Below are 72,089 nucleotides of genomic sequence, written 5' to 3' on the forward strand. Positions count from 1 at the left end.
AATTTGAAGCACTTAACTTGAGATATTGAGACTGATCACCTTGATATCACTTGTTGGTATGGACAGGACCTGAATGGCAACTCGTGGACGAGGACAGAGAGAAAATGAGGAAACTGCTCATCCTGGCAATCAGGCCGCGTTCTTAGCAGTTATGACTAACCTCGTCAACACGATACAAACAAATACTATAGCTATAAACCAGGCTATGGAAAGGATGAATGGGAATGGTAATGGACTGGGAAACCATCGAGCTGATCGAGGTTTGATGACCTTGGCAACTTTTCTGAAGATCAATCCTCCAATCTTCAAGGGTTTAACTAATCCAAATGAAGCCGATAATTGGTTTCAAGCTATAGAAAAGGCACTGCAAGCACAATATGTACCTGAGAGTCAGTTAGTTGAACTTGCTTCTTATCAGCTGGCTGAAGAAGCATAACACTGGTGGCAAGGAGCTCACCATCTACTGCAGCAAGGAAATAGGGATGAGATAATCACCTAGGAGGTGTTCAAAGAGGAGTTTTATGAGAAATACTCCCCGAACTCTACAAGACAATCTAAGGAGTTGGAGCTATTGCAACTGAGACAAAGATCCATAACAATGGCTGCTTATACGAGCAAGTTTGAAGAGTTGTGCCGCTTTTTGAGTGTTTGTCAGGGTGCTTTTAAAGCGTTTGAGGAATGGAAGTGCATGAAGTATGAATATGGTTTGAGGGATGATATTATGTAGGCTGTGGCGCCTCTTGAGGTCAAAAGCTTTGCAGAGTTAGTAAACAAAAGTCGTGTGGTAGAGGATTCTTCTAAAAAGAATGCGGCTATAAGTACCAACCGTGGTGGTTACCACAACCGGAAAAATGCAAGATTTTCTATTCCTAGAGGTTGGAACTTTAAGAAGAGAGATTATACTCAACAACCTTAACAATGCCAGAACAACTTCCAAAAGAAGAAGAAGAAGAACAACAACAACAACAACAACAACAATCATTAAGGAAGGAGATATGGGAAGTAATGACAAACCCCATTTTGACGGTTTATCTTGTATTGATTTTAGGGGATTTTATAACCTTTTACCCTCATTTATCCATTGAAATAGCATGGTTTGTGATTGTCTCCTTATTTGTGCTTAGATGTGAAAACATGCTTTTAGACCCTTAATTTGATGGTTTTAATCTCCCTTTGATTCCACTAGATGCCTTGATGTGTTTGTTAGTGATTTCAGATTGAAAAGGGCTAGGAATTGATCAAAGGAGTGAAGAGGGAAAGCATGCAAAGTGGAGAAATCATGAAAAGTCAAAGAGGTTGAACTCGCCCATGGACGCGCGCGCGCACCTGGCGCTTGCGCGCACCTGCGAATTACCCCATGGACGCGTACGCGTGATGTGCGCGTACGCGTCGGTGTTGGTTTATGATTTTTTTAATGAAAATGTGGCCAACGAATTCTGAAGGGTTGTGGGGCCCAATCCTAACCAACTTTGGCGCCAAAGATGCTATTTAAAGCCAAGGATTGAAGAGCAAAGGGGATCCCATTCATTACACACATTAGGATTAGTTTAGAAGTAGTTTTCTAAAGAGAGAAGCTCTCACTTCTCTCTAGAATTAGGATTAGGATTAGGTTTAGTTCTTAGATCTAGATTTTAATCTTTGCTTTCTTCTACTTCTATATTTCAATTCTTTGTTGTTAGATTCATCTTCTTCTACTCTTTTGTTGTAATTGCCTTTATGTTGTTCTTACATTTTGTTGTAGATCTAGTATTGTTCCCTCTACATTCTTTCAATTCAATAAGAGGTAATTTATAATAATTGTTCTTCTTTTCTTTTCCATTGTTAATCTCTTGCCTTTGTAGTTAGATCCCTCTTTAATTCTTGCAATTTATGTTGTTTACTTTTATTGCACTCTATGTGTTTGTTAAAATATCTCTTTTAGTTTTAGTGTAGATTTTATTCCTCTTGGCCTAGGTAGAGTAATTAGTGACACTTGAGTTATCTAATTCCTTTGTTGATTGATAATTGGAGAGATTGCTAATTGGTTTGGAGTGCACTAAAGCTAGTCTTTCCTTGGGAGTTGGCTAGAACTTGTGGCTCAAGTCAATTCATCCACTTGACTTTCCTTTATCTAGTAAGGGTCAACTAAGTGGTAGCAATGAACAATTCTCATCACAATTGAGAAGGATAACTAGGATAGGACTTCTAATTTTCATACCTTGCCAAGAGCCTTTTATAGTTGTTAGTTTAGTTTTATTGCCATTTACTTTCATGCCTCTTATCAAAACCCCAAAACAACTCAAACCAATAACAAGACACTTTATTGTAATTCCTAGGGAGAACGATCCGAGATTTGAATACTTCGGTTTATAAAATTAGGGGTTTGTTACTTGTGACAAACAATCTTTTGTATGAAAGGATTTTTGATTGGCTTAGAAACTATACTTGCAACGAGACTTCAATAGTGAAATTCTATACCGTCAAAAAACCAATCATCAAAATGGCGCCGTTGCCGGGGAATTGCAATGGTGTTATGTTATTGGTTATTGTATATATGTGAATAGTGTGAATATGTTTGCTTTTGTTAGCTCTTACTAGTTTTAGGATTTAATTTTCTTGCTTTTTATTTGATTTTGTTTTCATTTTCCTCTTGCTATTATGAATTCTCACCTTGGCTATGAGTTTGGTTATCAACATGTTGTAGGAAATGAGGACTATAATGAAGATGTGTATCAAGAATGGGATAACCAAAAGTGGGAGGAGCCATATGCCTATGATCAATCCTCATGGCAACAACCTCCACCAATGCACTATGAAGAAGAGTCATTCTATGATGCATACCAATCCAATGGCTATGGTGAATCACCTTGTGACTTTCAAGAACCACCACCATATGCCTATGAACCATATCCTCAACATAACTCTCAACCATACTCACAAGCCTCTTTTCACCAACCACCTTCATGTGACCCTAATCCATATCCATCCTACCAACAACCATATGAGCCATATGAACCACATATAGAGCTACCACCATTCCAACATCAATATTTTCAAGAGTCACCCCCTCCATATTATTACCAAGATGAACCACCTCCAATATATGAAAATTTTCAACCACAAGACGAATTCTACCTTCCACCACAACCTCCCATGGAAGAATACTCATATCCATTGAACCAAGAGCCCTATGGTCCTACTCATGATATCCAAGAGGAACAAGAGTCAAGGGATCATCTCAAGGAAGCATTGGATCAATTTCAAGCAACCATGGAGAGTGTTGTGCAACAAGTGGAAAGAATGGAAAACATTGAACCACCACAACTCTACCAAGAAGAACCACCTTCCTATTATGAACCCTTCCCCCAAAATGATGAATCCTTCCAACCACCCCAATCTCTAATGGATGAAACCCTTGGTGTTCTTGTTCAAGGGCAAGAAAAAATGAAAAGGGATGTGCAAAATTTCATGGCCGCCTTGGATGCGGTAACAAATCAATTAGCCTCCCAATGCTTGAACACTCAAGGAACTCCCACGACTACATGTGGAGAATCAAATGAAGAACATAGCATGAAGGAGAGATTGGACACTCCGGTGGGAAATGAAGGGAGTTGCTTTGTATTGGAACAATTGGAGGAAGCTTTAATTGTTGAAGACAAGGAAGAAGTGGTAGAAGACTTAGGAGATGCGGAGCCTCCATGGGAACATAGAGTTGAAGAAAACCCCTCCAAGATGATTGCAATTGATGCTAGGGAGGAAAGTGCACACCTTCCAAGGCATATTCCATATGAAGACTTGGATGGGATAGAGAAAGAATTGAGTTCCCTTGGTGATGAAGATCAAGCATCAAGTCTTAGTGGTGAAGAATCCTTTGAGCATGAACAACCTTCTCCGGTTGGATTTGAAAGCGTTAAGGAGGTAAATTTTTCTCACCCTCCCTATTATGATTTGAGTAAAGGAAAAGGTTTATATAAAATTGTTGAACAAAGGATTGAGATTAAGAGATCTTGTGAAGAGGTGGAAGTCCCTAGAAATGGAAGAACGATGGTTGGTTATGCTTTGTCAAGATCTTTGGAAGCATCTTTGCCTAGGTTGCCATCTACACCTTCATTTGAGTGGGTGAAATTCATTTCTATTAGTTTTATTATCCCACTTGAATATGATTTGCTTGAAACGGATGGCCAACTTAGGGAAGTTTGCGGGATGAAGCGTAAGCGGAAAAGGTTTTGTGGTGGGCGTTGCAAATCAAGGCTCATTATGGTTGATGCATCAAACATAAGATATAAAGGTTGGAGTAGTGCTCAAATAGATGGGTCTAAGAGGATTGTTGGGCACTTCATAGAGAATTCACCTTACTCACCACCCGGTTGGACTAATAATGATGATCAACCTCAAGACGGGTGTGAAAACAAAGTGTGGGACCCCGGATCACAAGAAGAGGATCAACTTTGGGAGCCCCAAGCGTGTGAAGAACTCCATCAACACTTGGCTCAACCCATAGGAAATCTTGGGGCACAATGGAGAACCAAGCATTGGTGGGAGTTCCAAGATGAATACAAGCACAAGCCACCTTGATGAGGAGCTCCCCATAAGTCCAACTTAAGGACAATAAACAAAAGTGCTAGGTTGGAGACAACCCACCATGGTAAATTCTTTTCATTTTCCTTTTTGTACATATTGATAGAATTAGTTTAATTTCATGTTTTGTTTAGATAGTTGAGTTTGATTGGTAGTATAATATGATGAATAAGGTTTTAGGGTGTTTTGGTAGCTGTTTGGAGGATTGAAAGGCTTGGATTGGTGCAAGAACTTAGAAAAATTTTGAAAAAACAGAACACCATCCACGCGTGCGCGCATCTAACGCGTACGCGCACCTGAGCATTTTTCGACCATCCACGCGGACGCGCACTGTACGCGTACGTGTGGATGCAAAATTTCACCTCCGGCCAAAAATCCGAGAGTCAGGCCTGCACTGTGCGAACATTGGGCCTAGGGCACAAGTCTATGCACGCGTGCGCGCACCTGGCGCGTACGCGCACATGATCTTAAATTCGCAATGCGCGCGCACGCACACTGTGCGCGCGCGCGTCGATTGCGCGATTCACACTCCTGGTACTTTTACCAGAGAGTTGTGCCACTTTTGGGCTGACATTATGCCTCCGGCCTAACTCAACGCACGCGTGCGCGCACCTGGCGCGTACGCGTCCTTCAACCAATATGCACATCGATGCGTAAGCACGCATGACGCGCACGCGTCGGTAAAAAAAAAAGAGTTTTTTTTCTCATCTTCCATTTTCTTTTGTTCACTGCATTCGCATACTTCTACTCTTTCCATTTTCATTTTGTTTTTATAGCATGTTTTTAGTTTTTTCTAAGTGTCATTTCAATAATGGTGTTGGATTCTTACACTCAATTGTTGAGAAATTCTTGCATTATTTGGTGCCTCTTGACTTGTTTAATATTGTTGGGTGATGAAACTTTTAAATCAATGCTTCATCTTGTATGACTCTTATGTCTTTGTGCATTGATATGACCTCATATTGTCTTTCATGACCCACTTCTTCTTATGTGAACTTGATGTGCCATATGCTCTTCATGCTTCGATTTTACTCTTGCATCAAGTATTAGTTAATATGCCATTAGCTTATATTGTTTTCTCACTTACATGCGTAGCTAACATGTAGTGAGAACCTTACTCTTCTTTGGCATTAGCCCCGCCTATGTTCTATTCGCTTCGATATATTTGTTACAGGCTTAATTTTCTTTCTTTCTTTCCTTTTTGGTTGGCCACCAATACGGAAGGAAAGGAAAGTTTCTAAATGGGGCAACAAACAAGTCATCCGCACAACCTTTTGAAGGAGATCATCAATTGCAACAACTCGTCCACCCTGCTCTTCTTTGTATGCACCGAGGACGGTGCAAACTTTTAAGTGTGGGGAGGTCGTCCGACCGTTCGACGATCTTGGGTGACAAGTTTCTAATCCCAACACTTTTGCATTTCATTCTAGGATTTTAGGATTTTTACTTGCATTTTCTTATTTTTGCATATATATACACAATAAGCTTAGTCAAAATAATGAATTTTTCCTTTTTCAAGATTTCTATCTATAGGGCACCTTAATTGATTTGAGTAAAAAAACTTTTCATAGAACTTGCTTGAAATATATATATTATGGAACATGAATTTTTGAGCCAAGAACACAAGCAAGTGAGTTTTGAACCTATTGATGTGGTTACATTTTATAATCACTTATTTTCCATTCTTGTGTGAAATTGTTCTCTTTCTATGATTGTGATCCTTGATTTGCTTGATTCTATATGTCCATTTATTTCTTGTATTCATGCATTTATATGATTGAGGCCATCATTTCATTGAGCTTACTTACCCAAATAGCCTTACCTTTTATCTTCCTTTGTTAGCCATATTTGAGCCTACGCTTAACCCACTTGTTCTTAATTTAGCACATTACAAGCCTAAAGCGGAAAACAATAAATGTCCTTATTTGGATCTTTGATTGGCTTAGGCTAGTGTGTGTGAGTATCATTCAAGTGTGGGAATCTTGGGACATTGGGGGAATAAAATGGTAGTTTTGTATTTTTATTGAAATTATTGGGAATTGGGGTACATGCTCATGTATTGATTAAATGTATAGACCTTATGCATTGATGTTCTTGTGTATATAGAAAGAAAAAAATGAGAAAAATAAAAGAAAAAAGAAAAGGAAAAAAAAGAGAAATATAGAAAAAGAAAGAAAAAGAAGAAAAAGAAAGAAATAAAAAGGGGACAAAATACCCCAAAGCGAAGCTCAATAAGATCAATGCATAAGTGTTGAGAAATGAAAAGGGATACATGAGTATGTGAAAAAGTAAAGAATGGGTAGTTAGGTTAGCTTGAAATTGTATAGGATGTCATAGGTTAGGTGGGAAGCTTAAGCTTATCAAAGATTCAAATTTCAAGCTCACTTAACCATATATGCATCCTACCTTGACCCTAGCCCCATTACAACCAAAGAAAAGACCTCATGATACTTGTATGCATGCATGAAATATATGTCGATTGTTAGAAGAAAAACAAATCTTAGAAAGCATGATTAGGAGAGAATTGAGTGAATCAACCCTAAACACTTGAGCGAATAGAGTGCAAACACTACCGGTGAGGGTTTGATGCTCAATTACATGTTTCCACCTATGATCATCTTTTCATGCAAGTTTGTAAAAATATTTAATAACTCAATTCAATTGTGGATTAGACTTGCTAGTCCTTAGCCCTTGTGCATATATGCTTCTTGAGAATTGATTTATTTTGACCAAGCAATTGCATTCATTTAGATAGTTGCATGTAAGTAGATTGCATTTAGTTAGTTCTATTGAATAAATGCCATACCCTTTACTTCATTCTTGGTTTAAGCATGAGGACATGCTTGGTTTAAGTGTGGGGAGGTTGACAAACCCCATTTTGATGGTTTATCTTGTATTGATTTTAGGGGATTTTATAACCTTTTACCCTCATTTATCCATTGAAATAGCATGGTTTTGTGATTGTCTCCTTATTTGTGCTTAGATGTGAAAACATGCTTTTAGACCCTTAATTTGATGGTTTTAATCTCCCTTTGATTCCACTAGATGCCTTGATGTGTTTGTTAGTGATTTCAGATTGAAAAGGGCTAGGAATGGATCAAAGGAGTGAAGAGGAAAAGCATGCAAAGTGGAGAAATCATGAAAAGTCAAAGAGGTTGAACTCGCCCATGGACGCGCGCGCGCACCTGGCGCTTGCGCGCACCTGCGAATTACCCCATGGATGCGTACGCGTGATGTGCGCGTACGCGTTGGTGTTGGTTTATGATTTTTTTAATGAAAACGTGGCCAACGAATTCTGAAGGGTTGTGGGGCCCAATCCTAACCAACTTTGGTGCCAAAGATGCTATTTAAAGCCAAGGATTGAAGAGCAAAGGGGATCCCATTCATTACACACATTAGGATTAGTTTAGAAATAGTTTTCTAGAGAGAGAAGCTCTCACTTCTCTCTAGAATTAGGATTAGGATTAGGTTTAGTTCTTAGATCTAGATTTTAATCTTTGCTTTCTTCTACTTCTATATTTCAATTCTTTGTTGTTAGATTCATCTTCTTCTACTCTTTTGTTGTAATTGCCTTTATGTTGTTCTTACATTTTGTTGTAGATCTAGTATTGTTCCCTCTACATTCTTTCAATTCAATAAGAGGTAATTCATAATAATTGTTTTTTTTCTTTTCCATTGTTAATCTCTTGCCTTTGTAGTTAGATCTCTTTAATTCTTGAAATTTATGTTGTTTACTTTTATTGCACTCTATGTGTTTGTTAAAATGTCTCTTTTAGTTTTAGTGTAGATTTTGTTCCTCTTGGCCTAGGTAGAGTAATTAGTGACACTTGAGTTATCTAATTCCTTTGTTGATTGATAATTGGAGAGATTGCTAATTGGTTTGGAGTGCACTAAAGCTAGTCTTTCCTTGGGAGTTGGCTAGAACTTGTGGCTCAAGTCAATTCATCCACTTGACTTTCCTTTATCTAGTAAGGGTCAACTAAGTGGTAGCAATGAACAATTCTCATCACAATTGAGAAGGATAACTAGGATAGAACTTCTAATTTTCATACCTTGCCAAGAGCCTTTTATAGTTGTTAGTTTAGTTTTATTGCCATTTACTTTCATGCCTCTTATCAAAACCCCAAAACAACTCAAACCAATAACAAGACACTTTATTGTAATTCCTAGGGAGAATGACCCGAGGTTTGAATACTTCGGTTTATAAAATTAGGGGTTTGTTACTTGTGACAAACAATCTTTTGTATGAAAGGATTTTTGATTGGCTTAGAAACTATACTTGCAACGAGACTTCAATAGTGAAATTCTATACCGTCAAAAATCCAATCATCAAGTAACCTTATAAGTTTATTCTTATTATTCAATTTCCCTTAAATACTTATAAAAATTTCGGCAGCATCTCCTTTAAAACTCGGGCTTTACCACCCTTCAAGGGTTCCATCCAAACTATCTCTCAACCCTTTCCAACTATTTCAATACTAAGCCAATTCTCAATATAAACACACAAATCAGATTCCCAATATAAAACCATTTCTCAATATACACAAATCAAGCTTTTATTAACTACCATAACGCCAACTCAAACTCAAAGAAGTCAACAAGAATCAAGAATTCAACAATTAATCACTTTCAAATAATCGGGCAAATGATCATAGTTCATAACCACAAACAGTCTAACTTTTCATTTAATTGTATTGCATAAAATCTGCAATCACTCAACCATTTCCATTTATCCAAAACAGTTCAATTCAATCCCTAAGAATCACATGATCACAAAAATACACTTTTCACCATAGTTATCAAAACCGAACTGGTGATCGAACCGGTCAAGTTACTGGGTTACTGGTTCAACCGGTGGGTTACTGGTCGAACCGGTTAACCCGGTCACTAGTCAAGCTACTAGGTCACTGGATCATTGCTCAAGTACAGTTGTTTTCATGTGAAGTTAATATTTAAAAATTGTTAGATGATTTGACAAGTTTGACTAAATTATCGTTTAACGATTTTCAATTATCAACTTCATATGAAGACAAATGTATGTGAGTCTTTACTTATTATTATATACTATAAATATTTGTTGAAAAAATAATATTAATAGATATCGTATAATCATGAAAAAATAAATAAATTGTGATTAATAAAATTTATTTATTTATCTTTTTAATTTGTATTAAATATAAAATTATAGTTAAATAAAATATAAATTATTTAAAAATGAGTGGCATTAAAATGAAAATAAATTGAATATAAGTAAACTAAAACATCCTATATGTATTATAATTTGTACATATATTAACAAGAAGCATTGCAACTTGGTGGTCATGCTAGCATCTTTACTATCTTTAGGTAAGGGGTTCGAGCCCTAGCCATCACATTTTGGATTTTTTCAAAATCAAGGCATGACACTTGGCAGCGAATGAGCATATGGAGCACGGTGGAGTTGCGGAACGCTGGTGCGCCGTAGGTTCTCCTTCAATTGCGACTGAGCGGTTCGGTCGAACCGATGCTCACCGGGTTTGACGGTTTTTGCCGGTTTAGTATGGGTTTGACCGGTTTGTTCCGGTTCTCTACCTTAAGCAGTTAGACGTTTGGACCAGACCGGTGTTAGGTCCGGTTCACCGGTTTTCCAGTCGAACCGGCCGGTCCGGTCCGGTTTTGCTAACTATGCTTTTCACAGCAATATCGATTTATAATAATTCCTTAAAATGAAAGTGAGTTTTAAGAAAAACTCATACCTCGATCGCGATTCAATTACGCAATAAACTCCCCTTTATTCTTATTTTGCAACAACGGCGTTAAATCCAATCATCCCGCAGTAGCAACATCCATTAAACACAGCATGCAAGAATCTTAGCTCAACCCTAAGACATCAACATCACAAAAACCTCAGTAACCTATAACAGAATAACAACGGTAAATGTTTTGGGACAAGAGCAACATACTATAGTAAGGAAGAAATGATAGAACAGAGAAACAGTAGCTCTGGCCGTGGTTCCAGCAGAAACAACGCCATACTCAGTGACCAGAATGGCAATAGAGAGCTCCAGTGGTGGTTTCGGCGAGATCCAACAGCAGTAGCTTCTGCCGGTGACAGTCCAGACAGTAGCAATGCAGCTCAACGACGGCAAGAGCAGCTCCCTGTCTCCCCTATCGTGTGTCTCTCCCTTCGAAGCCCACAACGATGACGCTTCTCGTGGCTCCACAGATGGCGACGATGGATCTAACGGCAACGGATCCCTCGGCAGCTCCCCTTCTTCCTCGCGTTTTGACTCCCGACGGCGACGTGTGGTGACGGCGGCGTCCTTTCCTCGCCGGTGCCATCTTCTTCTTCTCCTCCCTCTCTCTGTCACAGCTCTCCCCCTCTTCCCTTTACTTGCACTCGACGACGATGGCGTCGGTGGCACTCAGCCCTACCGCCGCCATCTGCTTCCTCATCTTCTCTTTTTTTTCTTCTTCGTTTTTCCCTGGTTAAGCATGTCTGTGTGCTACATTTGTGGGTGAGGGTGACGGCAGCTTGAGGGAGTTTGTGAGAGAGTGGGGATTAGGATTTTATTTTGGTTAAACTATGGTTTGTATAGTTTTGGCAATTTTAATAAAATTAGGGATAATTTAGTGATTGAAAACCAAATTTAATCCGACAATAATTATTTATAAAAATACTATTTTTCATCAACTTACAAATTATTTCAAATAAATACTCTAATTTAAAATTAGAGGTAATCAAATAAATTTTTCTTTTTTCATAAAATAAAGTTTGAAATCTCAATATTCAAATTAAAGCATATAAAATTCTCATTATTTTTCAATTACTAGAACTTTAAATTATAAATAAGAAAATATCCAATTACTATGAAAATTATATGAGTTCTAATTAATTTTAAACTCAAAAACTCATAATTTTGCTTTAGTTACCCTTTTGTAAGGTAATTCTCCGAAAATAAAAATTATAAATAAATATCACAAATCGCAATTAACTCATAATTTAATGTCTAAAAATCCGGGGTCTTACAGGTTTCACACAACAATATTTCTTTTACTTTCCTTGAGATTAATATTTTATTTCTTCTCAGTTCTAACCAAACAAATTCAACTCACCATATCAAACACCTTAAGAAATACCATAAAGTCTCAAACAAAAATAATCAAACACATATATATACTCAACAATAGCATCAAATGATTTATGCGACAAACAAGTATGATGCATGTCATTTCCTATACAGGCTGTGAGCTTACATGTCAGTTCGTTGCTCAATACCCGATAGTGATCCTGAGATAGGCGTTACGAATCGCCATCCCTACTTCAGCCAACGTCCCCTCCATGAGTGTTACATATCGTCGTCCTCATGGGGAACTGATACATGCTCACGAAGGCATTTTCGTCATGTTAGAGACAAGGAGCAGAATGGTAATCTTGTCATATTTATGGATCTGAATACTAGAAGAATTATACCATTCCGATCTTGGACATCAAGGAGACCAAGAGCTCGTCTCAAAAATAGTGGTGCTGAAATGGCGGTAGCTCACAAGGCCCATTGGACTAAGCCAGGATAGAAAGAAGCCTAATAATGCTTTTCAAATTGGGTGGGAGGCATAATTTATCATTAAAATTCGAATTTTGTAGGCCTTTATTTTAGTTTATTTTACAGTTAAAGTTTGTTAGAAGATTTGGTTTAGTTTTGATTTGCTTAGTAGTATTTTTAGAAAAACCCTTATCTATCCTTTTGTGTTTTCGCTGTGTCTTTTCTGTTGCGTCTTTTTCTCCATCTTTTTTTCTTATCCCTTTATCCTTCGTTTTAATTTTTTCTTATCAAGAACCTTCCTTCCGGTTTCAAGTGGTTGTTACGTATTGCCGTCCCTACTAAGTTTCATGCACAATATCTTAAGAGAACGTTATGTATCACCATCCTCACGAGATTGCACTCAATATCATATTTCTTTAATTCAATTATTCAATCTTCCTCAATCTTCTCTTTAATATTTATTTATTAAACTTTTAAACCTTATTCCTTAAACCTTAATCCTTAAACCTTGAACCTTAGACCTTATTTTATTAAACCTTAATTTCTTAAACTTTAAACTTTTATTCCTTAATACTTTCTTTAAACGTTTTCTTTAACTTTTAATCATTCATTCTTCTGGCTTTAACCTTTCGTTTCACTTCATAAACAACATTAAAATTAACTTAAATTAACCTCTTTCAAAGGCATATAAGACTCGACTAAAATATTCTATAGAAATATCAATTTTTTAGACTTATATACAACAAATAATCAATCTCAAACAAGCACTTAAACATACATTTTCAGTCATCAAATATCAAATTCATAAATTACATATCTAAAATACAATTCACACAAGTTAATTTAATTAAACCCTTACCTTCTCTTAGGTACAAAACCGATTTTCTTTTTGGAACTTCTAACACTAATTTCTTACCTAGTTTTCAATCAAAACAATCAAGAAAAAATCAAGCTTTCTCCGTATATTACTTCAAAACTAAAACTATTAAGGAGAAAAGGAAAAAAACAATAATCCTACCTCAAATTCCTTCAAGAAAATTGGTATGAGATTGAAGAAGAGGATGAGAAGAACAGTTTAATCAGTTTGGAATTTTGGTGGAATTTTTTAAATTTTTTTGAAATTAGCCGAAAGAGAATGAAAATTAAGGAGGTAGCTTATATATAAAGACGCCAACAAAGATTAAGAAGGAGGTGGCTTATATATAAAGAAGTTGTGGCACAATATGGGGTTATAAGGATGTATTATATTATTAAAATACTACGCAGTAGATAATTACTAAAGCTAGATGTATTAGAACACATGTATTTATTTTATTAGAGTAAACACATTAACTATTAATATATATAATTCTAAAAACATAATTACCTTGACCAGGAAATATTTATTAGAATGCCCTAGCATAGCTAAACTCTCGGAGAGTGTCGACCTTAATCCGTATCGATAGATTTTGAGCTCAATTATTATATTATCACTACAAGGAATCAGGAATTTGCAACGATTTTTATAGGGATTGCGGCGGTTTAAACTGCTGCAAAACGAATTACCAGCGCTTCAAGAAACGTTGCAGTATGAGGTGTAGAGATTTGATTTTGTCGGTGGTTCTAATGAACCGCTGGCACAACCGCAACAAAATCCTTGGAATAGTGTCGGTTGATTTAGCGGCAACCGCCGCTATTTAACCAACCTTGAATTCGACGGCACTTTCCCGGCAGTTATGGACCGCTGCTATTTGTTGATCATTGTATTTTTTAAAATTTAATTTGCGGCACTATTTGATATTTGGTATTGTTAAATTTATTTCCGGCCATTTTGTAACCTTGCTATTTTCCCGGCTAAATGGGCAAAAAAATACTGTATTTTGCACTAGCAATTAACGGTTTTTTTTAATTTGAATGTACTAGGTATTATTTTTTTTGTTATTTTTGAAAATTTTCTTAATATTATAAATCCAAATTATTTTGCATCTGAAAAAATAAATTAATGGGTAAACGTCATTAGCAAAACTATAAATCAAATTCATATGTTTATCCAATTATTAATAGTGTATTCCTTACTAAGAGTTGCATAGTAAACAATAAAAAAGTGTATATTTAACAAAAAAATTAATTTTCAATCCTAAAATGAACTTTCTACTCTGTCCCTCCAATGAATTCATCCCTACAGCCACATTTGGTGGTAGCTCCCCTCCTTGCCCTTGAATTAGACATCTCAGAGCACTATCCAATGCCTGCCTCTTTGTCTTCTCGGCTGCTACCTCATCTTCCACTACCTGCCTATTTGTCTTCTCGACTGCTACTTCATCTTCCATTACCTTCCTTTTTAATTTCTCGGCCGCTATCTCTGCTTGTAGTTCAAGCAGAACCCTTTAGGTCTCCTTTCTTTAAGCACCATTGCTCGGCTGATGGAAATTCGTACCGAAGACTTGACTAGAAGTCGGTCCGATACCCATGCCACTCACTCTACCCGAATGCTCCTTTCCGAGAGTTTGAACAAGCGAATCATTCTGAGACAACAGTTTAGATGATTCATCATGTTTCTCAATCTCTGCAATTCTTTCCTACACATATAGATAAGCAAACATAAGCATTTATTAGCTAATTACTAACATGATAGACTTTCAACACAATTTTAAAAAATAAAACCTACGAGAAACAACTTAGCGATTCTCAAAACATTACTTATACCAATGGCCCGAGCTGCATCATGGAGATAGGAGCCATTAGGTCATTTGTGCGTTAAGGTCCACAACTCCCCTCTACCAATTCTCCTCCCTTGTCGTTTCAATTGTAATAATACAGTTTAAATAGTGAATATGTAGACCAAGAGAAGGTTAGAAAAGTGAGTCAAACATGAATTACCTCTTCTTCTTCGAGCCTTGCAAAGCTTTTCGATCTGTCAGTGTGAGTGTATAGCTGCTTCGATCAATTCACAGCATTTTTTCTACACTTCTCCTGTCATGCCATCAAAAGTAAAGGTTACTAGACACCATTTTTTGACTAAATGTAACATAAATAGATTTTTTCTGTTACAAAATAAAAACATATTACCTTTGTGTCTTCACTATTACGATAATCAAGGTACCATCTCCAATGATCCGCAGTAATTTTCAGTGGGTGGCCTTCAATATTTTGTTCAATAGTCAGTTCTGAGTCTTAATAATCATGGTACAACCTGTTCCTCATTTCTTTCCAAGCCCTCCCTAGCATTTTTAATATTGTACGCTTGATATTTTCTCCACTATCTTCATCAAAATGGATCATTTTCTGCAACAGTAAAATTAACTTATTAGTAGGTGTCAAATTAAGATTCTCAAATTCTTTTCCTACTGCTAAAAGCAGTGTTGATTCCTATGACCATGAGGTACCTTCTCTTAGGAGTTGATTAAGTTGCCTTTATATTTTCTGATAGAGGAGTGCCATTGCGAATTGACTCCTAAGCTGCCTTTGCAGAAGCTAACTCCATATCCAAGTTTGAAATAGTTTTGTCCAATGTTCTACATTTAACACAATTTCATAAGCCTTGAAATAAAAATTTAGCAGCACACAACACAACAAAACATAACAGCATCATGGTATATAACTTACTGCATGACATTTTTGTATTTTGAAAACTTCTTTATAGATGCTTTTTGTTTCGCGCTTCACTTCCTTTTCTTGCAACTAAAGGAATTCAGATGATCAAACACTAAATTGGAAAACATAACATGTGACTATGAAGACTAATGTTATGTAACATAGGCTTACAATTCTTGAATTGCGACCCTCTGAAACAACATTCATTTTTTTAGCTTCCATAATCCTTTAGGTTCAAGAATATTTATAAAAACTATTGTAACATTATAATTTGAAACCTGGTTTAGATATTGATGGAAATATACAAGACAGATTCCCTATTGAGCTTTTTTTTCCTTCATCGATGAAGCAAAACAATTAATAGATACAAAAAACGAGCTAAACCAATTTCAAAGTTCATAGAAAGAAAATTCAAAATAAATCAAACCAAAAAGAACAAACCAGAAGTGAATATTAAGAAAATATCCATAATAAATGATAAAACAACAAGGATGTAAAATCTATGTTTTCTCTTTGCTCACGCATCCACACAAACATTTATGCCATAAGAAAATTAGGAAACAAGCCCCTTACTAAGGATCTCAATAAAGTATAAGCCAAATAAAAGCAGTTACCTTCTGCCAAGGTCCTACAGTTGCAGTTACAACTGGTGGGCCTTGTGCCTGCCAATGAAAAAAAAAACAAGTTTAGAAAGGAGCTGGACTTGCAAAATTATCCTGAAAATATAAGCAAGGTTGAACTTGCAAAATTATCATGCAAATATAATTTTCCATGAAATCTTCTGCTTTATCAATAGATAACTTAAACATCAAATTTATAAGTGATGTAGACTATACAAAGTCAACAATTGCCATTTGGTGCCTATTTATTTCTACACTTCTTAACTAACAGCTGATAATCAAGCATTTTTAATTACAATTTACAACTACATAGTTGTTGCCAATATATATGTTTCTACATCATTATCATCAACTACAATAACATTAACACATGCCATCATTATTTGATAAGAAAAAAACATATTACTTGATCAACCTTTAAGTGACGTCTATGTTTGGTTCTGAAAGTTAGAAAATAAAAATTAATTCAGCTATTAGTAAATTTCTTATACCATGTAATAATTACTCTAACAATGCATGTGTATAACTGCACACTATTGTAATTATTTGTAAGTAAAATTGAAACTTACAAGCATATCTGTTAGCAATAATTACACAACAATATAAAAAAGCAATGACATAGGGAAGGATAATGTACCTGGTTAATTCCAATCTCTTAGCATGAAAGAATAACACTTCATCACCAAAGTTTAGTTCTATCAAATTAAACATATCATCATAATGTTGGCTTTAGTGAATGACATTACAACAATTTCATTCATTAAGTATAAGCCAAACAAAAATAGTTACCTTTTGCCAAGGTCCTAAAGTTCTAGTTACAGCTGGTGGGCCTTCTACTTCCCAATGAAAAAAAAAACACAGGTTTAGATGTTTATATGAAGTAAGAAAAATGAAAGGCACAAATCACTTTCAGTATTTTAAACTATTAAATAAACAATAGTTTTTTATTTATCATTATTGGTAATTTGGTATGGACCTTAAAATTCTGCCAGAGAAAATCTTGTAAAAGAATTAATGATTTATGAATTTCACTTCTTTATTGCAATACCTATCTGTGGTTAAGCATTTTTTACTTCTTTGACTTCTTCATGACAAAAACATCTCCTGTACCTTTTTAGCATGATATAGCTTTACCTATAATTTCCAAAAAAAGCAAAGAGCATAACATAAAGGTGCTAGATTTATAGCAAGAGATTAAATCTGAAGCATTTGTACTTCGACAAATTATATTCACTAATCCTTCTCTTGAGACAATTATTATTAGAGTCAAACATTTCTATTAAATGGTAATACACAATTGGGTGACTGTACAAAAATGATTTACTGCCAAATTTTAGCACAACAATCATTTAGAAAGCAATTTGTAACCATTTTGCAATAGATTTTAACACAACAATCATTTACCTAAAATAGATATTAGACTTGTAAAACACAACTAGCATAATTAGGGATAAATTTCAAGCCACTCACCTTGTTTTAGAACATAAGCACGGAGTTTGGATTTGCAATGCTCCAAGAAGGAAGAGCTTCTGGCAGCTCATTTGAAGGAGCAGGCATGGGTGTCAAAGATTAGGTAAGACTGGTCTGAACCTACGATAGGTAATGCTTGTGGCAGAGGCTGGAAGTGACGGTGGTAGGACTCTCGTGCAGCTGCATCCTAATTGAACCATGCACTGTGTAGAGGAGATCGGGAGTAAATCTAGCAGAAGAGACAAAACAGAGGAGTACGATGATGACCTCGAATCTGGCAAAAGAAGTGCTTTTTTCGAAGGGGAAAGGGTGCTTGTGACAAGGTTAGCGGCGACAAACCTAAGTTTGGTAGTATCTGAAAGTTTGAGAATGAGAGAATGATTGATGGCTAGGGTTAAGTTTGGTTTGTCTTGAGAAAGAAAAGATAATAAGATTGAAGGACAGAGCGGCAGTGGGTGTTTAAAACAGATTAGTAGCATTTACCAGATTTATCGCTACAACTGCCACAAAATCGAGAGATAGCCGCGACTCGACCAACAACCGCTAAATAGTCGCTGCTATCTACCGCATCTTTTGTAATGTATTAAATTTATCTCAACTTATATTATATTATTAATTGAGATGTCTATTTCACTATACTTTTAGTAAAAAGTTACTTCGTCACAAAATTGAGTTATTACAGTAATTTTATAGAAAGAAAAATATAATTAATAAACATGTATAGAAAAAAATTAATGTAAAAGAGCTTGATAATTTGCCAAAATCTAAACCATATTATTATTATTATTATTGTTATTATTATTATTATTCGTATATAGACCATGGTACAAAGAATATGCACATATATTAATAATGAGTTGATTGTTACTTTGTTAGGCAAGGGCGTTGAACTTTGCTCATGTCTAATTTATGCCAAACAAACAAAAATAAAGCATGCCCCATATTATATTAATAATGTCAACACTATATTAAAAGCTCTTAAATTGGAGTTTACTTAACTCTGCTAACGATAATAGTAGTAGTTGGTGGAGATGAAGGGAAGAGTAAGCAAGGAACTTTTAAAAGCAAACAAAAAATTAAAAATAATTAAACATTTATCCCCTCTCATTTATTAACTCAGTTGTGTGCACTTCACTCTCTTGTTTCTTAACCATTCAAATTAAGCATACCCTTATTTTGGTGTTATTAAATCATCATCATTTTTGGTTGGTTATTATTCAGTTGTTTTGTAGTCTTGTCTCCTATTCATCATTGACAATTACCCTTCTTATCATCACAAATTATTTTATATTTTCTATTTATTCAAAAATGTTATACACGTACAACTTTAGTGTGAGATTGTTTTCGTCAATTTATCCAATTTTTTTATACTTAAACTCTGAAAATTTTAATTTTAAATTACTATATAAAATAATTTATACATATATCTGTAACAATATATTAATAAAAAATAACTAATTCTTACTTTAATATGTATATGATAATCCAAAAAAAATATAATTAAATAAGTATATAAAATATTTTACAACATTAAAATTAAACTTTTAAAATAATACCTTCAATTCATTGATATATTCAAGAAAAAAAATCTTAAATTAAATAATATTTCTCTATAAAATTTAAATCCAAAATCTCCAATCTCAAATAATTTCAAAATCTCTAATCTAAAATATATATGTTTTAAAATTCACTATGTAAATACAATGCAATGGATTTATATATCTACATTTTACGCAACACAATTTTATTTTATTATTTTTTGAGTAAAGTAATAATTAGATCCCTAAAAAATTCGACTTTAAACTAACTAATTGCTAAAAATAATCCTAATTTAATCTCTACGATAGTAAATAATAATGGATATATTATGTTCTTTTATTAATTGATTGCGTTTATATATGTCATTAATTATTATCACGTATTTATTTATAAAAAATTGTTATGTAGATAACAAGAATTTGTAATGATATAAAATAATTGATAAAGATTATATAAAAAAATTAAAATATAATAAATATTTTATTATCTAAAATTACATTTTTTTTATATTTATATGATAACAACGAATTTTTATGCTCATGTATAATTATATTTTATTTTGCACTATCTATTGACAAAAGAACATATGTATCCACCATTTATTATCTTAAAAGATCTAATTAATATTTTTCTCTTTTAAAAACTAATTAGTCCTAGATCAAAATCCTCCAAAATCTAATTATCATCTACTTTTTTTTTCTTTTTCTAAATAATGTAATATAATAATTGGTGCATTTCTCTTGGTACGGCGTAGTTGTTGATCAGTCAAAACTCAAAAGTGGAAAAAACAATATGTAGTAGCCAAAGCTGTGGCAACCAATGCAAACTGCAAAACACAACACACAAATACTCCAATTACAATCCCCATCTTCTCACTTGCCTGTTGCCTCAACTCTCTATTCATTCGTTCATATTCATAATTCATCAACACAAGAACTACTCTTTCCTAATCCAATGAACACCCAAACATCATCAACGCTCACGTGCATGCCACGTGTCTCATGAGATTGCTCACCTTCTTCATTTTCGTCTCCATCTTCATCTTCCCAACAAAGCCACCACACTCTCTCTCTCTCTCTCTCTCTCTCTCTCTCACTCTCTCTCCCTCGGAACATAGAATTCCTCAAAATCTTCGACGCTCTTCCCAACTTTGTAAACTTCAAAATTTTAGCGGAAGCTGAACGGAACCCAGAAAATTTTCCCCGCAATGTCATGACCAATTCTTCACTAAGCGAGCTTCTCTAACCGTTTTCCAACAATGGGGGTTTGCACTTCAAAGCCTCACAAACCCAACCCTTACGCTTCTCGGGAACCTGAAGCTGAACCTTACGATCCCTCACAGCAAATCCCCAAAACCCCTCTCACTCCCTCCGGTGACCGGAAAGATGACGTCATCGCCGGTAAACAGTCGCCGTTCTTCCCCTTCTACAGCCCAAGCCCTGCACGCTTCCTCAAGAAGTCTCCGGCGACCGGAGGAGGTAACAAGAGTGCCAGCTCGACGCCGAGGAGGTTTTTCAGGCGACCGTTCCCGCCTCCGTCGCCGGCGAAGCACATAAGGGCTGTGTTGGCTAGACGGCAGGGAAAGAAAGCGGCAACGGCAATACCGGAGGAAGGAGAGGAGGACGGCGGAGGAGGTGCCGCCGATTTGGATAAGAGATTCGGATTCTCGAAGGAGTTCACTAGTAGGCTTGAGGTTGGGGAAGAAGTGGGTCGAGGGCATTTTGGGTATACTTGTTCTGCTAGGTACAAGAAGGGTGAGCTTAAGGGTCAGCAAGTTGCTGTTAAAGTCATCCCAAAAGCTAAGGTTAATAACAATAATTTGATTATCTTTTATGTCTCCTTTCATGTGTTTTTACTTTTTAGTTCCTTATGACTCATCATGGTTACAAACTTGCACTTGTTTTTTTATTTGTTTTTGTTTTGTTGAGGATTGTGAATTGTTGCAAATGCTTAGTCATTTGGGGGTGATTTACATTGTCTGCTAGACAAAGCTTGAGTTTTATTATTTTTATGATTATTATTTTATGCAAAGATATTAAAGCGAGGAAGTATTTTCCGCGGGGAATTATTGTTATGATGATTACAGGGTTGTGTATTCGTTTGTTTTTGTCTGTGTCTCAGATACAGCTTCCAAACACTAGGTCTTTCTGTTTGGTCTTTTGTGTAATGATTTATTTATTTACTTTCTGGGGATTCTTTCAGTGGATGGTTTTCGAAATCCTTGGAGTCGTATGTATTTGTTTGATCTTCCGGAGTCATGAAAATAGAGTAGCATAGCTCGGCATTGACCTAATCCATTCTAATTGTTAAATGTTGAACTTGGATGCTTTGTGGTAAACTTGTTGGAACATTTCTTATGGCAAATTGAAATTGCTGTGGATGATATTGTGCTTATTGTATGAAAAGCTTGGACTTCTCCACAGTGGCATTGTCTAGATACTTGGTATAACTTTTTTTGCAACTTCTACACTATTGTCATTTGTCAACCATATATAGAGGTCAAAATTATGGTTTAATCTTCACCCATTTTGTTGCCAGATGACAACAGCAATTGCAATTGAAGATGTGAGAAGGGAGGTTAAAATATTGCGAGCTTTGAACGGACACAAGAATCTGGTACAATACTATGATGCATTTGAAGATCAAGATAATGTCTACATTGTGATGGAGTAAGTTTTGGGCATCTGTTTCCTTTTCAAATGATATCATAACAGTAGTGCAGTGGCAATTCTAGCGAAGACAAAACTTATGGAAAGGAAGCTAATAATTTATTCTTCAATGAAGTATTCTGTCACAACCCTAGACACTATTTTTGGTAACCCCAAGATGGTATAATAGGTTTAATTACTTATTTTTGTTGATTGAATGTGCATCACATGTGAGAGCTTTTCTTTATTTTTCATTTATTTTTTCCCAACTTTTTCATAATTCACTTGATACTCTTCATATTTCAGGTTATGCGAAGGTGGCGAGCTTTTGGATAGGATACTATCAAAGTACGTTATAAAGCAGGAACAATACTGCTACTGACCCCTGCCCTTCTGTCCCCCAAAGAAAAAAAGAAAACAAAAGACCTTGGAATTGAACCATGCCACTAACGAGTTCTATGTTTGTCTGTTTGTTTGAAATTTTTATTTTTTAAGAGGAGGGAAATACTCAGAAGATGATGCGAAGGCTGTGATGGTACAAATACTAAATGTTGTCGCATTTTGTCATCTTCAGGGTGTGGTGCATCGAGATCTTAAGCCAGAGGTAACTCTTTTCCTTTTGTCTTCTTTGATTTTTGTCACAGATTCATCTGATACAATAGCTATGCAGAGCATGGGTTGGTTAATCCTAATTACCTTAATGGTAACCCAGTGGTAGCTATTTAGCTTTTGAGAATTTGTTTTATTATTTTTTTTTTATATTTTTTTATTTCAAATGGTAAATTGAACTATTTGTTTTGCTCTACATTATTCATGTATGTCATTGGAATGGGACATGGTACTAACATTAGAATTGGTTTAACAGCCTTTACTCGAGGTCTGCTGTTAACAGTTTTGCATGGATTTTGGATTTTCTCGAAATATCATTAGGTTGCTGTACATAGGCCAGTATAATCCATGGGTATGACCTAAGTGGTTTTAAGTTTCGTCTAGTGCAGCAATCATTCGGGCTCTGGCTCAAGTGTTAAACTCATTTTTCTCAATATAGACATTTTCTAAGAAAATGAAGCAAATAAGAAAAGATGATTTTTTTTTATGAAAAATTACTTTTTCACTTAAACTCGTTGTTTGTGTATAAATAACTATTGTAGTCAAGGTTAAATTAAATTATTGGATGGGATCTCGTTTTGGAGGCTGTTGTTTACTGACTAAACCCCTGGCATTTCTTTGTTCAGAATTTTCTGTATACGTCGAAGGATGAAAGTTCAGAGTCAGAATTAAAAGCAATTGACTTTGGGTTATCTGACTTTGTCCGACCAGGTCTCCCCAAACACGTCCTTAATTGGTATGGTATCTTTTCTCTCAATAGATTTTTGGAATGGTCTTAATTATTTTCAATGACTTACAGATGAAAGGCTTAATGACATTGTTGGAAGTGCATACTATGTGGCCCCAGAAGTTCTCCATAGATCGTACAGCACTGAGGCTGATGTTTGGAGCATAGGCGTGATCGCATATATTCTTTTGTGTGGTAGTCGCCCATTTTGGGCCCGAACGGAGTCTGGTATCTTTAGGGCAGTTTTGAAAGCTGATCCCAGCTTCGATGAGGCTCCTTGGCCTTCTTTATCTACAGAAGCAAAAGATTTTGTCAAACGCCTACTGAATAAGGATCCACGGAAACGAATATCTGCTTCTCAAGCTCTAAGTGAGTTCTTTTCGTGCTAGGTCTATGGCTGTAATATCATTAAGTGTCAAGTAGTGATACATTCTTTTGAACAACCAGTTCTAATCTTGTGTTTGCAGGTCACCCTTGGATAAGGAATTACAATAATGTAAAAGTCCCACTTGATCTTTTAATATTTAAGCTCATGAAAATCTATATGCGATCATCATCCTTGCGTAAGGCTGCTTTAAGGGTGCGTATATTTGATGCTGATTATCGGGTTGAACCAAAGTTTAGAAATGATATATAATAATTCTCAGTGCTAGTTAGTAAACTTCTTTCTTTTAACTTTTTATTATGTTAGTTATTTATATTCATCTCTTTGGCAGGCCTTGTCCAAGACATTAACTGCTGATGAACTCTATTATCTAAGGGAGCAATTTGCATTGTTAGAACCAAGCAAAAATGGGAGCATATCCTTAGAAAACATTAGCAAGGTTGGTTGTAACATCAGCACCTAAGAAATGTACTGTTTGTTTGGATTCCATAAGTTTTTCACATTCGAATTTTCTGGGTAGGCCTTGATGAATCATGCAACGGATGCCATGAAAGAGTCTCGCATCCCTGACTTTCTTGCCTCGGTAATTAATAACGTGTTCTATATATTTAGATGTCCGATTGTTTGACCGGTTATTGTTCCATACATTTCCTTTTTGAAATTTCTCCTTGTATTACAGCTAAATCCATTACAATATAGAAGAATGGATTTTGAAGAATTCTGTGCTGCTGCATTAAGCGTACATCAGCTCGAAGCTCTTGATCGCTGGGAACAACATGCCCGATGTGCTTACGAGCTCTTTGAGAAAGATGGAAACAGGGCTATCGTCATTGAAGAACTTGCATCGGTAAGTTAAAAAGAAAAACTTCAATTCTATTAGGTTAACTTGCAATCCAGCAATTGTTGAATCTCTCAGATTATGTTACCTACTAATCACCACAATAATATTTCTTCAAAATGCTGTTTTAGGAACTTGGGCTCGGTCCTTCTATCCCTGTTCATGTGGTTCTTCATGACTGGATACGGCACACCGATGGAAAGCTAAGCTTTCTTGGGTTTGTCAAATTATTGCATGGTGTGTCTAGTAGAAGTCTTGCAAAGGTTCAGTAAAAATGATTGAAAGCAAAGAATTTGCAATTCTTGGGATGGCTCAATCAATCAAATCATATTTGAATCTGTAGCACATGCTCTTGCAAGCACAGCCCCATTACAGTCAATGATTCTTTTGAAGGTGCTGAAATTGTAAAATAGTTTACCAGATCAATGGGTTAAGATATGCATTGTAGAGTTTAAATTAGCTTTGCTTCAGTGAGTGGTAATAATTACCTTTGCTAGTTTTATAATTCCTACTCTTATTCGTATGAGCTAAGAATTAGTGGGATCAGAGTCCTATAAAAAGGCAGCCCGGTACACAGATCCGGTGGTAAATGTAGATATCAGATCCGGCGGTAAATGTAGATATCTTAACCTGATAATTACATATCAGTGACAGCGATTGCTTTTACGGTTTGAATATATGACTAAATTACATGGAGATCATTCAACCGTTCCATGTTTTATACTAAGCATAATATTAATCTAAAAACTTATAAATATTCTGGTAAATTTCACACGCTGTCATGTGCTGTAACCGTATTCACCAAGCCTTGAAGCTAACAATCAAGATAATATAATAGAAAGAATATATCCCTTCAAGCTGTTTGTTAATGCTAACAAATTCAACTGCAAAACTTAGCCTACTCATCTGTTGCAGAATCGAACTGATGCGATCATTGTTTACAACCAAATGTTGAGGGTATTATCAAGGTTTGCTATTACAGTAAAAGCTTAGTCTGGAAACACCTCATTCATTTAGACTCATTGTTAGTAAATAGTAATACTACTACTCCTCCACATCCCTATCATAGGATGGGAGCCATTACAGTTGGGAGGGATTGACATACTCACATTCATATATCCACAAATCTTCTATTCTACTTCTACTGCTTAATACTAACCACAAAGCTCATAAATTTTTCAAACAAAAACTAAAGACAACAACACACATAATACTCGATGAACAATATGAAAAAGGAGGAATAACTTTCGCCACAATCAATCACCTCATTCATTCATTCATCCAATCACCATCTTGTCAATTCAAAGAAAATTATCTTGATGAAAGCTTTTGGTGCAAATCATCAGCAAGAGCTTGCCTCAAGCTCTCCCCAAAGAAGTACAAGGACTTCTCACTGTCCATCACCCTTGGCTGCGGTCCATTCTCATCCGGCTCCTTCCACAGTTCTGGTTCCGGCTCCCTCGCAATCTGGCACAGGTTATGCAGCACGCAGCAGGCCACGATAGTCTGCGGAGCATGATAAACCCCGACATTCAAATCCTGCAAGATCCTCCACCTCCCTTTCAGCAGCCCAATTGCCTCTCCCACTGCAGACCTCCCCTTCATAAGCATTCCATCGAACAGGTTCTGCGCAGCCGTCCCCATTCCATTCGGCGAAAACGGCGTCAAAAGAAACGGCAACAAAGGGAAACACCAGTCCCCAACAAAGTAAGGCCTCACATGGTGACCCCTCACATTGATCACCTTGTCCCAAACAATGTCACCGGAGGTAAGCCTACTGTAAAGCAAACTATCCCTAAAGTGAGTGGCGTCGTCAGTGCCACCCGGTGCCTTAACACAAACGTCCCAAAATATCCTCTTGTGATCTGCAACAACCTGTAGAAGCACGGAGTTAAATCCATGGCGGCAGCGGTAGGACTGAGGAACCCTATTGGCGCGGCGACGATTGTGGCGAAGCTTGACCGGAGTAGCATCTATTGCGCCGCACATATTGGGCAGCGACGTGAGCTCCTCGAAGGCCTGGGTGGTTTCGAGGAGGCGGCGGCGGCCGACAGGGATCTTGATGAATTCAGGGTAGAGCCTTGTGGCAAGGAGGCGCGTGACCATGTTGGTGATCTTGGAAACGAGGAAAGGGTCGAGGGAGTAGCGAGAGGCGACGGTTTTGGCGGTTAGGCCGTGGGAGAGTCTGGAGAGAACCATGGCGACGGCGTAATCTGAAGGGAGAGAGAGGTTGGAGAGTGCGATGTGAGGTTTGAGCTTATCAACGACGGTTGTGAAGACAGGGTAGGAGAGTCCGTACAGGGATCGCCACTGTGCGTCGCGGAGTGGGGCCTCAAGGGACCAGATGTGTTCTGTTGAGAGGGCGCGGAAGGCGGAGACGGAGTAGTTGGGGTGGTTCGGGGAGGAGGTGGAGGTGGTGGAGGAGGGGGGAGAGGGGGAGGACGTGGTGGTGGCGGCAGAGGAGGAGGGGCGGGTGGAGGCGACGTAGGAGAGGACGGAGGCGATGGTGAAGAAGAGGAGGGGGGCGATGGAGGAGGAGTAGAGGAGGGAGGTTGGGGATGAAGGAGAGGAGGAGGAGGCGGCAGCGGCTGTTGTGGCGGAGGAGAGTGTGTCGGAGAGGAGGGAGGTTGTGGGGTCCAGGGAGTTGTGGAGGTGGAGGAGGTTCGATAGCATCACCAGGAACGATTGATCCATTGCTCTCTCTCTCTCTCTCTCTCTCTCTCTCTCTCTCTCTCTCTCTCTCTCAAACCCTAATTTTTTCCGATCTGGCAGTGGTGGTTATTCTGGTGGTGAATGGTGATACCCCCACTGGTTTAGCTAGTTAAGCATCCACTACAAGTTCAAGTTCATTGGTGCTCCATACCATATTGTCGCAATTGAGTTTACTATATCTATTAATTCAATTTATTTTTATAAATTATAATAATAATGAATTTATAATTAATTAAAACGATAAGTATATGTTTTTTTTTTCTGCTGACTGTAAGTATATGGTTTATTACACTGAAATTATATATAATGGATAATATTTTCTTGAAAAATGATATGCTAGTTATCTCTTATATTTTTATTATAATAAAAAAATTAGTATTCTTTCTTCTTTGATGTTTGAGTTAAGTTTTAATTTTATTTCTAATATTTAAAATATTTTTTTTAATTTTAAATATTTCGGTTAGTTTTATGATCAAAATTTAAAATTTTATTTTTAAAAATAATATTTTTTTATTATGATTTTTATCTAGATAAAGACAAAAATCGTAACCGTGATGATTATAATAATTTGTTATAATGACTTGAGAGCAAAAATGAAAGAATAATCAGAGAAAAAAAAGACAACAAAAGAAAAAAAATTGATATTTTTTAAAGAAAACTTTTATTTTTACCATAAGATGAAATAAGAAATTAGGAATAAAAATAAGATGTTTCAATATTGCAGATGAAATTAAAATTTACCTTAAATGTTAGAAACTAAAATAATATTTTATTCAAAATTTCAAATATTAATGTTTACTTTGGAATTTATTATATCACTTCTAATCGTGAATACCAACTCAATCATAAAAAATTAGCAATCCGACCGATAATAAATTGGATCGGATTCAGACGCCAAATCAATTTTATCTACCAAATTCACATTTTTAATATCTTATATATATATATATATATATATATATATATATATATATATATATATATATATATATATATATATATATCATCATATTTTTACCTTTTGTACAAATATTTAGTGTCACAAAATTAGTAATTTCATTTGTTAATCATAAGCAAATAATATTTGGTTTTATAAAATATGAAATGACTCAATGTTAGGTTTGAATGAAAATAAATTTATTTTAATGGATCAAATTGGATCAACTAATAAAGTCAAGTTGAGAAATTTAGTGTACGAATTGAGAAATTTAAATCCATGGAACTAACTTACTTTAATACTTTATCCTACCCTACCATATTGGTTCCGAAGTTTATTTTTTACGGATTATAGTACATGTATAGTATATTCAATACTTTTGGGTGAGTTTTTTTTCTCTTATAGTTAAGGTTTAATGTATGAATATTATTGGTGTCTTTTCTATGTGATTTATATGATATTCCGTTGATTTATTAAAAAATTTTAGTGGATTATATCCTATTGAATACTATTTTGAGTCTCTGTGACTTTTGATTAATTTCAAGTAGCATTCGGATGAATATTTGATCAGTGACGAATCCAAAAATCTTATAAAAAAAAGGTCGAAAGCAAAAAATTGAAAGTGCCTTCAGTTTTAATAAAAAAATGTATATTTTAAACTAAAATTAATTTTGAAAAATTTATTTATATCAAAAATTTTTTCATAAAATTTTAATTTTTATCCTTATTATAAAAGATATAGCATAAATAATATAAATTTGTTTCTCTAATACTTTTAATATATGTATTCAAAATAAATTAGAATATAATATATAAGATATATTCATATTAATAAAGAATTTACTTAATATATTCTGATTTTAATATCATAAAAAGTAAAATTTAATATAATTTATTTTTATGTATAAATTTTTTATTACATTCAATTAGGAATTATTATAAAAACTAAAATATTTTTATATGATAATAGATGGAAGGATTATAAAAAAAATAGAAAGAACAAAAGAAAATAAATTTAAAATGCATGAAATGGAATTTGAACCCATATTTTGAAGTATAAAATGTCTCCTTTCAACCACTAAATTAATAGATGTATTGAGAAAAATTTTAGCCATCATATAAAATATATTTTAAGTTTTGAAAATTTAGGGGGCATGGTCCATGCTGGTCCTCCTAAATTTGCCTCCGAATTTGATGAAAAGTGCATGAAGAAGCAAAGGAATCTCATGCATACGCATCACTGGAGCAGCAAAGGAGGTCATGCGTATGCATATGCTGCACATACGCACGACTGCAAAAGCTTAAAAGAAACAATTCTCCTTTGGACAGGTGGCGCTAAACACCACATCGAGACTTTTTAATTGCGTGCAAGCCATTCTGTTGGTTGGCGCTAAACGCTTAGTCACCGGCGTTTAGCGCCAATAGTGTGTTTCACAATAGGGACCACACATTTGTAAGAAATCAACGGAAGCAAATATGATTTGATTTCAAATCAAATACTAATTAAAAAAGATTTGTTAGGGTATTATTTAAGTTTTAAATTATTTTTTATTAGGATTATAAATAGGATTGAGATCTGCTCTCGCGGGGATTTCTCTTCTTCTAATTTTTATTCCGTACTTTTACACTTTTTTCTACTAGAATTTTCTACACCATGAGCAACTGGTGTGCACAAATCCCCACACTTCATACATTGAACCAGCAAGTACATTGGATCGTCCAAGTAATACCTGAGTGAGTCAGGGTCGATGCCACAAGAATTGTGATTTGAAGCAAGTTATGGTTATCTTACAGATCTTAGTCAGGCGGATAGAAGAGTTGTTGGATTTGGTTAAACGCATAAAATTGGAAAAAAAGATCTTAACTAAGTTGATATGTTTATAATGATAAAAAGAAGGTTAAGGCTTAGAGATGCTTTGTTCTTCTGGATTAATTCTGGTCTTATTGTCTTTTTTAACTGTGAATGATTTCTTCTATGGCAGGCTATATATGATTGACGCCGGTTGAGAGGTTGCCAATGCTCCTCCAGATCTGAACCCCAGGGTTAGTGTGGATCCATTCAGATTGAGGGTGAAGCTCCTATAGTCCATTCTCCTTAATGATCCTATCAAAATGCCAAAGATAAGGTCGAATCTTCTGAATTAGAGAATGCTGTGCCTTTGGTTCTAGCCTCTACCACAAAGACTCTAATCTTCCTATACCTCGGCTGAACTGATGTCTCGAGAAGTTCCCAACAAAGTCGTGGATTAGCCGTCTAAGAGATGTATAATCAAGCTGGTGATTCAATGCTTTCCAGTTACGTAGTCACATGAACCCAAGAAGAACACGGGTGGTTGTCAGGCACGCGGTCTTAGAATGAAGAATGAAGATACATCTTAGAATAAAGAATCAAACACGGATTAAAAAGAAACAGTAATACTTTTATTAATCCATAAAACTCAGGAGGTTTAGAAACTCATACTGATAGAAAATACAATGATAAAAGTGTAAAGTGTGCGTCCTCCCTTAATGAGAGGTGTAAAAGTCTTTAAATACTAAACTAATGACTAAGGATTACATTAAGAAGGGTAAAACAGTCTTTTAGTGCTAAAATCTACTTCCGGGGCCCATTTGGTGAGTGTTTGGGCTGAGCTTGATTGAGATCCACGTGATAGGAGGCCTCTAGGGCATTGAACGTTGGCTAGGGGGTATTTTATGGGCGTTGAACGTTGGTCTTTTCTCCTTTGGGCGCTGGACGCCAGTTTTAGGCCTTCAATTCTAAAGTAAAGTATAGACTATTATACATTGCATGAAAGCTCTGGATGTTAGCTTTTGATATCCATTGAGAATGTTTCATTTAGATATCTGTAGCTCAAGAAAAGCTCTTTCGAGTGCAATGAGGTCAGATCCGGACAGCATCTGCAGTGTTTTCTCTGTCTCTGAATAAGACTTTTGCTGCAACTCCTCAATTTCAGCCAAAATTCACCTGAAATTGCACAAAAACACACAAACTCAAAGTAGAATCCAAAAATGTAAATTTTGCACTAAAATTATATGAAAATGATGCCAAAAAATGTATAAATTATCCGCTCATCACAACACCAAACTTAAACTATTGCTTGTCCCCAAGCAACTAAAAAGAAAGTATGATAAAAAGAAGAGTAAGATACAATAAATCTCAGAGTTTTCAATGAAGCTCAGTTTCAATTAGATGAGCGGGACTTAGTAGCTTTTTGCTTTTGAATAGTTTTGGCAACTCACTATCCATTAAAACTCAGAAGTGTTGGTATCTTTAGGAACTTAGAATCCAGATGATATTATTGACTCTCCTAGTTCGTTTCTTTTTTATTCTTGAACACAGTTTTTTAGATTCTTGGCCGTGACCCTAAGAACTTTGTTTTCCAGTATTACCACCGGATACATAAATGCCACAGGCACTTTAACTGGGTGAACCCTTTTGAATTGTGATTCAGCTTTGCTAGAATCCCTAGATAGAGGTGTCCAGAGTTCTTAAGCACACTCTTTTTTCTTTGGACCATGACTTTAACTGCTCAGTCTCAAAATTTTCACTTGACACCTTCACACCATAAGCATATGGCTAGGGACAACTTGGTTGAGGTGCTTAGGCCAGGATTTTATTCCTTGTAGGCCCTCCTAACCATTGATGCTCAAAGCCTTGGATCCTTTTACCCTTGCCTTTTGGTTTAAAGGGTTATTGGGTTTTCGTTCTTGCCTTTTGGTTTAAAGAGCTATTGGCTTTTTCTACTTTTTATTTTTTTTTGCAAGCATATATATATTATTTTTTTTGTTGCAACATGCTTTTTCTTTTTCTTTTTGCTGCTTTTTCTTGCTTCAAGAATCAATTTTTGAATTTTTTAGATTACCAATAATACTTTTCCTTTTTCATCATTCTTTCAAGAACCAACATTCTTAATTTCAATTTCAAATACGCACTGTTTATTCATACATTCAGAAAACTAAAGCAATGCCACCACATCAAAATAATTGAACTATTCTTATTATATAACTTAAAATTCATGCATCTCTCAATTCTTTTCAAATAAAATTTTCTTTTAAGTAATGGTGAGAGATATATGAAACATTTTATAGCTTAAAGACATAGATGGAAACAATCATGCAATAAGAACAAGGGAACAAATAATACAACATAACAGAAAACAGAAAACAAAAAAATAACATAAGAAAAGGAGATGAAGAGAACGAATCCACCTTTAATGGTGGTGGCTAGTACTCCTCCTTGAGAATCCAATGTAGTGCTTGATCTTTTCAATGTCACTCCTTTGTCTTTGTTGTTCTTCCCTCATAGCCCTTTGGTCTTCTCTCATGGCCCTTTGGTCTTCCCTTATTTCATTGAGGATGGTGGAATGCTCTAGATGCTCCAACTTCAATTGCTCCATATTAGTGTTTAATTCTCCAAGAGAATTATGCAATTGGTTCCAATAGTCTTGAGGAGGGAAATGCATCCCTTGAGGTATCTAAGGGATCTTATGTTGAGGCGGTTACATAGGCTCTTGTGCATGCTCTCTAGTTTACTCCATTCTCTTCTTAGTGAGGACATGCCATTGTTTAAGTGTGGGGAGGTTGATAAACCCATATTTTATGATATAATTTGTGCTGAATTTAAGTGTTTTATTCAATCCTTCACCCACTTATGCATGTGAAATTGCATGGTTTTACCATCCTTTCCTTATTATGAGATGTATGTGAAAAACATGTTTTCTAGGCTTTAAAAGTATTAATTTTTATTATCTTTTATTGCCATTCGATGCTGTGATTCATGTGTTGAGTAATTTCAGATCTTCTAAGGCAGGAATGACTTAAAGGATGAAAAGAAAACATGCGAAAATGGAAGGAAAGCATAAAACGGAGTTTTTGAAGAAACTGGCAGCGACGCGATCGCATGGGTGATGCGGCCGCATGCCAACGCGAAATGGCAGTGACGCGATCGCATGATTGACGCGATCGCGCGCCACAAGCGAAACACATATGACACGGACGCATGACTGAAGCGACCGCGTGACAAGGAAAATTCCACATGACGCGACCGCGTGACCCACGCGGACGCGTGACAGAAGCCACGCACCAGAAATTACAGAAAGCGATCCCAGCGATTTTTGACACCCTTTTTGGCCCAAATCCAAGTCCAGAAAGCACAGACCAGAGGTTATGAAGTGGAGGAATGCATCCGAAAGGAAAGGGAGCTAGCCAGTTAGTTACTTTTCATAGTTTAGATGTAGTTTTAGTGAGAGAGGTTCTCTCCTCTCTCTTAGGATTTAGAAATTAGGATTTTTTAGAAATTAAGGATTTAATTCAACTCTTCATATCAGGTTCAATATTCCTTTATTTTGACCTCTCTTCTACTTTGAGATACTTTAATGCTTTTATCTATGTTTGATTTATGTTGCCCAATTGGCTTATGAATATTTTCCATGTTAGATTTGACTGCTTTGAATGAATGTTATTTGAGGTATTCCAGATATTTATGATTTTAATTTAGCTTTCTACATTCCTGGCTTTAGTTAAGAAATCAGTAACTCTTGAGTTATCAAACTCAATGTGATCGATAATCGCTATCTTTGCTAATTAGCTTGAACTTCTATAATCCCAATCTTTTTCTAGGAATTAATTAGGATTTGAAGATCAAACTAATTAGCCATTTGACCTTCCTTCGCACCAGCAGAGGTTAACTAAGTGGAATTAAGATTCAATTTTCATCATCATTGATAAGGATAACTAGGATAGGACTTCCAATTTCTCATACCTTGACAAGAGTTTATTTTAAAGTCATTTATTTATTTTATTTGTCATTTATCATATTTGTTCCTCATTCTCAAAACTCCCAATTTACAAAACTCATAACCAATAATAAGAACACACCTCCCTGCAATTCCTTGAGAAGATGACCCGAGGTTTAAATACTTCGGTTATCAATTTATTTAGGGGTTTGTTACTTGTGACAACCAAAACGTTTGTACGAAGGGATTTTGATGAGCGGATAATTTATATGCTTTTTGGCATTGTTTTTAGGTAATTTTTAGTAGGATCTAGCTACTTTTAGGGATGTTTTCATTATTTTTTATGCTAAATTCATATTTCTAGACTTTACTATGAATTTGTGTGTTTTTCTGTGATTTCAGATAATTTCTGGCTGAAATTGAGGGACCTGAGCAAAACTCTAATATAAGGCTGACAAAAGGACTACTGATGCTGTTGGATTCTGACCTCCCTGCACTCGAAATGGATTTTCTGGAGCTACACAACTATAAATGGCACACTCTTAACGGCATTGGAAAGTAGACATCCAGGGATTTCCAGAAATATATAATAGTCCATACTTTATTCGTGATTAGACGACATAAACTGGCGCTCAATGCCAGTTCCATGCTGCATTCTGGAGTCAAACGCCAGAAACACGTCACGACCCAGAGTTGAACGCCAAAAACACGTTACAACTTGGCATTCAACTCCAAGATAAGCCTCAGCTCGTGTAAAGATCAAGCTCAGCCCAAGCACACACCAAGTGGGCCCCGGAAGTGGATTTCTGCATCAATTACTTACTTCTGTAAACCCTAGTAGCTAGTCTAGTATAAATAGGACGTTTTACTATTGTATTAGACATCTTTGGTCTCAGTTTTATTTTATTATCCATCCTAGGAGACTATTGATCACGTTTTGGGGGCTGGCCATTCGGCCATGCCCAAACCTTCATCACTTATGTATTTTCAACGGTGGAGTTTCTACACACCATAGATTAAGGGTGTGGAGCTCTGCTGTACCTCAAGTTTTAATGCAATTACTACTATTTTCTATTCAATTCCGCTTGTTCTTATTCTAAGATATTCGTTGCACTTCAACATGATGAATGTGATGATCCGTGACACTCATCATAATTCTCACCTATGAACGCGTGACTGACAACCACTTCCGTTCTACTTTAGGCCGGGCGCATATCTCTTGGATTCCTTAATCAGATTCTTCGTGGTATAAGCTAGAATTGATGGCGGCATTCATGGGAATCCGGAAAGTCTAACCTTGTCTGTGGTATTCTGAGTAGGATTTCGGGATTGAATGACTGTGACGAGTTTCAAACACGCAATTGTTGGGCGTGATGACAAACGCAAAAGAATCAAGGGATTCTATTCCAACATGATCGAGAACCGACAGATGATTAGCCGTGCTGTGACAGAGCATTTGGACCATTTTCACTGAGAGGATGGGATGTAGCCATTGACAACGGTGATGCCCTACATACAGCTTGCTATGGAAAGGAATAAGAAGGATTGAAGGAAGGCAGTAGCAAAGCAGAGATTCAGAAAGGACACAGCATCTCCTCACACTTATCTGAAATTCCCACCATTGAATTACATGAGTAACTCTATCCTATTTTATTTATTTTTGTTTACTATAATTTCTTAATACAGTTGAATCCGCCTGACTGGGATTTACAAGATGACCAGAGCTTGCTTCATACCAACAATCTCTGTGGGATCGACCCTTACTCACGTAAGGTATTACTTGGACGACCCAGTACACTTGCTGGTTAGTTGTGCGGAGTTGTGACTAAGTGTGATTCACGTTTGAGAGCGCTACCAAGTTTATTGGCACCATTGTTGATGATCACAATTTCGTGCACCAAGTTTTTGGTGCCGTTGCCGGGGATTGTTCGGGTATGGACAACTGACGGTTCATCTTGTTGCTTGGTGCACGAAATTGCAATCACACTTTTGCAATTCTGCGCAACTAACCAGCAAGTGCACTGGGTCGTCCAAGTAATACCTTACGTGAGTAAGGGTCGATCCCACGGAGATTGTCGGCTTGAAGCAAGCTATGGTTATCTTGTAACTCTTAGTCAGGAGATCAATAATTCTCAGGTTTAATTGTGAAAAGTAGAAGAACATGAAATAAATACTTGTTTTGCAGTAATGGAGAACAGGTTGAGGTTTTGGAGATGCTCTATCTTCTGAATCTCTGCTTTCCTACTGTCTTCTTCTTCATACACGCAAGGCTCCTTCCATGGCAAGCTGTATGTAGGGTTTCACCATTGTCAATGGCTACCTCCCATCCTCTCAGTGAAAATGTTCAACGCGCTCTGTCACAGCACGGCTATTCATCTGTCGGTTCTCGATCATGTCGGAATAGAATCCAGTGATTCTTTTGCGTCTGTCACTAATGCCCCACAATCGCGAGTTTGAAGCTCGTCACAGTCATTCAATCCCTGAATCCTACTCAGAATACCACAGACAAGGTTTAGACCTTCTGGATCCTCAAGAATGGCCGCCAATATATTCTAGCTTATACCACGAAGATTCTGGCTAAAGAATCCAAGAGATATCCACTCAATCTAAAGTAGAACGGAGGTGGTTGTCAGGCACACGTTCATAGGTGAGAATGATGATGAGTGTCACGGATCATCACATTCATCAAGTTGAGGGGCAAGTGATATCTTAGAATGGAAACAAGCGTTTTTGAATGAAAAACAGTAGTAATTGCATTAATCCATCAAGACACAGCAGAGCTCCTCATAAAATGACATAAATGACATAAAATCCACTTCCGGGGTCCACTTGGTGTGTACTTGGGCTGAGCGTTGAAGCTTTCATGTGTAGAAACTTTTCCTGGAGTTAAACGCCAGCTTTTGTGCCAGTTTGGGCGTTTAACTCCAACTTTTGTGCCAGTTCCGGCGTTAAACGCCGAGAATTCTGAAGCTGATTTGCAACGCCGGTTTGGTCCATCAAATCTCGGACAAAGTATGGACTATTATATGTTACTGGAAAGCCCAGGATGTCTACTTTCTAACGCAATCAAGAGCGTGCCAATTAGGCTTCTGTAGCTCTAGAAAATCCACTTCTAGTGCAGGGAGGTCAGAATCCAACAGCATTTGCAGTCCTTTTTCAGCCTCTGAATCAGATTTTTGCTCAGGTCCCTCAATTTCAGCCAGAAATTACCTGAAATCACAGAAAAACACACAAACTCATAGTAAAGCCCAGAAAAGTGAATTTTAAATAAAAACTTATAAAAACATACTTAAAACTAACTAAAATATACTAAAAACAGTGCCAAAAAGCGTATAAATTATCCGCTCATCACAACACCAAACTTAAATTGTTGCTTGTCCCCAAGCAACTGAAAATCAAATAGGATAAAAAGAAGAGAACATACTATAGACTCCAAAATATCAATGAAACTTAGCTTCAATTAGATAAGCAGGACTAGTAACTTTTTGCCTCTGAACAGTTTTGGCATCTCACTTTATCCTTTGCAATTTAGAATGTTTGGCATCTATAGGAACTCAGAATTCAGATAGTGTTATTGATTCTCCTAGTGAAGTATGATGATTCTTGAACACAGCTACTTTATGAGTCTTGGCTGTGGCCCAAAGCACTCTGTCTTCCAGTATTACCACCGGATACATACATGCCACAGACACATAACTGGGTAAACCTTTTCAGATTGTGACTCAGCTTTGCTAGAGTCCCCAATTAGAGGTGTCCAGGGTTCTTAAGCACGCTCTTTTTGCCTTGGATCACTTTTTATTTTTACCCTTGCCTTTTTGTTTAAAAGGGCTATTGGCTTTTTCTGCTTGCTTTTTTTTGAATTCACTGCTTTTTCTTGCATCAAGAATCAATCTGATGATTTTTCAGATTCTCAATAACATTTCTCCTTTTCCATCATTCTTTCAAGAGCCAACAAGTTTAACATTCTTTAATCAACAAATTCAAAAGACATATGCACTGTTCAAGCATTCATTCAGAAAACAAAAAGCATTGTCACCACATCAAACTAATTCAACTAGTTTCAGAGATGAATTCAAAATCCTGTACTTATTGTTCTTTTGTGATTAAAGCATTTTTCATTTAAGAGAGGTGATGGATTCATAGGACATTCATAGCTTTAAGACATGAACCTTAAATTTTATTAATCATGAATTAAGAACAAGACTCAAAAATAAATATAAGATAAGACTAATAGTAATAGAAAACAGAAAATTAAATGACTCTAAAATAGACTCCTAATGATAGAGGTTATCACAGAGTTAGGACTTAACAACCTTGATTTTGAGAAGTGGATGCTCCCTCAACTTGTGGGGTATTTGACCCTTCAAGGGAGAGCTTCTGGCGCTTCAGCTCCTGTAGCTCACGCCCCTGCTTCTCTTCTTCCTTCAGCAATTTGCAGAGCATGTAGTTTTGATTCTGCTGTTCTTCCTTAATTTGTTCCATAGTTTCTTGCAGCTTGGCAACAGATGCTTCTAGGCCGGCCCAGTAGTCAATTTCAGAAAGTTCAGGGAGGAATTCCTGCGCCCTCCTTTTGATAGAGTTATCTTGCATTTGTCCTTCCATTGACTTCTTGGTGATTGGATGTTCAATTGGGATGAATTCATCTACTCCCATCCTCACCCCAGCATCTTTACATAGCAAAGAGATTAAGCTTGGGTAAGCCAGTTTGGCTTCAGTGGAGTTCTTGTTTGCAATTGTGTAAATCTCACAAGCAATCAGATGATGAATCTCCACTTCTTTTTCCAGCATAATGCAATAAATCATCACTGCTCTCTTGACCGTGACCTCAGAACGGTTGCTAGTGGGTAATATAGAACGCCCAATAAAGTCTAGCCAACCTCTTGCAATTGGTTTGAGATCTCCCCTTTTGAGTTGGTTTGGGACACCTTTTGAATTGGTTGTCCACTTAGTTCCAGGGAGGCATATGTCCTCTAGAACTTGATCCAACCCCTTATCTACTCTCACCATTCTCCTATTAAAGGATTCAGGATCATCTTGTAGTTGAGGCAATTTGAAGACCTCTCTTATTTTGTCCAGATGGAAGTAAATAATTCTCCCTCGGACCATGGTTCTGTAGGTATGAAAAGCAGTTCCAGTCATTCTCTGCTTATCTGTCAGCCACAGATTTGAGTAGAATTCCTGAACCATGTTTCTTCCAACCTTTGTCTCAGGGTTGGTTAGAACTTCCCATCCTCTGTTTCGAATTTGCTCTTGGATCTCCGGATATTCTTCTTCTTTCAGATCGAATCTAACTTCCGGGATCATTGACCTCAGACCCATTATTTTGTGGTAATGGTCTGCATGTTCTTTGGTTAAGAACTTCTCTTGACTCCCAAGATTCTTTGGAGCATTCTATTTCTTGTCTCTTGAATTGGTTTGTTTTCCCTTAGGAGCCATGATCTTGATAAATCTTGGCTTAGTGATCACAGAAAAGCACACCAAACTTAGAGGTTTGCTTGCCCTCAAGCAAAAGAAAGGAAAGAGGAGAGAGAGGAGGAGAGCAAATTCGAATGGTGGGGAGAGGAGGATGGCCGAACGTGTATTTATAAAGGAGAGGGAGAGATTTCGAAAATTTTGAAGGAGATTTGAAAAGATATGGAAAGAATTTGAGAAGATATTTGAGTTTTTTGAAGAAGATTTGGAAAGGATTTGAAAGAGATTTGAAAATGATTTAAAAAATTGTTTAATTTTTGAAATTTGAAGGTGAATGATGAAAGTTTGTAATGTGTTTATGTAGAAAATTATGGGTCAAAACATGAAAATGTAAAAAAAAAAATTGAAGTGGAAAGCAAAATCTCCTTCCCCTGCCTTTCTGGCGTTAAACGCCCAGAATGGTATCCATTCTGGCGTTTAACACCCAATTGGTGGCCATTATGGGCGTTTAACGCCCAGCCAGGCACCCTGGCTGGCGTTAAATGCCAGAAACCCCTTTATCACTGGGCGTTTTGCTGAACGCCCAGGATGCTGCAATTTTGGCGTTAAACGCCCAGAATGGTGCCTTTACTGGAGTTAAACGCCCAGAATGGTATCCATTCTGGCGTTTAACACCCAGGATGCCCTTTACTGGCATTTCCTTGCCGGCAAGCTCCTTTTCTCTGCTTATTTCACTGAATCCTTCTGTAACTCTGTGAATTCCTTCAATTTCAATGATCAACGTTGAAGAATATATATCAAACAAATAACCTGCTAATGATTGGGTTGCCTCCCAGCAAGCGCTTCTTTATTGTCTTTAGCTGGACCTTTACTGAGACTCATTCAAGCCTCAGTTTTGAGCATTCCTGCTCAAAATTACTTTCAAGATAATGTTTAATCCTTTGTCCATTAACAATGAACTTTTTATCAGAATAAATATCCTGAAGCTCAACATATCCCTATGGTGACACTCCTGTAATCACATAAGGACCCCGCTACCGGGATTTCAGTTTTCCTGGGAATAGTCTGAGCCTAGAGTTGAAGAGCAGAACTTTTTGTCCTGGCTCAAAGACTCTGGATGACAACTTCTTGTCATGCCACTTTTTTTGCCTTTTCCTTATAAATTTTTGCATTTTCAAAGGCACTGAGTCTGAATTCCTCTAGCTCATTTAGCTGGAGCAATCTTTTTTCACCAGCTAACTTAGCATCTAGGTTTAGGAATCTGGTTGCCCAATAAGCTTTATGTTCCAGTTCCACAGGCAGATGACAGGCCTTGCCATACACAAGTTGGTATGGAGAAGTTCCTATAGGGGTCTTGAATGCTGTTCTGTATGCCACAGAGCATCATCCAAGCTCTTTGCCCATTCCTTTCTACGGGCAATTACAGTCCGTTCCAGGATTCTTTTTAGCTCTCTATTAGAGACTTCAGCTTGCCCATTTGTCTGTGGATGATACGGAGTTGCTACTTTGCGGCTAAATTCCATATCGGACCATAGTAGAGTACAGCTGTTTATTGCAGAAATGAGTGCCCCATCACTGATTAGTACTCTGGGAACACCAAACCTGCTGAAGATATGTTTCTGGAGGAATTTCAGCACGGTTTTGGTATCATTATTGGGTGTGGCAATTGCTTCTACCCATTTAGATACATAGTCTACTGCCACTAGAATATAAGTATTTGAGTATGATGGTAGGAAGGGACCCATGAAGTCAATACCCCATACATCAAACAATTAAATCTCTAAGATCCCTTGTTGAGGCATGGCGTAACCATGAGGCAAGTTACCAGCTCTTTGGCAATTGTCACAGTTACGCACAAACTCTCGGGCATCCCTATAGAGAGTAGGCCAGTAGAAGCCGCATTTGAGGACTTTAGTGGCTGTTCGCTCACTTCCGAAACGTCCCCATACTATGATCCATGGCAATGCCATAGGATCCTTTGTGCTTCCTCTCTAGGTACACATCTGCGGATCATTCCGTCTGCACATCTCTTAAAGAGATATGGCTCATCCCATAGGTAGTACTTGGCATCTGAAATTAATTTTTTTCTTTGCACCCTGCTGTACTCCTGGGGTATGAACCTCACAGCTTTATAGTTTGCACTATCTGCAAACCATGGTTCTTCCTGAATGGCAAAGAGTTCCTCATCTGGAAAGGTTTCAGAGATCTCAGTAGAGGGGAGGGACGCCACAGCTACTGGTTCTATCCAGGACAAGTGATCAGCTACCTGGTTCTCTGTCCCTTTTTTGTCTCTTATTTCTATATCAAACTCTTGCAGAAGCAACACCCATCTTATGAGCCTGGGTTTTGAATCCTGCTTTGTGAGTAAGTACTTAAGAGCAGCATGGTCAGTGTACACAATCACTTTTGATCCTACTAAATAGGATCTAAACTTGTCAATGGCATAAACCACTGCAAGTAACTCTTTTTCTGTGGTTGTGTAATTCTTCTGTGCATCATTTAGAACACGGCTAGCATAATAAATGACGTGCAGAAGCTTGTTGTGCCTCTGTCCCAACACTGCACCAATAGCATGGTCACTGGAATCACACATTAGTTCGAATGGCAGTGTCCAGTCTGGTGCAGAGATAACTGGTGCTGTGACCAGCTTAGCTTTTAGAAGGTCAAACGCCTGCAAACATTCCTTATCAAAGATAAATGGCGTGTCTGCAGCTAGCAGATTACTCAGAGGTTTTGCAATTTTTGAAAAATCCTTTATAAACCTTCTGTAGAATCCTGCATGCCCCAGAAAGCTTCTGATTGCCTTAACATTAGTAGGTGGTGGTAATTTTTCAATTACTTCAACTTTAGCTTTGTCCACCTCTATTCCCTTGTTTGGAATTTTATGCCCAAGGACAATCCCTTCAGTCACCATAAAGTGACATTTTTTCAGTTTAAAACTAGGTTGGTCTCTTGGCATCTTTTCAGAACAAGTGCTAGATGGTTAAGGCAGGAGCTAAATGAGTCTCCAAATACTGAAAAGTCATCCATGAAGACTTCCAGAAATTTCTCTACCATATCTGAGAAGATAGAGAGCATGCACCTCTGAAAGGTTGCAGGTGCATTACACAGACCAAAAGGCATCCTTCTGTAGGCAAACACTCCAGAAGCTTGAATCAGTGCTTCCTCTTCCTGTGGATTTAAAGCAGAGCTTATGATCACTGGAAAAGTGTCACCCTCTCCCAGAAATGCATACTTCAGGGATGGTGGTAGTGGTTTGAGCTCAGGTTTGGGAGGCTGATCCTCTTCCTGAGGAATTTTCAAAAATTCTTTTGTTTCCTCTGGTTCTTCCTGATCAGGCTGAACATCCTTGAAGATGTCCTCTAGCTCTGATTCTAGACTTTTAGTCATATTGATATCTTCCACCAAAGAGTCAATAATGTCAGCGCTCATGCAGTCATCTGGTGTGTCTGGATGCTGCATAGCTTTTACAGCATTCAACTTGAACTGATCCTCGTTGACTCTCAGGGTTACTTTCCCTTTTTGTACATCAATAAGAGTTCGTCCAGTTGCTAGGAAAGGTCTTCCTAGAATGAGAGTTGCACTCTTGTGCTCCTCTATTTCCAGCACTACAAAGTCAGTTGGAAAGGCGAATGGCCCAACCTTGACAATCATGTCCTCAATTATGCCTGATGGATATTTAATGGAGCCATCAGCAAGTTGGAGACATATCCGGGTTAGTTTGACTTCTTCTGTCAACCCAAGCTTTCTGATAGTGGATGCAGGTATTAGATTGATACTTGCTCCAAGGTCACACAGGGCTGTGTTGGTGCAAACACCTTCTAATGTGCATGGTATCATAAAGCTTCCTGAATCTTGAAGCTTTTCTGGTAAGCTTTTCAGAATGACTGCACTGCATTCTTCAGTGAGAAACACTTTTTCAGTTTCTCTCCAATCCTTCTTATGACTTAAGATCTCTTTCATGAACTTAGCATAAGAGGGCATTTGCTCAAGTGCCTCTGCAAACGGAATCTTTATTTCAAGAGTCCTTAGATAGTCTGCAAAGCGGGCAAATTGCTTATCCTATTCCGCTTGGCGGAGTTTCTGAGGATAAGGCATCTTGGCTTTATATTCTTCAACCTTAGTTGCTGCAGGTTTATTCCTTACAGAGGTGGTTGGAGAAGCCTTTTTAGAGGGGTTACTACCAGCACTCTCAGGTGTCTGATTCCCCATTGGCGTTTGAACGCCAGGATTGGGTGAAGAATGGGCGTTTAACGCCAACTTTTTCCCCTTTTCTGGCGTTTGAACGCCAGAACTGGGCAGGGAATGGGCGTTTAACGCCAACTTTTCCCCCCTTTCTGGCGTTTGGACGCTAGGAGTATTCCTCTTTGGGCTCTTACTGTCCTCAGAGGGATTTTGGGCAGTGATTTGGTTATCCTCTGTCAGTTGTTCCTTTATTGGCTTTTTGCTACTTTGAGCAGTGTTATTCAATGTCTTCCCACTCCTCAGTTGAACTGCTTGGCATTCTTCTGTTATCTGTTTAGATAACTGCTATTTTGCCTGATTCAACTGTGATTCTATATTCTTGTTAGCAATTTTAGTTTCTTGGAGCATCTCTTTAAATTCTGCTAACTGTTTTGTCATCAGGAGTAATTGCTGATTATGCTCAACAACCTGTTCTTGAGGATTAGGATCAGTAGTTACTGCCATGGCTTCTTCTTTTGTAGAGGGCTCACTGCTAGAGTACAGATGTTGATTTCTAGCAACAGTATCTATGAGTTCTTGAGCCTCTTCAATCGCCTTCCTCATGTGTATAGATCCACCAGCTGAGTGGTCTAAAGACATCTGAGCTTTTTCTGTGAGCCCATAGTAGAAGATGTCTAACTGCACCCACTCTGAAAACATTTCAGAGGGGCATTTCCTTAGCATACCTCTATACCTCTCCCAGGCATTATAAAGGGATTCATTATCTTCTTGTTTAAAGCCTTGGATGTCCAGTCTTAGCTGTGTCATCCTTTTTGGAGGGTAAAATTGATTCAGGAATTTGTCTGATAACTGTCTCCATGTTTTTATGCTTGCTGTGGGTTGGTTATTCAACCACCTCTTAGCTTGATCTTTTACAGCAAATGGAAACAGTAACAATCTGTAAACATCCTGCTCTACCTTTTTATCACGTACTGTGTCAGCAATTTGTAAAAATTGTGCCAGAAACTCAGTAGGTTCTTCCTATGGAAGATCAGAATACTGGCAATTTTGCTGCACCATGATAATGAGTTGAGGATTTAGCTCAAAGCTGCTTGCTTTAATGGGAGGTATACAGATGCTACTCCCATATGCAGCTGTAATGGGGTTAGCATATGACCCCAGAGTCCTTCTGGACTGCTCAATTCCACTTAGGTCCATGATGGAGAAAGGGAATATGATATGGATTCACAAGTAAAGAAATTTTTTTTTTATTAAAGGTGACCGAAAAAATTAAAATAAAATAAATGGAAAATAAAATAAAATTTCGAAAACTAAAAGAAAATAAGATCAAAACAAATTAAAAACTAAATCAATTAGTTAACTGAAAAGATTTTAGAATTAGCAATTGAAAAAATATGATTGAAAATTATTTTGAAAAAGATTTTATTTTTGAAATGAGGAAAGAGAAAAACAACAAAATCACACCAAACTTAAAATTTTTAGAAAATCAAACACAAATTTTTGAAAATTTAAAGGAAGACACAAAGAAGACACCAAACTTAGAATTTTTAAGGATCAAGAAAGGACTAAGAACATGCAAATTCGAAAAATTAAAAGAAAACAAAAGCATGCAATTGACACCAAACTTAAAATATGAAAGTAAACTCAAATAAAAGACTCTAAACCAACAAAAATAAAACAGTCCTAATCTAAGCAACAAGATAAACCGTCAGTTGTACAAACTCGAACAATCCCCGGCAACGGCGCCAAAAACTTGGTGCACGAAATTGCAATCACACTTTTGCAATTCCGCACAACTAACCAGCAAGTGCACTGGGTCGTCCAAGTAATACCTTACGTGAGTAAGGGTCGATCCCACGGAGATTGTTGGCTTGAAGCAAGCTATGGTTATCGTGTAACTCTTAGTCAGGATATCAATAATTATCAGGTTTAATTGTGAAAAGTATAAGAACATGAAATAAATACTTGTTTTGCAGTAATGGAGAGCAGGTTGAGGTTTTGGAGATGCTCTATCTTCTGAATCTCTGCTTTCCTACTGTCTTCTTCTTCAAGCACGCAAGGCTCCTTCCATGGCAAGCTGTATGTAGGCTTTCACCGTTATCAATGGCTACCTCCCATCCTCTTAGTGAAAATGTTCAACGCGCTCTGTCACAGCACGGCTAATCATCTGTCGGTTCTCAATCAGGTTGGAATAGAATCTAGTGATTCTTTTGCGTCTGTCGCTAACGCCCAGCCTTCAGGAGTTTGAAGCTCGTCACAGTCATTCAATCATTGAATCCTACTCAGAATACCACAGACAAGGTTTAAACCTTCCAGATTCTCTTGAATGCCGCCATCAATTCTAGCTTATACCACGAAGATTCTGATTAAAGAACCCAAGAGATATCTACTCAATCTAAGGTAGAACGGAGGTGGTTGTCAGGCACACGTTCATAGGTGAGAATGATGATGAGTGTCACGGATAATCACATTCATCAAGTTTAGGAACAAGTGATATCTTAGAATAGAAGCAAGCGTGATTGAATGAAAAACAGTAGTAATTGCATTAATCCATCAAGACACAGCAGAGCTCCTCGCCCCCAACCATGGGGTTTAGAGACTCATGCCGTAGAAAATACAAATAGAAACGTGTAATGTGTCATGAGGTAGAGATACAATATCAAAAGGTCCTATTAATAGTGAACTAGTAACCTAGGGTATACAGAAATGAGTAAATGACGTAAAAATCCACTTCCGGGGTCCACTTGGCGTGTGCTTGGGCTGAGCATTGAAGCTTCCATGTGTAGAGACTTTTTCTGGAGTTAAACGCCAGCTTTTATGCCAGTTTGGGCGTTTAACTCCAATTTTTGTGCCAGTTCCGGTGTTTAACGCCGGGATTTTTGAAGCTGATTTGCAACGCCAGTTTGGGCCATCAAATCTCGGGCAAAGTATGAACTATTATACATTGCTGGAAAGCCCAGGATGTCTACTTTCCAACTCAATTAAGAGTGCGCTAATTAGGCTTCTGTAGCTCCAGAAAATCCACTTCGAGTACAGGGAGGTCAGAATCCAACAGCATCTGCAGTCCTTTTCAGCCTCTGAATCAGATTTTTGCTCAGGTCCCTCAATTTCAGCCAGAAAATACCTGAAATCACAGAAAAATACACAAACTCATAGTAAAGCTCAAAAAAGTGAATTTTAACTAAAAACTAATTAAAATGTAATAAAAACTAACTAAAATATACTAAAAACATACTAAAAACAATGCCAAAAAGCGTATAAATTATCCGCTCATCATAACTCTTAGTCAAGAGATCAATAATTCTCAGGTTTAATTGTGAAAAGTAGAAGAACATGAAATAAATACTTGTTTTGCAGTAATGGAGAACAGGTTGAGGTTTTGGAGATGCTCTATCTTCTGAATCTCTGCTTTCCTACTGTCTTCTTCTTCATACACGCAAGGCTCCTTCCATGGCAAGCTGTATGTAGGGTTTCACCATTGTCAATGGCTACCTCCCATCCTCTCAGTGAAAATGTTCAACGTGCTCTGTCACAACACGGCTATTCATCTGTCGGTTCTCGATCATATCGGAATAGAATCCAGTGATTCTTTTGCGTCTGTCACTAACGCCCCACAATCGTGAGTTTGAGGCTCGTCACAGTCATTCAATCCCTGAATCCTACTCAGAATACCACAGACAAGGTTTAGACCTTCCGGATCCTCAAGAATGGCCGCCAATATATTCTAGCTTATACCACGAAGATTCTGGCTAAAGAATCCAAGAGATATCCACTCAATCTAAAGTAGAACGGAGGTGGTTGTCAGGCACACGTTCATAGGTGAGAATGATGATGAGTGTCACGGATCATCACATTCATCAAGTTGAGGGGCAAGTGATATCTTAGAATGGAAACAAGCGTTTTTGAATGAAAAACAGTAGTAATTGTATTAATCCATCAAGACACAGCAGAGCTCCTCACCCCCAACCATGGGGTTTAGAGACTCATGCCGTAGAAGGTACAATATGAAACGTGTAAAGTGTCATGAGGTCCAGATACAATGTCAAAAGATCCTATTTATAGTGAACTAGTAACCTAGGATATACAGAAATGAGTAAATGACGTAAAAATCCAATTCCGGGGTCCACTTGGTGTGTTTTTGGGCTGAGCAATGAAGCTTTTATGTGTAGAGACTTTTCCTGGAGTTAAACGCCAGCTTTTGTGCCAGTTTGGGCGTTTAACTCCAACTTTTGTGCCAGTTCTGGCATTAAACGCTGGGAATTCTGAAGCTGATTTGCAATGCCAGTTTGGGCCATCAAATCTCGGGCAAAGTATGGACTATTATACATTGCGGGAAAGCTCAGGATGTCTACTTTCCAACTCAATTGAGAGTGCGCCAATTGGGCTTCTGTAGCTCCAGAAAATCCACTTCGAGTGCAGGGAGGTCAGAATCCAACAGCATCTGCAGTCCTTTTCAGCCTCTGAATCAGATTTTTGCTCAGGTCCCTCAATTTCAGCCAGAAAATACCTGAAATCACAAAAAAACACACAAACTCATAGTAAATCCCAGAAAAGTGAATTTTAACTAAAAACTAATAAAAATGTAATAAAAACTAACTAAAATATACTAAAACATACTAAAATCAATGCCAAAAAGCGTATAAATTATCCGCTCATCATAACTCTTAGTCAAGAGATCAATAATTCTCAGGTTTAATTGTGAAAAGTAGAAGAACATGAAATAAATACTTGTTTTGCAGTAATGGAGAACAGGTTGAGGTTTTGGAGATGCTCTATCTTCTGAATCTCTGCTTTCCTACTGTCTTCTTCTTCATACACGCAAGGCTCCTTCCATGGCAAGCTGTATGTAGGGTTTCACCGTTGTCAATGGCTACCTCCCATCCTCTCAGTGAAAATGTTCAACACGCTCTGTCATAACACGGCTATTCATCTGTCGGTTCTCGATCATATCGGAATAGAATCCAGTGATTCTTTTGCGTCTGTCACTAACGCCCCACAATCGCGAGTTTGAAGCTCGTCACAGTCATTCAATCCCTGAATCCTACTCAAAATACCACAGACAAGGTTTAGACCTTCCGGATCCTCAAGAATGGCCGCCAATATATTCTAGCTTATACCACGAAGATTCTGGTTAAAGAATCCAAGAGATATCCACTCAATCTAAAGTAGAACGGAGGTGGTTGTCAGGCACACGTTCATAGGTGAGAATGATGATGAGTGTCACGGATCATCACATTCATCAAGTTGAGGGGGCAAGTGATATCTTAGAATGGAAACAAGCGTTTTTGAATGAAAAACAATAGTAATTGTATTAATCCATCAAGACACACCAGAGCTCCTCACCCCCAACCATGGGGTTTAGAGACTCATGCCGTAGAAGGTACAATATGAAACATGTAAAGTGTCATGAGGTCCAGATACAATGTCAAAAGATCCTATTTATAGTGAACTAGTAACCTAGGATATACAGAAATGAGTAAATGACGTAAAAATCCACTTCTGGGGTCCACTTGGTGTGTTCTTGGGCTGAGCAATGAAGCTTTCATGTGTAGAGACTTTTCCTGGAGTTAAACGCCAGCTTTTGTGCCAGTTTAGGCGTTTAACTCCAACTTTTGTGCCAGTTCCGGCATTAAACGCCGGGAATTCTGAAGCTGATTTACAACGCTAGTTTGGGCCATCAAATCTCGGGCAAAGTATGGACTATTAGACATTGCTGGAAAGCTCAGGATGTCTACTTTCCAACGCAATTGAGAGCGCGCCAATTGGGCTTCTGTAGCTCCAAAAAAGTCACTTTGAGTGCAGGGAGGTCAGAATCCAACAGCATCTGCAGTCCTTTTTCAGCCTCTGAATCAGATTTTTGCTCAGGTCCCTCAATTTCAGCCAGAAATTACCTGAAATCACAAAAAAACACACAAACTCATAGTAAAGCCAAGAAAAGTGAATTTTAAATAAAAACTCATAAAAACATACTAAAAACTAACTAAAATGTACTAAAAACATACTAAAAACAGTGCAAAAAAACGTATAAATTATCCGCTCATCATTGCTCAGATTAGGTAAAATTCTTTTTTTATTTTCTTTTCAAAAAGTTTTCAAAAATATTTTTCAAAATTTCTCACTTGTTTTCGAAAATTTTCAGAGTTTTCAAGAATGAATCCTAGAGTTTCATATAACATGTTTTAGCTTAGCTGGCTATTAAGCCATGGCTAATTCACAGGATTTTGATTGAGAACTTTGGATTTATTACTTTCTTTTTCCTATATGTTTTTCGAAAAATATAAAAGAAAATCCAAAAAAATCATAAAATCATAAAAACCAAAAATATTTTATATTTCTTGTTAGAGTCTTGAGTCAATTTTTAAGTTTGGTGTCAATTGCATATTCATATTGTTCTTGCATTTTTTCGAAAAATTCATACATTCATGGTGCTCTTCATGATCTTCAAGTTGTTCTTGGTAAGTCTTCTTGTTTGATCTTGATGTTTTCTTGTTTTGTGTCTTTTGTTGTTTTTCATGTGCATCTTTGCATTCATATTTTCTAAGCATTAAAGATTTCTAAGTTTGGTGTCTTGCATGTTTTCTTTGCATCAACAATTTTTCAAAAATATGTTCTTGATGTTCATCATGATCTTCAAAGTGTTCTTGGTGTTGATCTTGACATTCATAGTGTTCTTGCATGCATCATATGTTTTGATCCAAAATTTTCATGTTTTGGGTCATAATTATGTTTTTCTCTCTCATAATTAAAAATTCAAAAATAAAAAAAATATCTTTTCCTTTTTTCTCTCAAAATTTTGAAAATTTGAGTTGACTTAGTCAAAAATTTTTAAAATTAGTTGTTTCTTGTAAGTCAAGTCAAATTTTCAAATTTTTAAAATCTTATCTTTTCAAAACTTTTTCAAAAATCAAATCTTTTTCGTTTTTTTATTAATTTTTGAAATTTATTTTTTAAATTATTTTTCAAAAATATTTTTCTTAATTTTATCTTTATTTTCGAAAATTATGCTAACAATTAATATGATTGATTCAAAAATTTGAAGTTTGTTACTTTCTTGTTAAGAAAGGTTCAATCTTTAAATTCTAGAATCATATCTTTTAGTTTCTTGTTAGTCAAGTAATTAATTTTAATTTTAAAAATTAAATCTTTTCTAACCATATCTTTTTAATCATATGTTTTTATCTTATCTTTTATATCATATCTTTTTCAAAATTTTATCTTTTTTCAAAAATTTGATTTTAAAATATCTTTTCTAACTTCTTATCTTCTTATCTTCTTATCTTTTCAAATTTGATTTTCAAATCTTTTTCAACTAACTGTTTGACTTTTTGTTTGTTTCCTATCTTTTTCAAAACCACCTCACAACTTTTCTCTCTCTAACTTTCGAAAATACCTCCCTCTTATTTCAAAAATTCTTTTTAATAAATTAATTGTTTTAAATTTTAATTTTAATTTTATTTCTTATCTTAATTTTCGAAAATCATTAACTCCTTTTCAAAATTATTTTCGAAAACTTCTGTCTCTCATCTTATTCTATTTATTTATTCATTCACTAACACTTCTCTTCATCTCAAATCTCTGCCCCTATCCTCACCTTTGTGTTTGGATTTTCCTTTCTTTATTCCCTTTCTTCTTCTACTAACAATAAGGAACCTCTTTACTGTGACATAGAGGATTTCTCTTCTTTTTATGTTCTCTTCTCTTTCATATGAGCAGGAACAAGGAAAAAGGCATTCTTGTTGAAGCTGATCCAGAACCTGAAAGGACTCTAAAGAGGAAACTAAGAGAAGCTAAATTACAACAACACAGAGACAACCTTGCTGAAATTTTTGAACAAGAAAAGGAGATGGCAGCCGAACCCAACAACAATAATGCAAGTAGGATGCTTGGTGATTATACTACACCTACTTCTAAGTTTGATGGAAGAAGCATCTCAATTCTTGCCATTGGAGCAAACAATTTTGAGCTGAAACCTCAATTAGTTACTCTAATGCAACAGAACTGCAAGTTTCATGGACTTCCATCAGAAGATCCTTACCAGTTCTTAACTGAGTTCTTGCAAATCTGTGAGACTGTTAAGACTAATGGAGTAGATCCTGAAGTCTACAGGCTCATGCTTTTTCCTTTTGCTGTAAGAGACAGAGCTAGAACATGGTTGGACTCTCAACCTAAAGATAGTCTGGACTCCTGGGATAAGCTGGTCACGGCCTTCTTGGCTAAGTTCTTTCCTCCTCAAAAGCTGAGCAAGCTTAGGGTGGATGTTCAAACCTTCAAACAAAAAGATGGTGAATCCCTCTCTGAAGCTTGGGAAAGATACAAACAGATGACCAAAAGATGTCCTTCTGACATATTTTTAGAATGGACCATGATAGATATATTCTATAATGGTCTATCTGAGTTCTCTAAGATGTCGTTGGACTATTCTGCAGGTGGATCCATTCACCTAAAGAAAATGCCTGCAGAAGCTCAAGAACTTATTGACATGGTTGCAAATAACCAGTTCATGTACACTTCTGAGAGGAATTCCGTGAATAATGAGACGCCTCAAAGGAAGGGAGTTCTTGAAATTGATGCTCTGAATGCCATATTGGCTCAGAACAAAATGTTGACTCATCAAGTCAACATGATTTCTCAAAGTCTAAATGGATGGCAAAATGCATCCAACAGCACTAAAGAGGCATCTTCTGAAGAAGAAGCTTATGATCCTGAAAACCCTGCAATGGCATAGGTAAATTATATGGGTGAACCTTATGGAAACACCTATAATTTATCATGGAGAAATCATCCAAATTTCTCATGGAAGGATCAACAAAAGCCTCAACAAGGCATTAATAATGGTGGAAGAAATAGGCTCAGCAATATCAAGCCTTATCCATCATCTTCTCAGCAACAGACAGAGAATTATGAACAGAGTACCTCTAACTTAGCAAATTTAGTCTCTGATTTGTCTAAGGCCACTTTAAGTTTCATGAGTGAAACAAAGTCCTCCATCAGAAATTTGGAGGCACAAGTGGACCAGCTGAGTAAGAAAATCACTGAAACCCCTCCTAGTACTCTCCCAAGCAATACTGAAGAGAATCCAAAAAGAGAGTGCAAGGCCATTGATATAATCAATATGGCCGAACCTAGAGAGGAAGGAGAGGACGTGAATCTAATGAGGAAGACCTCATGGGACGTCTCTCAAGCAAGAAGGAGTTCCCTATTGAGGACCCAAGGGAATCAAAGGCTCATAAAGAGACCATAGAGATCCCATTAAACCTTCTTCTGTCATTCATGAGCTCTGAAGACTATTCTTCCTCTAAAGAGGATGAAGATGTAACTGGAGAGCAAGTTGTTCAATATCTATGAGCTATCATGAAGCTGAATGCCAAGTTATTTGGTAATGAGACTTGGGAAGGTGAACCTCCCTTGCTCATCAGTGAACTAGATACATGGGTTCAGCAAACCTTACCTCAAAAGAGACAAGATCCTGGCAAATTCTTAATACCCTGTACCATAGGCACCATGACCTTTGAAAAGGCTCTGTGTGACCTGGGGTCAAGCATAAATCTTATGCCACTATCTGTAATGGAGAAGCTGGGGATCATTGAGGTACATCATGCCTTATTCTCATTACAAATGCCAGACAAGTCAGTAAGACAAGCTTATGGATTGGTAGAGGACGTGTTGGTAAAGGTTGAAGACCTTTACATCCCTGCTGATTTCATAATCTTAGACACTAGGAAGGAGGAGGATGAATGCATCATCCTTGGAAGACCTTTCCTAGCCACAACAGGAGCTGTGATAGATGTTAACAGAGGAGAATTAGTCCTTCAATTGAATGGGGACTACCTTGTATTCAAGGCTCAAGGATCTTCTTCTTTAACAATGGAGAGGAAGCATGAAAAGCTTCTCTCAGTACAGAGTCAAACAAAGCTCCCACAATCAAACTCTAAGTTTAGTGTTGAGAGGGCTCGGCCAAACTCTAAGTTTGGTGTTGAATCCTCACATCCAACTCTAAGTTTGGTGTTGGGAGTCTACAACATTGACCTGATCACTTGTGTGGTTCCATGAAAGCCCACTGTCAAGCTATTGACATTAAAGAAGCGCTTATTGGGAGGCAACCCAATTTTTATTTATCTATTTTTTATTTTTATTTTTATTATTCTTTTATGTTTTATTAGGTTCATGATCATGTGGAGTCACAAATTAAATACTAAAATTAAAAATAGAATAAAAAATAGTAGAAGAAAAAGCACACCCTGGAGGAAGGACTTACTGGCGTTTAAACGCCAGTAAAGAGCATCTTACTGGCATTCAACGCCAGAACAGAGCATGGATCTGGCGTTGAACGCCAGAAACATGCAGCAATCTGGCGTTTAAACGCCAGGATTTCACACTGAGGAAAGCTGGCGTTCAACGCCAGAAACATGCTGCAGATGGGCGTTGAACGCCCAGAATAAGCTTAGAGCTGGTGTTTAACGCCAGAAACAAGCACCAATCTGGCGTTAAACGCCAGGATTGCATGCAGAGGGCATTTTACACGCCTCATTGGTGCAGGGATGTAAATCCTTGACACCTTAGGATCTGTGAACCCCACAAGATCATCTCAGGCTCTGTGGACCCCATAGGATCCCCACCTACCTCAATTCACCTTCTCTCTTCTTCACCAATCCCACCCATATGGCCGAAACATACACATCTCTCCCTCTCCTCCATATCTTCTTCTCCCTCCATTCTTTCTTCTTTGCTCGAGGGCGAGCAACATTCTAAGTTTGGTGTGGTAAAAGCACAGCTTTTTTGTTTTTCCATAACCGTTGATGGCACCTAAGGCCAGAGAAACCTCAAAAAAAAAAAAAAGAGAAAAGGGAAGACAAAAAAATTTTTCCACCTCCGAGTCATGGGAGATGGAGAGATTCATCTCAAGGGTCCATAGCTCAGTAGAAGAGCATTTGACTGCACATCAAGAGAGCATGAGGAATTCCCTCATCAAGAAATCCCTGAGATACCTCAGGGGATACATTTTCCTCCACATAACTATTGGGAGCAACTAAGGATAGGAGCACCAAAATCACTAGGGATCAAGCAACAGAGGCAAGGAAGAGACATAAAGGAGCTCAAAAAGCACCATTAGTCCTTCAAAAAGGCGCCACCCTCACTAAGGTGGACTCATTCCTTAACTTCCTTGTTCTTATCTCTATTTTCGATTTTTATGCTTCATGTTTGTTTATGTTTGTGTCTTTACTTCATGATCATTAGTAATTAATAACTATGTCTTAAAGCTATGAATAATTCCATGAATCCTTGGTGGACGAAATTGTGATCACATCAATGTAGTATTCTTTGTTGTTGTATGCAATCATTATTATGGCACCTATGTGTGGACACAACTCCGTTCAACTAACCAGCAAGTGTACTGGGTCGTCCAAGTAATACTTTACATGAGTAAGGGTCGATCCCACAGAGATTGTTGGTATGAAGCAAGCTATGGTCACCTTGTAAATCCCAGTCAGGAGGGTAAAATTATGGAATTTAGAAAATCAAATATGATTAATAAAAAGGGATAGAAATACTTATGTAAATCAATAGTGGGAATTTCAGATAGGCGTGTGGAGATGCTAGAATCCTTTCGAATCTCTACTTTCTTATTGCTTTCATCCAATCCTTCTTACTCCTTTCCATGGCAAGCTGTATGTAGGGCATCACCATCATCAATGACTACTTTTAATCCTCTCGGGAAAATGGTCCTATGCGCTGTCACTGCACGGCTAATTGTCTGGAGGAATCACCCTTGTTGATAGCTACATCCCATCCTCTCAGTGAAAATGGTCCAAATGTTCTGTCACAGCACGGCTAATCATCTGTCGGTTCTCAATCAGGTTGGAGTAGAATCCATTGATTCTTTTGCGTTTGTCACTAACACCCAGCCTTCAGGAGTTTGAAGCTCGTCACAGTCATTCAATACCGGAATCTTACTCGGAATACCACAGACAAGGTTAGACTTTCCGGATTCCCAGGATCCTACTCGGAATACCACAGACAAGTTTAGACTTTCCGGATCCCCATGAATGCCGCCATCTATCTAGCTTATACCACGAAGATTCTGTTGGGGAATCTAAGAGATATGCGCCCAGCCTAGAGTAGAACGGAAGTGGTTGTCAATCACGCGCGTTCATAGGTGAGAATGATGATGAGTGTCACGGATCATCACATTCATCAAAGTGTTGTGCAACGTACATCTTGGAATAAGAATAAAAGAGAATTGAATAGAAAGTCATAGTGATTGTATTGAAACTTGAGGTACAGCAGAGCTCCACACCCTTAATCTATGGTGTGTAGAAACTCCACCGTTGAAAATACATAAGTGAAAGGTTCAGGCATGGCCGAATGGCCAGCCCCCTAAAACGTGATCAATGGCCTCCTAAGATGAAGAATAAAACAAAACTGAGACCAGAGATGAAACGTGGTCAAAAGACGTCTAATACAATAGTTAAATGTCCTATATATACTAGACTAGCTACTAGGGTTTACATGAGTAAGTAATTGATGCATAAATCCACTTCCGGGACCCACTTGGGGTATGCTTGGGCTGAGCTTGATCTATCCACGAGCTGAGGCATTTATTGGAGTTGAACTCCAAGTTATAACGTATTTTGGGCGTTCAACTCCGGATCATGACGTGTTTCTGGCGTTTAACTCCAGACAGCAGCATGTACTTGGCGTTCAACGCCAAGTTACGTCGTCAATTTCCGAATAAAGTATGAACTATTATATATTGCTAGAAAGCTCTAGATGTCTACTTTCCAACGCCGTTGAGAGCGCGCCATTTGGAGTTCTGTAGCTCCAGAAAATCTATTTTGAGTGCAGGGAGGTCAGATTCCAACAGCATCAGCAGTCCTTTTGTCAGCCTTCTTTCAGAGTTTTGCTCAAGTCCCTCAATTTCAGCCAGAAATTTCCTGAAATCACAGAAAAACACACAAACTCATAGTAAAGTCCAGAAATATGAATTTAACATAAAAACTAATGAAAACATCCCTAAAAGTAGCTTGAACTTACTAAAAATTACCTAAAAACAATGCCAAAAAGCGTATAAATTATCCGCTCATCACAACACCAAACTTAAATTGTTGCTTGTCCCCAAGCAACTGAAAATCAATTAGGATAAAAAGAAGAGAATATACTATAAATTCCAAAATATCAATGAATATTAATTCTAATTAGATGAGCGGGACTTGTAGCTTTTTGCTTCTGAATAGTTTTGGCATCTCACTTTTTCCTTTGAAGTTTAGAATGATTGGCTTCTCTAGGAACTTAGAATTTTGGATAGTGTTATTGACTTTCCTAGTTAAGCATGTTGATTCTTGAACACAGCTACTAATGAGTCTTGGCCGTGGCCCTAAGCATTTTGTTTTCTAGTATTACCACCGGATACATAAATGCCACAGACACATAATTGGGTGAAACTTTTCATATTGTGACTTAGCTTTGCTAAAGTCCCCAGTTAGTGGTGTCTAGAGCTCTTAAGCACACTCTTTTGCTTTGGATCACGACTTTAACCACTCAGTCTCAAGCTTTTCACTTGGACCTTCATGACACAAGCACATGGTTAGGGACAACTTGATTTAGCCGCTTAGGCCTGGATTTTATTTCCTTGGGCCCTCCTATCCATTGATGCTCAAAGCCTTGGATCCGTTTTACCCTTGCCTTTTGGTTTTAAGGGCTATTGGCTTTTTCTGCTTGCTTTTTCTTTTTCTTTCTAAATATTTTTTTTCGCCAATTTTTTTTTTCTTCGCAAGCTTTTGTTTTTCACTGCTTTTTCTTGCTTCAAGAATCAATTGTATGATTTTTCAGATCATCAATAACATTTCTCTTTGTTCATCATTCTTTCAAGAGCCAACAATTTTAACATTCATAAACAACAAGATAAAAAATATGCACTGTTCAAGCAGTCATTCAGAAAACAAAAAAGTATTGTCACCACATCAATATAATTAAATTAAATTCAAGATAAATTCGAAATTTATGTACTTCTTATTCTTTTGAATTAAAACATTTTTCATTTAAGAGAGGTGAAGGATTAATGGATTTTATTCATAGCTTTAAGACATGGTTACTACATACTAATGATCATGAAGTAGAGACACAAAATATAGATAAACATAACATAGAAACCGAAAAACAGAAAGAAATAAGAACAAGGAATGAATCCACCTTAGTGGCGTCTTCTTCTTGAAGGACCAACAATGTCCTTAAGCTCTTCTATGTCTCTTCCTTGCCTTTGTTGCTCCTCCCTCATTGCTCTTTGATCTTCTCTTATTTCTTGGAGAATGATGGAGTGCTCATGATGTTCCACCCTTAATTGTTCCACATTGTGGCTCAAATCTTCTAAGGAAGTGTTGAGTTGTTCCCAATAGTTGTTGGGAGGAAAGTGCATCCCTTGAGGCATCTCAGGGATTTCTTGATGATGAGCTTCCTCATGCATCTCTTGAGAACCGTGGAGGGTCTCTCTTGCTTGCTCCATCATCTTCTTGGTGATGGGCTTATCCTCTTCAATGGAGATGTCTCCTTCTATGATAACTCCAGCTGAGTAACATAGATGGCAAATAAGGTGAGGAAAAGCTAGCCTTGCCATGGTGGAGGGCTTTTTGGCTATTTTGTAGATTTCATTGGAGATGACTTCATGAACTTCTACTTCCTCTCCAATCATGATGCTATGAATCATGATGGCCCGATCCACAGTAACTTCAGATCGGTTGCTAGTGGGAATAATGGAGCGTTGAATGAACTCCAACCATCCTCTAGCTACAGGCTTGAGGTCCAGTCTTCTTAGTTGGACTGGCTTGCCTTTGGAGTCTCTCTTCCATTTAGCTCCTTCCACATATATGTCCATAAGGACTTGGTCTAACCTTTGATTAAAGTTGACCCTTCTAGTGTAGGGGCGTTCATCTCCTTGCATCATGGGCAAGTGGAACGCCAACCTCACATTTTCCGGACTAAAATCTAAGTATTTCCCCCGAACCATTGTGAGATAATTCTTTGGACTCGGGTTCATACTTTGATCATGGTTCCTAGTGATCCATGCATTGGCATAGAACTCTTGAACCATTAAGATTCCGACTTGTTGCATGGGGTTGGTTAGGACTTCCCAACCTCTTCTTCGGATTTCATGTCGGATCTCCGGATACTCATTTTTCTTGAAATTGAAAGTGACCTCAGGGATCACCTTCTTCTTTGCCACAACATCATAGAAGTGGTCTTGGTGGCTTTTGGAGATGAATCTTTCCATCTCCCATGACTCGGAGGTGGAAGCTTTTGTCTTCCCTTTTCCTTTTCTAGAGGATTCTCCGGCCTTAGGTGCCATTGATGGTAATGGAAAAACAAAAAAGCTTATGCTTTTACAACACCAAACTTAAAATATTGCTTGCCCTCGAGCAAGAGAAGAAAGAAGAGAAGAAGAAGAAGAAGAAAATATGGAGGAGAAGGTGGAGTGTGGGTTCGGCCAAGGTATAGTAGAGGGGGTAGTGTTGTGTGAAAATGAAGTAGAATGGAAGGGTATATATAGGGAGAGGGGGGAGGGTAGGTTCGGCCATTTAGGGTGGGATTGGGTAGGAAAATGTTTTTGAATTTTGAAGGTAGGTGGGGTTTATGGGGAAGAGTGGATGGATATGAGTGGTGAAGGAGGTAATTGGGAAGAGAGTTTGAGGTGATTGGTGAAGGGTTTTTGGGAAGTGTGACATGGGGAAGAGTGAAAATAGGATTAGGAGGTAAGGTGGGAATATAGTAGGTGGGGATCCTGTGGGGTCCACAGATCCTGAGGTGATCCTGTGGGGTCCACAGATCCTGAGGTGTCAAGGAATTCCATCCCTGCACCAAATAGGCATGTAAAATGCCTTTGCATACCATTCTGGCGTTTAAACGCCGAGTGGTGCATGTTCTGGGCGTTCAACGCCCATGTAAAGCATGTTTCTGGCGTTGAACGCCAGTTTCATGCTTGTTACTGGCGTTCAGCGCCAGCTTTTCCTCTAGGCATATTCCTGGCGTTCAACGCCAGAATGTTGCTTGTTTCTGGCGTTCAGCGCCAGATTCATGCTCTGTTCTGGCGTTGAACGCCAGCCAGATGCTCCTTACTGGCGTTGAACGCCAGCCTGTGCTTCCTCCAGGGTGTGATTTTTCTTCTGCTATTTTTGATTCTGTTTTTAATTTTTATATTTTTTTCGTGACTCCACATGATCATGTACCTAATAAAACACAAAATAAAAATAGAATAAAATAAAAATTAGATAAATAAAATTGGGTTGCCTCCCAACAAGCGCTTCTTTAATGTCAATAGCTTGACAGTGGCTCTCATGGAGCCACAAGGTGATCAGGTCAATGTTGTATAGTCCCAACACCAAACTTAGAGTTTGGATATGGGGTCTTAACACCAAACTTAGAGTTTGGTTGTGGCCTCCCAACACCAAACTTAGAGTTTGACTGTGGGGGCTCTTCTTGACTCTGAACTGAGAGAAGCTCTTCATGCTTGCTCTCTTTTGTCACAGAGGGATGGCCATGTGCCTTAAACACAAGGTAGTCCCCATTTAATTGAAGGACTAATTCACCTCTGTTGACATCTATCACAGCTCCTACTGTGGCTAGAAAAGGTCTTCCAAGGATGATGCAATCATCCTCTTCCTTCCTAGTGTCTAAGATTATGAAATCAGCAGGGATGTAAAGGCCTTCAACCTTTACTAACACGTCCTCTATTATTCCATAAGCTTGTCTCAATGACTTGTCTGCCAATTGTAATGAGAACAAGGCAGGTTGTACCTCAATGATCCCTAGCTTCTCCATTACAGAGAGTGGCATAAGATTTATCCCTGACCCCAAATCACATAGAGCTTTTTCAAAGGTCATGGTGCCTATGGTAAAAGGTATTAAGAACTTGCCAGGATCTTGTGTCTTTTGAGGTAAAATTTGCTGAATCCAGGTATCTAGTTTATTAATGAGCAGGGGAGGTTCACTTTTCCAAGTCTCATTACCAAACAACTTGGCATTCAGCTTCATGATAGCTCCTAAATATTGAGCAACTTGCTCTCCAGTCACATCTTCATCCTCTTCAGAGGAAGAATAGTCTTCAGAGCTCATGAATGGCAGAAGGAGAATTAATGGAATCTCTATGGTCTCTATATGAGCCTCAGATTCCTTTGGATCCTTAATAGAAAACTCCTTCTTGCTTGAGGGATGTCCCAGGAGGTCTTCCTCACTAGGATTTTCGTCCTCCTCCTCCCTTGTGCAGTCGGCCATATTGATTATATCAATGGCCTTGCATTCTCCTTTTGGATTCTCTTCTGTATTGCTTGGGAGAATACTGGGAGGAGTTTTAATGACTTTCTTACTCAGCTGGCCCACTTGTGCCTCCATATTTCTAATGGATGATCTTGTTTCACTCATGAAACTGAAAGTGGCCTTTGACAGATCAGAGACTAGATTGGCTAAATTAGAAGTGTTTTGTTCAGAATTCTCTGTCTGTTGCTGAGAAGATGATGGGAAAGGCTTGCTATTGCTCAGCCTATTGCGTCCACCATTGTTAAAGCCTTGTTGAGGCTTTTGTTGATCCTTCCATGAGAAATTTGGATGATTTCTCCATGATGAGTTATAGGTGTTTCCATAAGGGTCACCCATGTAATTAACCTCTGCCATGGCAGGGTTCTCAGGATCATAAGCTTCTTCAGAAGCTGCCTCTTTAATACTGTTGGATGCATGTTGCCATCCATTCAGATTTTGAGAGATCATGTTGACCTGTTGAGTCAACACTTTGTTCTGAGCCAATATGGCATTCAGAGCATCTATTTCAAGAACTCCTTTCTTCTGAGGTATCCCATTATTCACGGAATTTCTCTCAGAAGTGTAAATGAATTGGTTGTTTGCAACCATGTCAATGAGTTCTTGAGCCTCTTCAGGCATTTTCTTTAGGTGAATAGATCCACCTGCAGAATGGTCCAATGACATTTTCGAAAATTCAGATAGACCATAATAGAATATATCTAATATGGTCCATTCTGAAAACATGTCAGATGGACATCTTTTGGTCAGCTACTTGTATCTTTCCCAAGCTCCATAGAGGGATTCACTATCTTTTTGTTTGAAGGTTTGAACATCCACTCTCAGCTTGCTCAGCTTTTGAGGAGGAAAGAATTTATCCAAGAAGGCAGTGACCAGCTTATCCCAGGAGTCCAGGCTATCCTTGGGTTGTGAATCCAACCATATTCTAGCTCTGTCTCTTACAGCAAAAGGGAAAAGCATGAGTCTGTAGACTTCAGGATCAACTCCATTCGTCTTTACAGTCTCACAGATCTGCAAGAACTCAGTTAAAAACTGATAAGGATCTTCAGATGGAAGTCCATAAAACTTGCAGTTTTGTTGCATTAAGGCAACTAGCTGAGGTTTCAGCTCAAAGTTATTGGCTCCAATGGCAGGAATGGAGATGCTTCTTCCATCAAATTTGGACGTTGGCTTTGTGAAGTAGCCAAGCATTCTCCTTGCATTATTATTATTTTCGGTTGCCATCTCCTTCTCTTGTTTGAAAATTTCTGAAAGGTTGTTTCTGGATTGTTGTAATTTAGTTTCTCTTAGTTTCCTTTTCAGAGTCCTTTCAGGTTCTGGATCAATTTCAACAAGAGTGCCTTTTTCCCTGTTCCTGCTCATATGAAAGAGAAGAAAACAAGAAAAGAAAGAGGAATCCTCTATGTCACAGTATAGAGATTCCTTTATGTTAGTAGAAGAAGAAAGGGGAGAAAAATGTAGAAGAGGGGATTCGGATATTTAGATGGAGAGAGGTGAAGAGAAGTGTTAGTAATTAAATAATTAAATAGAATAAGAAAAGAGAGGGGGAATTCAAAAATAATTTAAAAAAAAAGGGTTAGTGATTTTCAAAAATTAGAGATAAAATGTAATTAAAATTAAAACATGAAACAATTAGTTAATTAAAAAGAATTTTTGAAAAAGGGGTGAGATATTTTCGAAAATTAGAGAGGAAAGAGTAGTTAGGTGGTTTTGAAAAAAGATAAGAAACAAACAAAAAGTCAAATAGTTAGTTGAAAAAGATTTTAAAATTAAATTTTAAAAAGATAAGAAGATAAGATAAGATAAGATATTTTTGAAATCAAATTTTTGAAAAAGATAAGATAAAAAGATAAGATTTTTAAGAAAAAGATATTTTGAAAAAGATTTAATTTTAAAATTAAAATTAATTACTTAACTAACAAGAAACTAAAAGATAGGATTCTAGATTTTAAAGATTGAACCTTTCTTAACAAGAAAGTAACAAACTTCAAATTCTTGAATCAATCACATTAATTGTTAGTGTAATTTCGAAAATATGATATAAAGATAAGAAAAAGATTTTGAAAATATTTTGAAAAAGATTTTTGAAATTTTCGAAAAATAGAAAAAAAATGAAAAAGATATAATTTTTGAAAAAGATAAGATTTTTAAAATTGAAAATTTGACTTGACTTGTAAGAAACAACTAATTTTGAAATTTTTTGACCAAGTCAACCCAAAATTTTAAAAATTTGGAGAGAAAAAAGGAAAAGATATATTTTTGATTTTTGAATTTTTAATTATGAGAGAGAAAAACACAAATATGACCCAAAACATAAAAATTTTGGATCAAACACATAATGCATGCAAGAACACTATGAATGTCAAGATGAACACCAAGAACACTTTGAAGATCATGATGAACATCAAAAACATAATTTTGAAAAATTTTTGATGCAAAGAAAACATGTAAGACACCAAACTTGGAAATCTTTAATGCATGGACTCTAACAAACGAAAAATGCACATGAAAAACAACAAACAACACAAAACAAGAAAACATCAAGATCAAACAAGAAGACTTACCAACAACAACTTGAAGATCATGAAGAACACTATGAATGCATGAAATTTTCGAAAAAATTGCAAGAAAATTTTTAAAGCATGCAATTGATACCAAACTTAAAAATTGACTAAAGACTCAAACAAGAAACACAAAATATTTTTTGTTTTTATGATTTTCTAAAATTTTTTTTGTATTTTTATTATTTTTTTTCGAAAATATAGTTTGGAAAAACGAAAAATAAAAGAAAAATTTTGAAAAAGATTTTTATGAAAAGAAAATTACCTAATCTGAGCAACAAGATGAACCGTCAGTTGTCCATACTCGAACAATCCCCGGCAACGGCGCCAAAAACTTGGTGGACGAAATTGTGATCACATCAATGTATTATTTTTTGTTGTTGTATGGAATCATTATTATGGAACCTATGTGTGGACACAACTCCGTTCAACTAACCAGTAAGTGTACTAGGTCGTCCAAGTAATACCTTACGTGAGTAAGGGTCGATCCCATAGAGATTGTTGGTATGAAGCAAGCTATGGTCACCTTGTAAATCCCAGTCAGGAGAGTAAAATTATGGAATTTAGAAAATCAAATATGATTAATAAAAAGGGATAGAAATACTTATGTAAATCAATAGTGGGAATTTCAGATAGGCGTGTGGAGATGCTAGAATCCTTTCGAATCTCTACTTTCTTATTCCTTTCATCCAATCCTTCTTACTCCTTTCCATGGCAAGCTGTATGTAGGGCATCACCATCATCAATGGCTACTTTTAATCCTCTCGGGAAAATGGTCCTATGCGCTGTCACTGCACGGCTAATCGTCTGGAGGCATCACCCTTGTTGATAGCTACATCCCATCCTCTCAGTGAAAATGGTCCAAATGCTCTGTCACGGCACGGCTAATCATCTGTCGGTTCTCAATCAGATTAGAGTAGAATCCATTGATTCTTTTGCGTTTGTCACTAATGTCCAGCCTTCAGGAGTTTGAAGCTCGTCACAGTCATTCAATACCGGAATCCTACTCGGAATACCACAGACAAGGTTAGACTTTCCAGATTCCCAGGATCCTACTCGGAATACCACAGACAAGGTTAGACTTTCTGGATCCCCATGAATGCCGCCATCTATCTAGCTTATACCACGAAGATTCTGTTGGGGAATCTAAGAGATATGCGCCCGGCCTAGAGTAGAACGGAAGTGGTTGTCAATCACGCGCGTTCATAGGTGAGAATGATGATGAGTGTCACGGATCATCACATTCATCAAAGTGTTGTGCAACGTATATCTTGGAATAAGAATAAAAGAGAATTGAATAGAAAGTAATAGTGATTGTATTGAAACTTGAGGTACAGCAGAGCTCCACATCCTTAATCTATGGTGTGCAGAAACTCCACCGTTGAAAATACATAAGTGAAAGGTTCAGGCATGGCCGAATGGCCAGCCCCTAAAACATGATCAATGGCCTCCTAAGATGAAGAATAAAACAAAACTGAGTCCAGAGATGAAACGTGGTCAAAAGACGTCTAATACAATAGTTAAATGTCCTATATATACTAGACTAGCTACTATGGTTTACATGAGTAAGTAATTGATGCATAAATCCACTTCCGGGGCCCACTTGGTGTATGCTTGGGCTGAGCTTGATCTATCCATGAGCTGAGGCGTTTATTGGAGTTGAACTCCAAGTTATAACGTGTTTTGGGCGTTCAACTCCGGATCATGACGTGTTTCTGGCGTTTAACTCCAGACAGCAGCATGTACTTGGCGTTCAACGCCAAGTTACGTCGTCAATTTCCGAATAAAGTATGGATTATTATATATTGCTGGAAAGCTCTGGATGTCTACTTTCCAACGCCGTTGAGAGCGCGCCATTTGGAGTTCTGTAGCTCCAGAAAATCCATTTTGAGTGCAGGGAGGTCAGATTCCAACAGCATCAGCAGTCCTTTTGTCAGCCTTCTCTCAGAGTTTTGCTCAAGTCCCTCAATTTCAGCCAGAAATTACCTGAAATCACAGAAAAACACACAAGCTCATAGTAAAGTCCAGAAATGTGAATTTAACATAAAAAATAATGAAAACATCCCTAAAAGTAGCTTGAACTTACTAAAAATTACCTAAAAACAATGCCAAAAAGCGTATAAATTATCCGCTCATCAATCCTTCACCTCTCTTAAATGAAAAATGTTTCTAATTCAAAAGAACAAGAAGTACATGAATTTCGAAATTATCCTTGAATTTAGTTTAGTTATATTGATGTGGTGACAATACTTTTTGTCTTCTGAATGAATGCTTGAACAGTGCATAATTTTGATCTTGTTGTTTATGAATGTTAAAATTGTTGGCTCTTAAAAGAATGATGAACAAAGAGAATGTTATTGACAATTTGAAAAATCATGAAAATTGATTCTTGAAGCAAGAAAAAGCAGTGAAAAAGCAAAAGCTTGCAAAAAAAAAATTTTGGCAAAAAAAATATAGAAAGAAAAAGAAAAAGCAAGCAGAAAAAGCCAATAGCCCTTAAAACCAAAAGGCAAGGGTAAAAAGGATCCAAGGCTTTGAGCATCAATGGATAGGAGGGCCCAAGGAAATAAAATCCAGGCTTAAGAGGCTAAATCAAGCTGTCCCTAACCATGTGCTTGTGGCATGCAGATCCAAGTGAAAAGCTTGAGACTGAGTGGTTAAAGTCATGATCCAAAGCAAAAAGAGTGTGCTTAAGAGCTCTGGACACCTCTAATTGGGGACTCTAGCAAAGCTGAGTCACAATTTGAAAAGGTTCACCCAGTCATGTGTCTGTGGCATTTATGTATCCGGTGGTAATACTGAAAACAAAGTGCTTAGGGCCACGGCCAAGACTCATAAAAGTAGCTGTGTTCAAGAATCAACAAACTTAACTAGGAGAATCAATAACACTATCTAAAATTCTAAGTTCCTAGAGATGCCAATCATTCTAAACTTCAAAGGAAAAAGTGAGATGCCAAAACTGTTTAGAAGCAAAAAGCTACAAGTCCCGCTCATCTAATTAGAACTAATATTCATTGATATTTTGGGATTTATAGTATATTCTCTTCTTTTTATCCTAATTGATCTTCAGTTGCTTGGGGACAAGCAACAATTTAAGTTTGGCGTTGTGATGAGCGGATAATTTATACGCTTTTTGGCATTATTTTTAGGTAGTTTTTAGTAGGATCTAGCTACTTTTAGGGATGTTTTCATTAGTTTTTATGCTAAATTCATATTTCTGGACTTTACTATGATTTTGTGTATTTTTATGTGATTTCAGGTAATTTCTGGCTGAAATTGAGGGACCTGAGCAAAACTCTGATATAAGGCTGACAAAAGGACTGCTGATGCTATTGGATTCTGATCTCCCTGCACTAAATGGATTTTCTAGAGCTACAGAACTCTAAATGGCGCGCTCTCAACGGAGTTGGAAAGTAGACATCCAGGGCTTTCCAGCAATATATAATAGTCCATACTTTATTCGTGATTAGTTGACGTAAACTGGCACTCAATGCCAGTTCCATGCTGCATTCTGGAGTCAAACGCCAGAAACACGTCACGACCCAGAGTTGAACACCAAAAACACGTTACAACTTGGCGTTCAACTCCAAGATAAGCCTCAGCTCGTGTAAAGATCAAGCTCAGCCCAAGCACACACCAAGTGGGCCCCGGAAGTGGATTTCTGCATCAATTACTTACTTCTGTAAACCCTAGTAGCTAGTCTAGTATAAATAGGACGTTTTACTATTGTATTAGACATCTTTGGTCTCAGTTTTATTTTATTATCCTTCCTAGGAGACTATTGATCACGTTTTGCGGGCTGGCCATTCGGCCATGCCCGAACCTTCATCACTTATGTATTTTCAACGGTGGAGTTTCTACACACCATAGATTAAGGGTGTGGAGCTCTGCTGTACCTCAAGTTTTAATGCAATTACTACTATTTTCTATTCAATTCCGCTTGTTCTTATTCTAAGATATTCGTTGCACTTCAATATGACGAATGTGATGATCCGTGACACTCATCATCATTCTCACCTATGAATGCGTGACTGACAACCACTTTCGTTCTACTTTAGGCCGGGCGCATATCTCTTGGATTCCTTAATCAGAATCTTCGTGGTATAAGCTAGAATTGATGGCGGCATTCATGGGAATCCGGAAAGTCTAACCTTGTCTGTGGTATTCTGAGTAGGATTCTGGGATTGAATGACTGTGATGAGCTTCAAACTCGCGATTTTTGGGCGTGACGACAAACACAAAAGAATCAAGGGATTCTATTCCCACATGATCGAGAACCGACAGATGATTAGCCGTGCTGTGACAAAGCATTTGGACCATTTTTCACTGAGAGGATGGGATGTAGCCATTGACAACGGTGATGCCCTACATACAGCTTGCCATGGAAAAGAATAAGAAGGATTAAAGGAAGGCAGTAGCAAAGCAGATATTCAGAAAGGACACAGCATCTCCTCACACTTATCTGAAATTCCCACCATTGAATTACATGAGTAACTCTATCCTATTTTATTTATTTTTGTTTACTATAATTTCTTAATACAGTTGAATCCGCTTGACTGGGATTTACAAGATGACCATAGCTTGCTTCATACCAACAATCTCTGTGGGATCGACCCTTACTCACGTAAGGTATTACTTGGACGACCCAGTACACTTGCTGGTTAGTTGTGCGGAGTTGTGACTAAGTGTGATTCACGTTTGAGAGTGCTACCAAGTTTATTGGCGCCATTGTTGATGATCACAATTTCGTGCACCAGATTTCTGTTGGTTCAGAATCTATACTTACAATGCGACTTTATAAAATTCTTTACTAGCAAAAATCCCGATGTTACCCTACCCCACTCCTATAAATACCCCTCTTCATAACCCTTCATACACACACCTGTCATACACTCATAAGCCCCACGACCAACCCCTCTCTCCCTCTATCTCCTTCTTTTTTTTTCTTCTTCTACTCTATTCTACTCTTTTCTTTATTTTTGCTCGAAGACGAGCAAAGTTTTAAGTTTGGTGTTGGAAAAGCCTAGCTTTTTTCTTTCCATCCCCATTCATGGCACACAAGGTTGGAGAACCCTCTAGAAAGAGGAAAGGTAAGATAGTAGCCGCCACCTCTGAATCTTGGGAGATGGAGAGATTCATCACCAAAGTCCACCAAGACCACTTCTACGAAGTAGTGGTAGAGAAGAAAGTGATCCCTGAGGTCCCTTTCAAGCTCAAGAAAAATGTGTATCCAGAAATCTGAAGAGAGATCCGGAGAAAAGATTGGGAAGTCCTAACCAATCCTATTCAAGATGTTGGGATTCTAATGGTGCGAGAGTTCTATGCTAATGCATGGGTTACTAAAAACCATGACACTAGTGTGAACCCAAATCCAAAGAATTGGAGAACCATGGTCCGAGGGAGAATCTTAAATTTCAGCCCGAAAAGTGTAAGGTTGGCATTCAACTTGCCTCTGATGCAAGGAGACCCACATCCTTATACTAGGAGAGTCAACTTTGATCAAAGACTGGATCAAGTGCTCTCAGACATCTGTGTGAAAGGAGCACAATGGAAAAGGGATTTCCAAGGCAAGCCCATTCAACTAAGAAGGCTTGACCTAAAGCCCATAGCTAGAGGATGGTTGGAATTCATCCAATGTTCCATCATCCCCACTAGCAACCGGTCAGAAGTGACTATTGACAGGGCCATCATGATCTATTGCATAATGATTGGAAGTGAGGTGGAAGTACATGAGGTGATTCCTCAAGAATTGTACAAGATAGTTGAGAAGCCTTCCACCAATGCAAGGTTGGCATTCCCACGCCTCATCTGTCATCTATACAATTCAGCTGAAATTGTCATAGAGAGATGATAAACCACTATTTCATGATAAATATTGTGCTTAAATTGAATGATTTTATCAAATCTTCACCTACTGATTCATATGAATTTGCATGGTTTTGCAATTCCTTCCTTATGATATGACATATGAGAAAACATGTTTCTTATGCTTTAAAATAATTTTAAATTTAATTATCCTTTATTACCATTCGATGTCATGATTTGTGTGTTGAGTACTTTCAGGTTTTATAGGGCAGGAATGACTTAAAGGATGGAAAGGAAACATACAAAAACTAGAAGGAAAGCACAAAATTGGAGTTTTGGAGAAATTGGCAGCGACGTGTCCGCATGGACGACGCGAACGCGTGCTTAGCACAAAAGAGAATCAACACGAGCGCCTGAATGACGCGAACGCGTGACTTGTGAAACACAATTGACGCGGACGCATGACTAACGCAACCGCATGGAAAAGCAACAGTCCAGATGACTCGACCGCGTGACCCACGCAGACGCGTCGGCCCCAGCGACTTCTGGGCCCTTTTTGGCTCAGATCCAAGCCCAGAAAACACAGATTAAAGAGTTATAAATGGAGGAATCCATCCATTCATGAGGATATACGAGATACATCATACAACAAGAGATGGATAGGTAATTTTATGTTTTAAATGTAGAGAGAGGTTCTCTCATCTCTTAGGATTAGGATTTAGAGTTTCTCTTAACTTTAGGATTATCTCATCTTCATATCAGGTTCAGTACTCCTTTATTTTGACTTCCCTTAATTGTTAATTATATATGTTGCCCAATTGGCTTATGGACCATTCATGTTATAATTTTCTAAATTAATACACATTGAGGTATTTCAGACTTATGATTGCTTCCCTTTCTTTATATAAATAATTTAAATTTTTTACTATTGGCTTTGATTGATTAATTGGTGACTCTTGAGTTGTCAAACTCATCGTGATTGATAATTATTATCTTTGCTGATTAATTTAGATTCCTATAACTCTAGTCTTTCCTTAAGGAGTTGACTAGGACTTTAGGTGTTAAATTAATTTGTCCACTTAACTGACCTATATAGTTAGAGGTTGACTTAGTGGGAGCAAAAGTATAATTCTCATCACCATGGATAAGGAAAACTAGGATAGGACTTCCAGCCTTCATACCTTGCCAAGAGATTTCTTCGTTATTAATTCATTAATTTCTACAATTCATTTCTCCTGTTCAAAACCTTTTCAAACCCAAACATTGTTTTCCATAACCAATAATAAAACACACCTCCCTGCAATTCCTTGAGAAGAAGACCCGAGGTTTGAATATTTCGGTTTATAAATTTTATTAGGTTTGTTACTTGTGACAACCAAACGTTTGCACGAAAGGATTTTCTGTTGGTTTAGAAGCTATACTTACAACGCGATTATATTTTTATATTTCTTTACCGAGAGGAAATCCGTTTGTCAAAATGGTGCCGTTGCCTGGGAATTGCAAACGTGTGCCTTATTATTAGTTATTGTAAATACTTTTCTTTTACTTGGTTATTTGTTTTTGTTCTCCCTTATTATTTCTGATAGTTACTATGAATTCTCACCCCTCTTGCTTTGAGTTTGGTTCTAATTTTATTGAAAGGAATGGAAGCTATAACAGGACTATGCATCACGGTCAAAGCAATCAAAGATGGATGGAGCCAAAAGGGTTTGATCAAGCCTTTAGGCAACAACACCTTTCAAGATATCATGGACAGAGACCATTCTACAATGCATACCAAACTGATAGATATGGTAGACCCCCTTGTAGCTACCAACAAGCCCCTCCCTGTGCTCAGAGACCACCCTTTCAACATAGCTTCGAACCACCACACTCACAAGCCTCTTTTCGCCATTCGCCACCATATGATCCTTATCTGCCCCAACACCAATCCAATTACTCCCAAGAAACACCACTCTCCTATGCACCGTGTCCATATCCATCAAGCCAAGAATCACAGGTTCGCTTCAAAGAATCAGTAGACCAATTTCATGCAAGCCTTCATCAACTGGAGCAAGCAATAAATCAATTATCTTTCAGACGTTCGGACACTCAACAAACTCCCATAGCTTCATGTGGAGAATCTAATGAAGAACGTAGCATGAAGGAAACGCTAGAAACTCCAGTGGACAGTACAGAGCATAACTTCGTACTAGAACAAGTAGAGGAAACTGTCACTATAGAAGAAGAAGAGTTGGTTGAAGATTTAGGAGATGCCGAACCTCTGCAAAAATCCAGAGTTGTGGAGAATTCCATCAAGGATGTTACAATTGACACTAAGGAGTATTTTGCACAGCCTCCAATGCAGGTATCTTATGAGGAATCGGACGGAATAGCCCAAGGTGCATGTTTCCTTGATGATGATGATCACAAGTCAAGTTCTCTTAGTAATGAACTTGCATCCGCAAGTGAACTCTTTGAGATGGATAAATCTTCCCCAAGTGAATACGAAGATAATGCAGAGGTAGACTTTTCTCAACCTCCTAATTATGACTCAAGTGATGAGGAAGATATCAATGACTTTGATCAAAACATGGTTGAAATGGGAGAAATTCGCAAAGAAGTGGAGGAATTTACTGAAGACCACAAGGGAGTAGAGTTTGCAGAACCACTGGAAACACTTATCCCAAGGCCACTACCACCCAACTCCAACTTCAAGTGGGTAAAATCCTTTACATTTATCTTTACTTTTCCATTTGAATATGGTTTACTTGAAATAGACGGCCAGCTTAGAGCTCTTTGCGGCTATAAGAGTAAAAGGGAAATGACTCGCACTCAGAGCTGGTATGCAAGATTCAATGAGGTTTCACACTTCAATTTGAGGTGCAAGGATTGGTGTCAAGCTCAATTAAAAGGATCTCGGAAGCTGTTTGGTCACTGCAGTGAGAATTCATACTACTCACCACCTGACTGGAA

General features: G+C 37.5%; 2 protein-coding genes across 2 annotated transcripts; one reads left to right on the forward strand and one right to left on the reverse strand.

The window, feature by feature from the left end:
- Positions 1 to 20,107: 20,107 nt before the first annotated feature.
- LOC130932819 (CDPK-related kinase 5-like) lies at positions 20,108 to 25,190 on the forward strand. The gene is made up of 11 exons (XM_057862234.1): positions 20,108 to 21,086; positions 21,821 to 21,951; positions 22,237 to 22,278; positions 22,426 to 22,534; positions 23,166 to 23,250; positions 23,339 to 23,635; positions 23,734 to 23,846; positions 23,983 to 24,090; positions 24,172 to 24,234; positions 24,331 to 24,498; positions 24,621 to 25,190. The coding sequence occupies exons 1-11, from the start codon at positions 20,541 to 20,543 to the stop codon at positions 24,759 to 24,761; spliced, it is 1,803 nt and encodes a 600-aa protein (XP_057718217.1). The 5' UTR covers positions 20,108 to 20,540; the 3' UTR covers positions 24,762 to 25,190.
- A 107-nt stretch (positions 25,191 to 25,297) lies between these two features.
- Positions 25,298 to 27,339, reverse strand: LOC130932821 (uncharacterized). Its single transcript, XM_057862235.1, has one exon. It carries the CDS (start codon positions 27,181 to 27,183, stop codon positions 25,801 to 25,803), a length of 1,383 nt encoding a protein of 460 aa, XP_057718218.1. The 5' UTR covers positions 27,184 to 27,339; the 3' UTR covers positions 25,298 to 25,800.
- Positions 27,340 to 72,089: the final 44,750 nt, after the last annotated feature.

Source organism: Arachis stenosperma, chromosome 6 (genome assembly GCF_014773155.1).
Source record: "Arachis stenosperma cultivar V10309 chromosome 6, arast.V10309.gnm1.PFL2, whole genome shotgun sequence".
NCBI lineage: Eukaryota > Viridiplantae > Streptophyta > Magnoliopsida > Fabales > Fabaceae > Arachis > Arachis stenosperma.

Excerpts from the sequence above, each read along its gene's own strand:
- LOC130932819 (XM_057862234.1), top strand. The coding sequence starts at position 20,541 with ATGGGGGTTTGCACTTCAAAGCCTCACAAACCCAACCCTTACGCTTCT. Across the intron at positions 21,087-21,820 it reads AAGTCATCCCAAAAGCTAAG|ATGACAACAGCAATTGCAAT; the intron begins GTTAATAACAAT and ends TTTTGTTGCCAG. Across the intron at positions 23,636-23,733 it reads ATCTGCTTCTCAAGCTCTAA|GTCACCCTTGGATAAGGAAT; the intron begins GTGAGTTCTTTT and ends TTGTGTTTGCAG.
- LOC130932821 (XM_057862235.1), bottom strand. The coding sequence starts at position 27,183 with ATGGATCAATCGTTCCTGGTGATGCTATCGAACCTCCTCCACCTCCAC.